A 72,089-nucleotide genomic window follows, 5' to 3' on the forward strand; every position below is an offset into this window, starting at 1 on the left:
CAGAGGATGGTCAAAATGGCAGAGGTTATTAATGCTGAAGAACACACTAGGTAGGATGGCTGCAGCAGTTTGCTTTAACCTGAGCCTACCAGGAAAAGCAAGATCCTACATCCTCCTCTCCCCTACAGCCTGAATTAATGAAGCGTAAACTACTTTGGCTTTCTGAAACCAATTTTCAGCAGTTAAAAGAAGCTGAGGACAAAGAGGGAAAGTGGGAGGAGAAAAACTAAGATTTTTAAATCAGAAAACTAGAGGGCTAACAAAAGGATTAATCAGGACTGTCCTTGCCAAATCAGGCCATTTGGAGAGTATGGAGTGCTTATTGTTTTGAAGCCAATGGATGCTTTCAGGAGGCTCTAACAGCCATTCCCTTGTGTCTTGTTGCAAAGTGGAAATGCTTTGATTTTTTTAAAAAACAGGTTATTTTTCACAGCACACAGCTGAACTCCAAAGGTTTAGTGGCAAAATTAGAGGAAAAGCAGCCCTTTTTAAAATTTGCCACTACTGTACTGTCAGATTTCAACAGTGGGACAGAAGCCAAAGACCCTGGTGGGAGACGCAAAACTGGGTCCCTGATTCATTTACTATCTTACCTCATTAAGACGCCTGAAGAACTCCAAAGGCTGCACACAATTTTATTTAGTCCAATTGAGGTATTGGTCAGATATGGATTTTGGATTTTTATTGATCAGCAGATGCAAACAAATATTCCTTTCAGGCAAATGACTCCAAGCTTCTCAAAGTATTTGCCATCAAATTAGCTTTGATCCTATGAATGAGTGACCACCATCAGTGGTCCTGCTCATTTTTCCTGTCTTGCAAATTCAAAGCCATGGTTTTCTGGATCGGATCTATCCAGCTGTAATTCAGTATTCCTCTTTTACTACTCCCTTATACTTTACAGAATATTACATCTTTTCCAATGAGTCACATATAATCTCATGGTGTGTCCTAATAGCCTCAACTTAGTTATTTAGAGACAACTCAGACTTAATTTATTCTTGGACCCAGTCACTCATATTTTTGGAAGCTCGAGGTTCTGTTAAAAGTTTTCTCCAGCACCACATTTCAAATTAGTTGATTTTCAGACATTATTATGAAATATTTTCATACATCCATATATTGTTAGAAGTAGTCTTTGATCTGAATTTTTCAACCATGATAGAAGCATTGTGAAATGTATGACTCAGGCATACAAACATGTATCTCTGGAGCAAGGAATACATTTGGGAAATATGAATTAAGATAAGCAGACAACTGTAAAAATAGCACCCCCTAGTGGCATTTTGGTTCCAAACAACAATACAGTGGTACCTCGGGTTACGAAATTAATTCGTTCCGCGGCTAATTTCGTAACCCGAAAAACCTTCGTAACCTGAATTGCCATAGGCGCTAATGGAAAAAAATAGCTCTCTGCTGCCCTCCGGTGGCGAAATAGCGCCGAGGTTTTTTCGTAACCCGAAAAAACCTTCGTAAGCCGAAACAATAAATCCCTATGGGATTTTTTCGTATCCCGAAAAATTCGTAAGCTGGGTAATTCGTATCCCGGGGTACCACTGTATCCTTAATAATGTGGGCATATTGGTGTTTATTCATTACTTTAAAAAACACAGATTTACAGTTTTCACAGTATTTCCATAGGATCAGGAATTGGTTAAGCCAAGAGCATGTCTCTCATGCTAACCTTCAAAGAAGATCTAAAAATGTGTGTTCTTGCTCATTTAACGATTCACATTTCCATATATGCTATGGACTGCAGAGGTGAAATTTAACCAGGACTGTTTTGTGAAAACAACCTTTAAACCTCTACCACATTCTGGGCCAAGATACAAATTGAGACCCTTCCTTCCTTATCCATCCCTGCAATTTTGCTGACCAATTCATTTCACTCACCAATCATTGCAGGTGGCACTGGTTTTCTTTGATTGATGATGGTGTTGTTTGGTTAGTAGTGTGTCTGGATGTATTTGTGTGTCTTCAAAATGCCCGTAGATTTATGGCAACCCCAATAATTTCATAGCGTTTTCTTATCCCAGTGATAAGGGATCCTCAGAAGTGGTTTTGCCATTTCTTTTCTCTGAAATACAGCCTGCAGCACCTGGTATGCATCAGTGGTCTCCCATCAAAGTACTGCTTAGTTTCCAAAATCATTTTAGTGTATTTGGTGGGAGAGTGCTTGGAAAACTCACTTGAAGTGTCACATACAGAGAATTGGCCAATTCAGAATGAGAAAGTAATTTTCCAGATACCCTGGAAGATTTATACGAACCCGTGCACCTGAACAAAGCATGATGAAAGAGATATGAATAAAGAAAACAGCAAAGTTTATCCTAAGCTTTTTCCTACTGCATAAGTCCAGGGGGCCCATACCAAAGAGTCATTTCTCCTTCATCCACCCAGGACCACATGTTATTTTGTGTGGTCATGCACAATGATGACATCCTGTAGTCTTGTGCTCCTATTGACAAGCTGGAGCATGTCCAGAGAAGGGCAACCAAAATGGTGAAAGGTCTGGAAATCATGTCCTGTGAGGAGCAACTTAAGAGAGCTATGTTTAGCCTGGGGAAAAGAAGGTCAAGTTGAGACATGATAGTCCTGGTTAAATATTTGAAGGGATGTCATATTGGGGATGGAGCAAGCTGGTTTTCTTCTTCTCCAAAGCAAAGGACATGGAACAATGGATTCCAACTGCAGGAAAAGAGATTCCTCCTAAACATTAGGAAGAACTTTCTGATGGTAAGGGCTGTTTGATGCTGTCTCAGAGTGTACTGGAGTCTCCTTCCTTGAATGTTTTTAAAAAGAGCATGGATGGCTAACTGTTTGAAGTGCTTTCTTTATTCCTGCATAGCAGGGGATTGAACTTGATGGCCCTTGTCATGTCTTTCAAGTCTATGCAACTGGGGCTTTCTTGCCTATAGCATGTTCAGGGGTTCATTGGTGAAGATAAGTAACACTGTTTAGGTGCAGTGAACCTTGCAACCATGGCGCAAAAGGAGTTCTGGATGCAAGTGACAATGACTGCAGCAACATAGCTGGATCCAAGAAGCTAGGCATACCTTCATGTATGTATTCTTCTTGGTTACAAGCAGAGCAGTCAAGTTAGTAGTCCCAATAATATGCTATTAATATAAGTTTTGAAGAATGAAATATAACAATAATTACTTTAATTATCTATTTCTCTCTCTCTCTCTCTTGTTTTTAAAAAATATCTTTATTCCCAATCAAAATCAATATTGCCAGCTGCTCATTTTCTTTTCTTACTGCACAAAACATGTCCAGCTCCACATTAGAATAATGTCTGGGAATGAAGCATCCAGCAAAATGATTGAAATTGCCTAGACTGACATAAGTGATGGTTGTACACAGCAACTTTTTTTCACGATAGGTGAACATATCTATAGTTAAATATCTAAAATTATGTATTGTATTTTTCCAACACTAAAAATACTGCCTTGGAGCAGTATGAAAAATAATAATTCTGCCTACATTCTTTTTTACTCTACTCTAAACATGATCCTGGATGTAGGAACACCAGAACTCCCAAGATGATCTAGTTCAGTCTGCATTTTTGCTGTATATTGCCAGGTAGTCCCTGCCCTTTGAAGGAAGGGAGTGGGGAAGAAAAACGGGAGAAGAAGTGAGAACTTAAAAGAGCCACTGTGTATTCAGAGTTCTTACCTTTATAAGGTGCTAACATGAAGAATTATTTATATACAGTGGATCCTTGTTATCCACTGAGGTTTGGTTCCAGGATCCTCTGTGGATCATAAAATCCATGAATGTTCAAGTCCCATTAAATACAATGGCATAGTAAAATGGTGTCCCTTCTATAAAATGGCAAAATCAAGGTGATTTGGAATGTATATATATTTAAAATATTTTCATACCGTGCATGCTTGAAACTGTGGATAAATAATCCATGGATAAAGAGGGCTGACTGTATTTATTTATATTCTGCCCTGAAGGCTTCATGTGTTCCTTCAGTTGACTGCTACTTACAGTCTTTGCACAAAAGTCAACTCATTATCCCTCTCTAAAATCAGACTCTTCTTAAGGTCCTTTAAGCTTATATTGGGAATGTGGGAGTGGGAAATAGATTGAGTCAGATTCTTTTCTTTCTAAAGCAAAGATAAAAGGAGCATATCACATGTTTAAGGGCGAGTCCTCCCTGCATGGGTGTCCGAGAATGCTGCCAACACATACACACACACACGGCTGATAAGAGCCTGCTCGGCAAAAGAAAACCACGCCGAGCTGCCAAGAAGCAGTTCCTCAAGCAACAATGCCAAACAACATCCAATAGAATAAATCACTAGCCAGTCCAAAGTTCAGGATTACAGAGAGCAATACTACCAGTCCAGTCAAAAGTCAAGGATTCAAAGGCAGTGAAAGGTCTAGGAGGCCAAGAGTCATATCAAGAACCAGAAGACTCTGACAATAGAGCTCAGCATCTGCCAGGTGTCTTATATCTAGCTCCCTTATCACAGCTGCTGAGTAGCTAATGAGCGTTTCTCAGCAAGCCTCTTGGAACGCTTTCTGATCTCCTCTGGCTGAAGGTAATCACAATGCTCTGCTACTCTATGGCCTGTTACAGACTGCCAAAATAAAGCTGCTTCGGGTCTCTTTGGAGGTATGCTGTTTAAATTATGCATGCATCCTAAGAATCCGGAAGCTGCACCAAAGCTGCACTCCAGTGCTTAGGAATGGAGTGTGGCTTTGGTGTGACCTCTGGACTCTGCATCATTTAAATAGCATACCTCCAAAGAGACCCAAAGCAGCTTTATTTTGGCAGTCTGTAGCAGGCCTCCGTCTCCCAAGTCTGGAGCTTCTAGTGGGGCAAGGCTGGGCTACTGAGCCCCAGGCTCCACTGGAGAAGATCCCACAGAGCTAGGGTCTGGCTGAGCAGAACTGGGGCCTGGCACAGCCTCAGGTTCCTCCTGTACCTGAGGAGCTGTGTCTTCCTTGTTGTCCTCCGAGTCCTCCTTGTGGCTGGCCATGACAATGGGATAACACACCCTAAACGTAATAAGCAGAAGAGGTAGACCACAACTTTTATTGGTTACAGCTGTAGATAGGATTGGCACATGCATTGACCCACCAACCCAACTGTTGATCAACAAGCTGAACTCCTCCAGTCTGATGTTGAAACCCTTGGGATGACAGGGGAAGATCCACATGGGAAGATGCCACCAGTCTGATCCCCCTGTCACCAGAGGGTGCAGGAAAGGCATCTGCCTAAAAGCAAGGCAACACCCAATCTGCCCCAGATTCCCAAGACTCTTAAGGCGCCCCTAAATGTAATCAATGCCTCAGAGACATTGGTAATAGATGTCCCAGATGCAGGACATATGCCAACCACCTTCAAAATTTGTGACAATTAGAAGAGGAATAGAATAGATGATACATACCCAGGCCTCATAAAGTATAACATGATAACCACCAGAATAGAGGGTGGGTAGATGAGATGGTGCCCATGAAACAACTGTTGAACATGCAGAAGAACAGGAAACTTTTTTAAAAAAAAAAAAACCACCTGACCAGAATGGAACCCACATCCAGGTCACCCTCTCTGGGCCCACTAGCCATTGAATTCAAACCTATGTTTAAACTCATTGGCTGGTGGTTCCCACTTCTCCCCACACCAAACAGTAAATCCACTGCATGGTACTTCATGCAGTACACTTCTGCTTCAGAGGGGCCTAACCTCGCCAACACAGGTCAAACATGTCATCAGATAATCTCAGGGCAAGACAATGCAAAATATGAACACAAATTCTTTAAATCCCACTGAAATAAGGTTTAACTTATTTTTTTCTGAGTTAAAATAAGAAGTTTGGGAAATCAATTACCAAGCTGCTAGCACCACCACCATGAGAAATCTGGAACCAAAGTCAATAAACTCATTTTTCTACAGTGTAATATGTCTGGGAGAGGGAGATGTAGTTTACGTTATAATACTGATGCTGAGCAGATAGGAGTAACAAAGATGTTAAGAAGGGGAGAAGAGCAAACGCCTTCCAGGTGTTTTGGATTACAGCTCCCACACTCTTTTGTTATTTGTTATCCTGACTGGAGATTCTAGAATCTGACATCCAAAACAAAGGCATCTCACCCAGGATAGGTCTTGTACATCAGAGACATGAAACTGTATATGGTAGGATCAGTGCATAACAAGGGGACGTATAGTAATTCCTTTTCCACACTAAGTTGTTCTTCTTTACTTTATTGTTGTTAACTGCCGTCAAATGAACTTTGACAGATGGCAATTCCATGAATGAGCAACTCCAAGACATCATCAGCCCTTTGCAGGTCTTGCAGGCTCACGTCTGTGGCTTTCTTGATCTGGAATATGTTCTTCCTCTTTTCCTAATGCCTTCTATTTTCCTAAGCATTATTGTCTTTTCTAGAGAGTTATGTCTTCTCATAGAACGACTAAAGTACAACAGTCATAGTTTAACCACTGCCCTGGAGGTGCAGTGGTGTAGTGGTTAAATGCCTGTACTGCAGCCATTCACTCGAAACCACAAGGTTGCGAGTTCAAGACCAGGAAAAGGGCCCAAGCTCGATTCAGGCTTGCATCCTTCCGAGGAGGGAGCTAAAATGAGTACCCAGACTGTTGGGGGGCAAATTAGCTTACTTGCTAATTAGCTTACTTGCTGTTCACCGCTATGATCTTTGGAATAGCGGTATATAAATAAAACAAATTATTAAATCATGGCTTTTAGGGAGAGTTCAGGCTTGGTTTGCTTTTTGTTGTGGTTAACTGCCTTTAAGTCAACCTCAGTTCATGGTAACCCTGTGGATGAGACATCTGCAAGAACCTTTGTCCACCACTGCCCTGTTCAGGTCCTGCAGGCTCAGGCCCATGGCTTCCATGATTGAATCTAAGCATCTAGAGTGTTGTCTTCCTCTCTTTCGACCACCCTCCACCTTTCCTAGCATCATTGTCTCTTCTAATAAGTCCTTCCTTTTCATAATCTGGTGGAAGTAGAACAGCCTCAGTTTGGTAGCCCTGACTTCCAGAGAGAGATCAGGCTTGTTCTGTTCCATGCCATCTGGCTATTTACTTTATTCTTTAGACGATAATTACATCCACTTCCATACTGTTGTTGTATTTGACATTACCAAATCAAAAAATTTAAAAAGTGGCTGATTCTAGACAAAGGCAACTATTGCAACAATGTCAAACAAAAACCAGGCATGATGACATCATTATTATAGCTAAGGGACCAATACGAAAACTTGTTGAAGTAGTTCAAATACTTCCATCAATGATAGGAAATTATTATAAAGTATTCTTTCAATTTTATTTTATATCATATGAAATATTAATTTACAAAAGATTACTGATAGTATTAGAAATTTAAAAGACAGCAAATGCAACAATCCAAAATGCAGATCCATATACAATTCAAACTGAGAGTCAGTGCTTGTTCCCTACTTAAGCAGAGAATTTGCCAAAAGCAGGTTGAGATCCTGAAGGCAAGTAAGTTTTTGTTCTCTGTTTGAGAATACCTTTTTCTCCTTGACAAAATATCCAGAGATACAGAGAAAAAGTTGGACATATTCCTGAGAAAGTTGGACATATTCTCATTCATTTGGAATATTAGTGCAAAGCTGAGAGTAATGAAAGTCATGGTAGATGAAGTAGCATCAGTGCCCTGAAAAAGCGAATGTAAATGTTCCACCTGCTATACACATAACCAATGTGCCTTTAAAAATATGCATGTTAGCAGAGCATTAAGATGAAGACATAAAATAGCTTCACCATTGGGAATTCTTAATAAATCGTTCCTCATAAATGTCACATTGCTGCCCTCCAGGACTGTAACAAACACCTCAGATTCAAACCTCTGGTTGTCATTAGCTATAGAAATTGCTTAAATAAGCAACATTTAAAAGTGCACATTTCCCAAATACATAAACAACATGTCATTTGCCTATCTGTCCTGGAGAGGGCAGTATCCCACACAAAATAATAGAGCTATATATAAAACTGAGCAGTATGTACTGCTTGTATTTAAAAAAAACATCAAGCTACTAAAGTAAAAACTTTATTTACAAAGAATGCTAAATTTGCAATAAATGTCAGTTAAAATGGACTTATATAAAATTATTATTTTACTATTTCTGTGACGTACTGACTTCATTTTACATAAAAATTTATACTCCTTTTATATGTTATTAAATAAGCTCTTCAGGGAATAAAATCCAACAGGCTGTAAATTTCATTACTTTAAAGTGTCTTTATATTTAAAACCATTCTCCCTAATTTTTGATGCATTATTGTTAATTCATGAAAACTCTGGGGGGGGGGGGGGAGAAGAAACATAATTAAAGTGTGAATTCTCAAAAGGGCATGGAAGAGAAGGTGGGGACTCAAGCCAGTGTTTATCCTGCACCCCATCACACAAAATAACACTTATGTCTCAGAGGAATTGGGATGTACTCATGTGATAAGAAACAACATCCTGAAGATGAAATCCATTACTATTTAGCTCATGAATAGCATCTTATCACTTCATTTGCCTGACAATGGAATGAAGTTGGAAGTGATAAAGTAACTACAGTCTTTTGCTGGAACTTAAGTATATTCTGTGATTGCTACAAAATGACTCTCTAGAGAAACTCATAGGAAAGGAATGCAATGATACGTTGTCTGTAAATACTCCACCGTTGGGGAAATGTGATTAAAGTAATTTGATTCTTTCTATTGTCTTTCTTTAGCTCCCAGAATAAACTGGATTCTAACCAGAAAAAAGAAATTATTTTAATGAGTGCTTAATATTCTATGGAGTGGCATGGTGTTGGAAGGACAGACAAACCTCTAGATAAGTATTTAATGCTAGTTTACAGAAATCTCATACTGGCTTAAAGAATCTTCAGCACCTTTCAGTCATAGATCATGCTGAAGAGCTTCCTGAAGTCCCTTCTCTCACTTCCTGTCTGCAAATTTCACATTGATGGAGTCTCCAGGAGTCAATAGTCCGTGGGTTTTGGCACAAACTGGTTTAGTTTTTGGAGAAATTTTTATTTCAAAATTCTGAAGGAGCTGGAAGGGAGAGAGATGAAATGACACAAGATTAACAAAAGCTATGTAAGAGGTAAGTGACAGTCTGACAGCCTACATCTCATAAAAATCTGTGAAAATTTTGGAACACAAGAACAATATTGCCTAATGTTAGCAAGGGACTATGATGTACAGTATCTTCCTGAAACAACACCTTTAACCTCCTGAGCAGTGCTTCTCAATCACTGGTCCTTCATATGTTATTGATTTTAACATCATAAAGCTCCAGCAAGCACAGACAACACTCAGAGGTTCTGAGAAGTGAGGTCAAAAACATTTGGAGGACAAGAGATTGAGAACACCTTTTCCACAGCAACAAATTCTCAACTGAGTCTAAAATATGCTAGTGCATACATTCCCCCCCCCTTTTAAATTGAGGTAAAGGAGCCAGAATGTTGTCTTGGGCCCTCTCTGCATGGGCCAAATAAAATGGCCTCCCCCACTCCTCTCAGTGGGGAGTTGGGACGAATCCCTGACAGGGCAGCAATGCTGTAAACAAGAGGGGTCTGTTCTCCTTTCGATTGAGACACAGCAGTCTGATGTTTCCAGCTCCCTCCCATAAGATCTCCATTGTGAGCAATTGTGATACAGGTCCTACTTCTGATTGTCACACTGGAGATTGCCGATAGGGGAGGGTGGAAGCTTCACTGCTGAATCTGGATCAAGAAGAAAAGAGACCCCCCCCCCTGCACCCAGCAAATGTTACCTAGTAAGTCAAGATTGTGGGGTTGGGAGATGCTACTTTATTTAAGTACAGCCAGCCCTCCACATCCATGGATTCAACCATCCATGGCTAGAATGTGTGTGTACGTGTGTATATATAAAATCTAAAAAGCAAACCTTGATTTTGCCATTTTATATAAGAGATACGATTTTACTATGCCATTGTATTTAATGGTGCTTGAGCAACCAAACCCAGTGGATACCGAGGGCTCATTGTATACTTAACTGATTACCTGATCTAGCATCTTGGTCTATGTCTTTATTTTAAATACATACCTGTATTAGTGCAAGGTAAATTTCCAATTCAGCAATTCTCTTTCCTATACAACTCCGAATGCCATAACCAAAAGGAATGGAACCAAAATTATCCACTCTGTCCATGTTGCTTTTCCTTAGCCAACGATCAGGTTGGAACTCATTTGCTGATGGGAAATTCTCTTCTTGATATGATGTAGCATAATGACATAGGGCCAGTTGGGTCTGAGGAAACAAATATGAATCCACAGTGTATTAAACCCACATGTGTATAGACTACTTATAACAATATGAAGTCATATGAAATTATATGAATATTAAGTCATTACAATAATACAATACAGTACAATGAAACTTTTTATTATATTACTATTCTCAAGGGGAACAAAGTGCCATTGTTCCTGAAGTTCAAATTTCATCAGATAAGCTAAAATATTAACCAAAGACAAACCATAAATTTATGTCATATTGTTAGTTTTTAAAACCGCAAAAGTCCTTGTATACTGATAGGAATTCCTGATTGAGAAACAATGACTGTTACAACTGTAATCAGATTAATTACATCCACCTTAAAGAGCTTTCATACTCTTTGAAAATGTAGGTAATGGGGGGGGGGGTTGTAACCTATGACATTGTTTAATAATTTATTATTAAAATAATCATTTGCTTTGCATGGAAAATGTCACAATATTTTATAATTTATAAAAACTGAATTTGCCTTTTTTGTTCTTATGTAAGGAGCTATTCTACTAATATGCAATTCTGCTGTATTTTCCAGTTAATAGAGTAAAGTTGCAATTGATTTTTATTTATTTATTTTCACTTTTGAAACGATTAAAGAGATTATTATTTGGGTCAGATATCATTATTATGGTAGTCATTCTGTGTAAACATAAGAGGTTTAATTGCTTCCAAGAGCACAGTTATCTTTAACAATTGCTTTACTAAGAGATACATTTATTCCCTAATAGTGTTTTTTTTAAAAAAGATGAGAGCTCAATAAATGCTTCACAGTATTTTGGAATGTAAAGCAAGATATCCTGAGTTTCAGATTTAAGTTAATGATCTCACATGACTAAATCGGGGCTTTCACTGATAAGCCAGTATCTGTTAAGGCATACCCTCAAGGAAATCATGCAACATCTTCCTTTCACAAAGTCATTACAAAACTTACCCCTTTAGGTATCAAGTATCCACCAACAATCATATCTTTCTGGGTTACTCTGCCATTTCCCGGTAATACTGGAAATAATCTACAAACAAGTGTCTATTAGATATTCAATGCCTGTAACATTACAGTTTTTAAAGACTTTTTTGAAATACATAGATAAATGTAGGAAACACAGCAGATAAGAATAAGCAAAAATTTTCAATAATATAGCGTAGGTAGGAGAGCTGCCAAGGATCTGTCTCAGGACTCCTACTATTCAACTTTTGCATTAATGATCTGAAAAAGGAAGTAGCAAGTCTGAGATACACCAGTTTAGAATGGTTAAGCTAAACAAGCTTTCAAACAAGCTTTACTATCTCGGCCCCTCAGCTCTGGAACTCGCTTCCCGATGAGCTCCGCTCGGCCACCTCCCTAGATCGGTTCAGGAAGGAGCTAAAAACCTTCCTGTTCCAACAAGCCTTCCCCTAATTATTCCCTTGTTAGCCTCCCCTCTTTTCCCCTCACTGTTACTGTTGTTGTACATTCTAAGCTAGCTGGAGATTGTTATATTGTTGACTGTATTGATTGTATTTAGTGATTGCTATTTTAATGTATATTTACTGTGTTTTTATTTTGTAATGGCACTTCTGTAACCCGCCTTGATCTGAGGAAATAAATAATAAAAAATAAAATTTTTATTTATATCCCGCCCTTCCCAAGATCAGGGCGGCTTACAACAGAGATTAAAAACAATGGTGCCATAACAATATAAAAACACTTCTACAGGCAAACCATACTAACAATAAAAACAACAACAAAAGTCAACAGGATAAAAAAAAACCCTTAACCCAATCTCTTGGCCATGGAAGAGGAGGGAGGCCCACAGGATTTTTAATCGGGGAATGCCTGTTGGAACAGGAAGGTTTTTAAGTCCTTCCTGAATTGGGCCAGGGTGGTAGAAAGGCAGGCTATAAATAAATATATTATTATTATTATTATTATTATTATTAAAAATTCCAAGAGGATTCTCAGAACTCGGTGACTTGGCAATCAAATGCCAGCTGGGTTGTTTTGAGTAGTGTTCAACCATAAGAAGGGTGATGGGAAAATGCATAAATAGTCCTCCAAACAAAAAATGTTTAAAATATATTTTATGTTGTTGTTGTGCGCCTTCAAGTTGTTTGCAGCTTGTGTTGACCCTAAAGTTCATGGGGCTTTCTTGGCAAGACTGGTTCAAAGGGAGTTTGCCATTACCTCCCCCTGAGGCTGAGAGAGTGTGACTTGCCCAAGGTCACTCACTGGGTTTCAAAGCTGAGCAGAAATTCAAACCCTGGTCTCCAGTGTCATAGTCCAGCATTCAGACCACCATGCCATGCTGGCTCTCTTTATTTATAACTGATGGATTCTTATAGGAAATAGTCTGCACTGCCCTGGTTAATATTAAAACTATTTCTCAAGAAGTACCACCTGTAATTAAAAATTTCAGGGGTATGGGTTAGTGTGAGTGTGTAAGAGAAAATGAGTTATTAGTTTTAAATTCTGAATGGTTAAGGCAGTTCAGTTTCAGCAATTCTATAATTTCCTACATACCTCTCAATTTTTGCAGCTTGTACATTTCCATTATCAATACCTGCATCTATGAGGAGGCCTAAGATGTATAATTACAGCAATTTGATACCAGTTTAATTTCCTTGGCTCCTTCTTTTGGAATACTGGGTTTTGTCATTTAGGGAAGTGCTTAAAATTATCTGCTAGAAAGGTCTAGTCCACTCCTCTGCATTAAACCACTACAGCTCTCTAACAGAGAACGTTAACATCTTACCAAACAACAAAAACCAGGATTCCACAGGATCGAACCAATTAAAGTAGTATCAAACTGCTGTAGCTGTACACTGTGGATACATCCGATGTCAGTCATCCTATTATTTCCCCATGAGTACTAGATTTTTGGAAACAGCTCCGAGAAGCTTCATGCACATCTCTGCTGAAAAGTTCATGCCCCATGGTCTCTGGATTAATAGTCTCACCTAACATGGTTTCCCTGGGTAAAAGTGCATATCTTGCTCAGTGCAATTTGCCTGTATTTGTGCTGTTTAATTGTGCTAACCATTTACATTGTGGAATATATGCACAGCATTGCACTCTGGATGTTTATGATTCTGTAGCATGAGAGTCCACCTATACTACTGATGTGTGTAGCTAGGGCAAGTTTTTAAATTATTATTTTTTGTTCATTCTTATATATTTCCTCAAATAAGACACTTGCCTGTAAATAACTATCTCACACTCACACACACACACACACAGAGAGAGAGAGAGAGAGAGAGAGAGAGAGCATAAATAAATACATTTCCTTAATTTGTTGTTGTGCCTTGGTTTTCTGTGAGTTCCCTTTGTGCTAAATCCAGTCTGCACAGGATTTGGTGATGTTATGATGGGTATGAGAGAGATTTTTAAAAGGATGAATGGTGTGAACAGAGTGAACAAAAAACATTTAGCTTTCTCCTAAATCACTAAAACATGAGATCACATGATAAAACTGATTGGATATACATAAAGTGTCACCTCATGCAGTATGTGGTTGGCTTTGAGTATGTAAAATTTGTAATCTACCTTTCTGTCATAGCTACTTGGTAATATAATCGCTACTACAATAAGAGGTTTTTTTTAAAAAAAAGGATTATCCTGATTTATGGCTAATAAGTCTGTCAATTACGGGCCTGCATAGACAGGCCAAAATAAAGCTGCTTCAGGCCACTTTGGAAGTGTTCTGTTTAAATGACAAAAACATCTTAAGAGGCTAGAAGCTGCGCAAAAGCTGGCTTTCATGCAGCTTCCCACCTCTTAGGATGTATGTGTCATTTAAACAGCACATTTCCAAAGTGGCCTGAAGCAGCTTTATTTTGGCCTGTTTGTTTGGGCCCAACGATTAGACTGGTTAAAAAGCAACTTCTATGTTGAAAAGCAATACATCTCTGAGCCTCTTTGCCAACAAAAAAAGGGTATGGAATGGTTCTATCCATCTTCCCTTGCTGGTAATCCCTCTTGGGGGGGGGGGGACTGGCTAGCTGTTGTTGGAGACAAAGGCAGGAATCCCATTAGTAGTTTATGCTGATACCCTTGATGATCCCCTTGGTCATCATATAGGTGTGATACAGTTTTATAGCAATGCACAGTGGCAGCAAAGGGAGAGCAGAGAAGGGCATTGCAGTCAGAGAAGAACACTGTCTTACTCCCTCCTGAGAAGATCCTTTCTCCCAACAGTGAGAATTGTTAGCACTGCTGTGCCTGCTGCCATTTTATAGCTGGCACTGCCACCATCGCACTGCTCCCATCACCAATGCCAGTGCTGTTACAACAACTAACCCTAATATCACCCTGTCCACACGGGGCAGGACCAAAGGCCCAATATCACTGCAGACAGTCTTCATGTGGGAAAAGCCTTTCTGCAGTGAATCCAGCCATCCCTCCCTTAAATTTAGTCCAGATCTTCCCAGAAACTCCAGAGTGCTCCTTAGCAATCCCGGGTAGCTGTCCATCCCAGTGTGCTGCCCATCACTGCTGCCAGTGGCATAAGTCACTCCTCATCACAACAAGGCATCCAACCATGTGATCAATGCTGGATGCCTCATTGTTGACCTCAGTGGTGGCGGCAGCAGGTGTCACAGTGGGGCATGTGTGTAGACAATCATTGAGTGTCACTCTGGAGTGCTCAGGTAACAGGAAATTTGGGGCAGCTTTGAGGCCAGAATACTCCAGGAGCAGATCAGACTTTCTGACCAGTGTAGACCTGCCCTTAGCCTGGTTCAGATGCAATGAAAAGCAATAACACTAAGAAAAAGTCTATATGGGTTTTAGGTTAATGTGCTCCCCTTTCTTTACACACAAAAGGAGACACAAAGTTTTTATTTTACCTCCCCTGTTAGGAAGTTGTGACTTGTACTATGGTCATTTGAAAAAAAAACTTTGTCAAATGGTATGTTAATTCTAACTTAGGGCCAAAACAGATGGCCCTTTCGCGCTGCCGTCCAGGTGGCTTGGGAGCATGGTGTTTACACACTGCATGCTCCCAAGCCCACCTGGCTGTTTATATGGGGGCACCTTCATGATGCCCTGGCAATGTGGCATTTACCCACCGCATGCTGCCAGAGCATCATAAAGCCAAGTTCCAGCCATGGCATGGGTGCAACTTCCAGCCATGGCATTGCTGCTACGTTTTGGTGTCTTCAAGGTGGATTGGGGTTGTGGTATGCAGTTGCCATGACCCCAATCCACCTATGGAAGGGGCAACTTCAAGCCACCCTTTCTGCTGGTCTAGGTTAGCCCTTGGTTTTTTTCATCCCAGTTAGAAGATTTAACAAGAATTAAAATTAACAATATTTAACAGATTTAACAAGAAACCACAGTTAGTTCAACAGATAAAGCTGAAGTTGTCGATATTGTTTTATTACACATAAAAGAGGAAGAAAAGGAAGGGGAAGCATTAGGTTGGCCAAATTCATTTATTCTCTTTATTTGTTTAATGTCTATCTTACCCAATAAAGAGAATTCTGAAAGAGAATAAAATGCCTACACTTTCTATAGTTGTCCAGATGTAGGAATTTCATAAAGTTATGAGAGCTACAAATCTGCTCTTCCCACTTCAACACAACTATTAAATATGCACCTTTTCCTATTTGTTGTTGTCATGTGCCTTCAAGTCATTGCTGACTTATGGCAACCCTAAGGGAAAATTATTGTGCCATTTTCTTGGCAAAATTTATCCAGTGGGGTTTGCCCTTGCCTTCCTCTCAGGATGAGAGTGTGACTTGCCCAAGGTCACCTAGTAGGTTTTCATGCTCAAATGTGAATTTGAACCCTGATCTCCTAATGTCCTAGTCCAATGCTCAAATCACTACACTACATTGGCTCTGTTGATTTTTTACTATTACACAGCTATTAAAGGTGCCATCTTTGGTACCTGACCCGTCTAGTGAGCATAGATGCTCAAAGATCATGAAACTCATTTAGTAAAAGGAATTGATAGTTTCCAATTTGTGGCGCGTTACGGAGCGCCCAAGAAGGGCACTCTGCCGGCGCCGCCGGTTGCTGCATCTGGGAACCGCAGCGGTCAAACTGCGCAGTTCCTGGACGCAACAAAAAGAAGCCCCAAAATGGCACTTCTTTTTACACCCCAGAAGTGGCGCCACGAGTCGCTAGTCGTGCACTCACGGCATCACGTGCAACGTGTGGGCGCTACAGGTCCGCGACATCAAAATGGCGGCACCCGTGTAGAACGGCACCCATGTAGAACGGGTGCTGCCATTTTGTACGTCCTCAGGACGTACTAGGGTCCTTTCCTAACCCTAGTATGTCCTGTTAGGACCATACTCAAACAGGCCATACTCAAACAAAGTTTGAGCTCTGGATAAAATTAATCATTGACATATGCAAGAAAGGCTTTTTTTAAACTATGGTATCTTTGAAATTTGTTACCAATCGACAATGTTTGAGAGAAAAAGGGTCAAAGAGCTGATGCATAATGTTTGTGCACATCCCAGGATATTTAGCTACAGCTTGGTTGTCCAAACACTGTCACTAGTTAGGCCTATTTGGCCTAACACTTTGAAAAAAGAATAAAAGAAAATCTAGTCATCTGACAAACTGGGTTTCATTTAAGTTAAGATGCACAGGACTGTTATATTAATCTCTAGGTGTCATTGAGGTTAAGGTTTGTGCCTGAGTAATTAGAAGCAACAATCCAGTGTGAGCGCAGGCCCAGTGCTTAGTACAGTTAATTTTTGAAGAAGACCCACTCTAGCTATACCTTCAGACATGAGAACAATGTGAGAAACTCCACAGTTCTGACTCAGGCTCTGCCTTCTGTTTTAACAATATATTTTCTACATCAGTTTATCCATTTGCAAAACAGGTATAATGAGCTGACCTATCCATTTAAAGTTCTGATTTCTATATGAGACTACAACTTTGCTAAGAACTCTAAGATGAATTAAAGACAGATTCCCAAAGCATGGGGGTGGGTGGGAGAGAGTATTAAAGGGCTAAATGAAGAATTATACCCCCCCCTTGCAGGTTAGTTCACCCCGATAATCTCCCTTTCTGGGAAAGATTAAATTTGAAGCTGAAATCAGGATTGGAAAAGTAAAAGGTGGGTTTTGTGTTGTTGTTCAAAATAACTTGGATTTACACAAAACATGTTTGAACATAAAAGTGTGTATTATGCACATATTTATGGCATTTTCTGCACAATAAAAATGCTTTGAGTTTAAAACATCCTTTTTTGCACAATTGTTTTTTGTTTTGTTTTTTACAAAAAAAGCTCTGGAGTTTTTAAAAAATAGTCAAAAATGTGCCAAAACTTGGTCTTTTCCAGAAGGGAGAAAACTAGCCTTTATTGCACATAAGAAGCAAATGACCAAAGATTTACATCCCTACATTTAAACTGAAGTCTTGCTTTTTCCTCTCTGACATGGAAGCAAGTAATCTGAATAGTGGTTTCTTTGTATCTTGTCTTTATATCTTTCTTACATCTATTATTTGATGACTTGTGCAAAATAGGAATCAGAGTCTGGGCTCTAATGCCATCCATTAGCAATTCTATTACATTCAACTAACTTCCAGACCAATCCATTAAGTGTTTATTTAGAAGTAAGTCTGATTAACCTCAGTGGAGCTTACCACAAAAATGTGAATAGATATGTATCCATAAAGCACGTTTCAAAGCTAAAGAACTTAACATTATATTTCTGGATATCTGTAAAATTCCAGTGTGGGAAAAATAGGCTGGAGAATATGGCCATTGTGATGTACTTTAAGCAGAAAGATACATTGAAATAAGAAAGGTCAAAGGGCTTTGTGAAAAGTTTTGCTGCACTTACCTTAAGGTTTCTTTGAGAAGGGCTCTGGTCATTGGCAGATTGGGGATATCATCTGCATCAGGGACTTTATCCTTCCCCAAGTTATGGACTATCTCTTTATAGACAGAATGCTGCACTTCTGGATGCTTTGCTAACATGTATGTTGCCCAGGATAAAGTGAATGAAGTCTAAGAGAAAGAAAAGATAGGACTAGTAAGAGAGAAAAATTAATACTATTTGCACAAGTAATATAAAGAAGCAGTGGAACTTGCTGCAAATTAAAATATAATCCTTGAAGGAACTATGGTTTCTATTTCAATTATTTACTGCAGCTGGGAAATAGGGTGTTTCTTAAGAGAGAAGGCAACATCTTTCTGAGACCAATGTTCCTAGGTAGTTCATTGTTGTTGTTATGTGCCTTCAAGTAGACTTCAGTTTTCAGTGATACTATCATGAGTTTTTCTTGGCAATATTTATCCAGAGGGGTTTGCCCTTGCCTTCCTCTGAAGGTGAGAAAATATGGTTGCCCAGTGTTACCCACTGAACTTCCATAGCTGAGAAGGGATTTGAATGCTGGCTTCCACACTCAAACCAATGCACAATGCTGGCTCTCAAGTACTGCATACATATGGCCAAAGATAGTCAAAGGCCAATACAGACAGCTTGGTGTTGTATGGCCAACAGATATTAGTCTACAGTCATGTTTCTTTACTACTCTTTGGCTATATTGTAAATGATGCCACATATTACTGAAACTAAAGGAAAGTTGCCATCTTTAATTTCCCACACTTCCATTTTGGATGTATATTTTTCTTAATAGTCATCATGGAAGTACAGTAATTTCCTTTCTTTCTTATTTCCATTTCTACAAGTATGTATTATTGGAATGTATAGGTATGTATACTATTTTAATATTTATCAGAATAACTATCACATATTTAGGGTGAAGTTGATTAAGACATTTTAATTTTCTTTCCCCTGCCTCAGCAAGTAGGGTAAATATCTGGGTATTTCTATCCACAGTCCGTCATTCCATCTTTCAGTTTGTTTCTCTCAGAAACCCATCTTTGGGCTCTCTCGCTCTCTCTCTTGACTAGAGGCTTGCAGCTGCATCTAACTACATGAGAAGTTATTGTGGCCTAAACAGTGTCTCCTCTCAGGTTCCCAGCTCCTTCACATCCTCTTCAAAACTGGCACCGTGCTTAAATATCTGAAGTGTTTTGAAGCCAAGTAACAGCTGCTTGCTCTATTCTGTTCAAAGTCTCTGATAATCCTTTTATATGTCTATAGTTTTTACATTATAAATCAGCACTGGGAGGCTAGTTCTTTTAAGCTTCTTCTCATATAGTAGATAATTCCTCTCAATGATACAAATTGGTAATTGCCAGGTGAATAGGTAGATATGAATGAAAACTAACTAACAAAAGCTATGATGGCATGAGGCATTGTCAATTCAGGTTGAAATGAACCCGTTTCAAGTCTAAGTGGATATTTATGCCTAGAATGTAGAGAATGGAAAGATATGGTGCACTTGATTACACTCTGTGGAAATCCAAAGCTCCTGAGAATAGCTTCTGGACAATATTATTTTTAAAAAGCATGCTTAACATTTGAGAAATATTTTCATTCATATTTATAATAACATTAAATAATCTCATAACCATGCATCTATAAATTTGACTGGAAAGACAGGATTAAAAGGTCTAACACATTGGTTCTCAAACTCTGATCCTGTAGATATTTTAGACTGCAACTCTCAGGGTTTCAGATAGTATGCACCATACGAGGAACCTGGAAACTGAAGCCCAAAACCTCTGGAAGACCAAAGATTGTAAATCACTGCTCTGTCATACACTTCCCTATAAATAAAAATAATCACAATTGATAACACCAAATATTTGCACATTCTCTATTCAATTATCTTTTATAATCCCATTTTGCTACTTCAGACTGTTTTTTTCTCAAATTTCAGCCATAGGTTTATAGAATCACTATCTAATTGTGACATTCATTTACATCTCTGCTGATGAGTCCAGATTTACAGATCTATCAAAGTAGTGTCAGATATGAGAAGAGACATTGCCAGTGTGAGAGTCTGACATTTCTTTCCATTTAACTGTTTATGGAGCAAGTGGCAATAGTGTAGCCCTCCAAATGTTTAACTGGAAATCTCTGTACTCTTTACCACTGTCTCTGTTGGCTAGGGCTGCTCAGACTTAGCATTTCAACAACATCTGGAGGCAGATTCTGACTTGCAGGAGGAGGGAGATCTTGGGTTTAGATTGCCAGATCTCAGGGCAAGGTGAGAGTATTTCCTTAAAGAGGTAGTGGAGGGTGTGGGTGTGTCTGTTAGAATCATAGAAAACTTGGTCATTTTTATTTGAATATACCAGGTTTAATGACACCATACAGGGACTGCCTCCCCCCTGTGACATTTCAAAGGGGTCTCCAGGTCTAAAGGTTTGACCCTGAAATCTCAGGGCATGAGATAGTCCCAAACTGGCAACCCTATTTTAGATACATATAGGGTTCCCTCATTCTCATTTCAGCCAACACAAACTAAGAGGTAAGAGGCATAAAACAGGGAAATGCATATCAGGCCTCATCTTAGTGTAATGGTTTGTTGAAACTTAAGAAGCAAAATGTACCTAAAATAGCCTCTTGATTTCCCCAACACAAACCCACTTCAGGGGATTGTCCATTGACCAAAACCAGCAATTATACTAATAAATTACTACTCCTGCTCTTAATATTAAAAGCAGCAACACTGAACTTACTGTATCAACCCCAGCCAAAAGCATTTCTGTCATGTTGGCATAGATTTCTTCCACCGTGAGCTCTTTACTTTGAAGCAGAGTTGTGAGAAGTCCACCTTTTATCTCTTCTCCTTGGTCTAAATGGGATTTTATGTCATTTAATTTGTTGTCAACATGAATTTGACCTTTGTGGAGAAAAGGAGAAGTTAATTACTGATATTTCACATCTCATGCTGTTATTTCTCATTTGTAATGTGATGGCCACAAACCAACATGGGATACCCTATTCAATACAGATTTCACATTTTGAAAGAAAAAAAAATGCACCTCTCTATGTAATACCAAACTTCTTCAAATGCTAATAGCCTAATGCAAATGCTTATTAGACAACTGACCTAACCCACATAAGTAAATTGATCTTTTTGGTGAGGCACATGAATGGCATCCATTCTACTCTGATATATACCAAATTGCAGAGCAGAAAACATATTGCATGGCCATTAAACTTGCTGATAGGTATATAACACTGTAGAAGAAGTAGCAGGTTTGGCTATTGGATTTAAGTCTAAACCGCTGTGTTAAAAGCGAGGGAGTCTGAAAGTATTACGCAATTCCCCTCTTATATACCCTCCTTCATTTCTTATTCTTTCCATTTCAGATCATGATCTCACATCATAATTCAGAGATTAATCTTAATTAATTAAAGTTTGCCCAATGAAAATTTACAGTGCTGACATAGTTTGCAACACTGGAAAAAGGAAACCTGGAACTGGAGAAGGGAATCTGTATGCAAGAAGGAAGGAGAGCATGCAAGTGCTCTTGTTCCCATTTCACATCATGTTGCTAGTCCTTGTCTGCAAATGGATTATCAGAATGTTATGTCTGAATATGGAAAATGGAGATAGAATGTGATGTTACTTTCTGATTATGTATTACAGTCGTCCCTCCATTTCTGTGGACATAGAACCCGCATCCCTCACTCATTTGCAGGTGGCAAATGGAGGGGGAGAAAATGAGGTGTGCGCCCGCAAGTGCCCATAGGGACGCACTGCCATTAAAGCAAATGGGTCTTGAATATTGGCAATTTTATATTTTTACTGGGGGGGGGGTGTCTGGAACAGGTCCTCCTTGAAAATAGAGGTGCAACTGTATATTATTAGAACACAATATTTTCCAGTGTCAAAAACAAGTGATGCAAACTATAGACTAGGAATATGGACAAACAATTCTTTGTGCAATTATGTAATCCTGACTTTTTCAGCAGTTAACAAGCACTTCAAGTAATATACCAGTTGTTGTATCAATACAATACACATTTTCACAGCAAAGTCATTTGCTGAGTCAATAAATGAGTCATTTATTGTCAGAAATCTCCTGTTGTTATAAACCTGGTATGAGAATTGTGTTACCCTCCAGATGCTGTTGAACTACAGCTCCAAGCATTCCTCACCACTGGTTATGCTGGTTAAGGCTGCTGGAAATTGTAATCCAACAATATCAGAAGGGGCACACAATTCCCATCCTTGTTAAAAACCGCAAACCTTAGCTTTTCCTACACAGACCTAGGATTTCATATTAGATTATTTTCTTAAAGAAATCCATAATCAGTCATACATGGACTGACTTCTTCTGATTCTTGTGTCATGCTGGAGAAAGAAAAACAAATCACATTCAAATAGTTAAACTTTATATTATAAGTAAAGTATTATTTTTGTTTTGTTTTGTTTATAAGTCAGGTATTATATTTTGTTTTAAAAACTTACTGAATTTAAAGAGTCCGTCCCATGACCTACAGAATTCTCTCCAAGGTTTTGGTATAATTGGACGAAGCCATTTGGGAATTGCTCCTGCATACATGGTAGTTTTGAAACTGCTGAACATCAATTCCAGTGCTTCAATGTATTCAGCAGTGTTCTGAGGGATGTCACTTTCCAGACACCCCAAGCGGCACTCATACAGAACAGTTGCCACACCTGCACAGGAAAAATAACTCAGAATTTATTATGTTCCTTTCCAAAGCAAGTCAAATAGCAATCTTGTATTTGTTTATTCAAAAGTAGGCTACAGTGAGTTCTGAGAGGGCCCTTTATATGTGACAAAGTTATAACACCATGGTTGCACTCTAACTGCCCTGGCTGAATCCTTTGGAATCCTGCGATTTGCAGTTTAGAGAGGAATATTTAGACTCCGCAACCAGGGATGAGTTGCATCCAAGGATGCAACCATGGCAGTTAAAGTGCAATCATAGTCCTATAATTAAGCAGTTTGAAGGGTCACATACTCCAACAAAGTGGGGCTGGAGTCTTTACAGTACAGAAATAACCTGCTTTCCCAGAAAAAGTATAAATTCCTACATTAAAGTTGTAATCCTCTGCAGTGGTGTTACTAGTGGTGTGTGGGGTGCAGCTCACACCAGGTGACACTGCAGAAGAGGGGTGGTACCTAGCCAAGAGCTCTACCTCCTTGGCCCACACCATCTACTTGCAACTTGAAACAAGTCCCAACTCAACATACATCTGATTAGAATGTATGCTGATAATCTTTCATCCACATGCACATTCTTCAAATGCAATATGGCAGAAAATAAAGCATGGTAGATTATGCAAACACAAAATATCATATCACAATACATTGTTGCATAGTTATGCACAGTGTCTCTTAACCCATCCAGACAACATTAATATAGAGAACAACTAAAGGATGAGTTGCAGTACAACAATATCTGGACAGGCACACAGTTCCCATTGAAAGCATGCCAGCTGGGTATGCCCACTGGTGCGACTGAATAAAATCATATCAAAATATTGTCATGGTGATGATGATGTACTGTTGCACAATCCACTTTCTCCAAAAGTGTATCAAAATATTGCCTATTATGGCAACATATTCTTTGTGTGAATCATCACTAGGATTTTATACCTGTTAATCCAAAAATCACAATAACCATCACATTTAGTAACCATAATTAGCACAATTTTGTTGGTGTTGTTACGTACCTTGAAGTCATTTTCAGCTTATGGTGACCCTAAGGCAAACCTATCATGGGGTATTCTTGGCAAGACTTGTTCAGAGAAGGTTTGTCATTGCCTTCCCCTATGTCTGAGAGCATGTGACTTGCCCAAGGCATCCTGGTGAGTTTCATGCCCAAGTGGGGAATTGAACTCTGATCTCCAGAATCATAGTCCAGCACTCAAACCGCTATGCCACACTAGCTGGTTTTAAAACCCATTCCTTTTTAAGAAATCTCACCTTCCATTGAATACTTGAAAAAAAGGCTGTTGACATTTGTCACTGTTTCTCCATCTTCTTCTTGACTTCTCAGAATGTGGATTCTCTTAATTAAATCTATAATAACTTCATTAACTCCTCCAGAGAAAATGGCAACATCTTTGGGTCTCACCATTTTTTGTCTTAGCACCCGCCTCATTTTTAGCCACTGTTCCCCTTCTCTGGAAGAAATAAATTAAACATTAACTAGATCGCATTGTGTGTCAAAAGGTTAAGACCACAGTTCCTATTAGGACGTGTTCTTAGTTGACAGTTGTTGCTGGAAGAAGAATATTTGGATATCAATGATTTATTTATATATCTTATTTATTCAAATACATACTTGAATATAATTATATATGGAAATTTCCAAAATAAGATATAATTCCATATAATAAGTAGAGTGAATCTACCTTCAAATTATACCCATTTGGTGGGAGGACTATTGCTTTTATGTTCCCTTCTGCAAACAGACAGCAGACATGTGAAAAAAGATGCATGGTAGAATGAAATATAAAGCCCTCTTCCCATGTGATGCTATCAGAACTAACTTCACTACAAACGCCACTGAATGAGAGAACAAAAGAAAATAAGTATATCACATTAATACATTTAAACATTAATATACTAACCATTTAAATTGTCCCTTTCCAAGAACAATCCAAATGCCTAGTTCTTTAACTTGTATCCTCTCCACTTCACAGATTCCTGGATTAAACAGATTATCTAGATCTAATTTAACCTGTTTTCAGGCATGGTTATGGAACAGAGATAGCTTTGGTTGCCTTAGGCCTTTCACTAGGAACTAGAGAGGAGGAGTGTGCTTCTCATACTTCTGTTGGAACTTCTGGTGGCTTTCAGTACAATGGATCATAGGATCCTTCTGGTCTGTCTGGCTGGGATGGGACTTGGAGTCATTTAGAGTGATTCAATTCCTTCCTGGAGGGACAGGAGGAGGTAGCACTGGGGTCCCTCAGAACACAGTCCTGTCCTCCATCTTAGTCAACATCTATGGCCCAGGACAGACCTCTAAGAAACGGCGTCCTGCCGGTGCCCGTTTTTGGTCTGCAGGTACGGTGCAGCCCCCAAATGGCATGCCATCACTGTGGAACAAAAAGAACCCAGTACTTCCGGGTTCTTTCTGTGGTGCCGCAATGATGTTGCAAGTGTGCCATTGGCGCACTCGTGACATAAGCGATGTGCGGTGCCATGCGGATGCCTCATGGCACTTACGTCACAATGGCAGTGCCCGTGTACACGGGATGTCGCCATTGTAATGGCGCCAGTATGTACTAGGGTTAGGGACCCTGAGGTTGCCGTGTAGTCCCTAACCCTAGTATTGGCCCTGGTATGCCACTTATTGGTGGTATGTACTGGGCCACTATAAAACCACTGGGAGAGGTCACTACTACCAGTATGCAGATCACACCCAACCCTATATCTCCTTTCCACTAAATTAGATTGGGTTACACTCCCCCTGATGATGCAGTGTCACCACCTGGGAGTATTCCTGGACTCAGCCTTGAACTTGGATGTCCAGGTTTCTGCAGAGACCAGGATTCCTTTTGCACACATAAGGCTAGTATATTTAGCCTTAACATTGTTTTTGTTTTTTATTGGCTTTTTTGTTTTGTTTTGTTTTGTTTTGTTCAGTTCTGGAATATTTGTATTTGCATATACACAATGAGACATAACAAGGCTGGATAGAGACTGAGGATCTGTGTATTGGCAGAAATCCAAGCATAGGGTTTGGCACAAATCCAGACCTTCCATCATTTCACAGAACTTCGCAGCTCTCTCCAACCATATATCTCTCCAGCCTCACAAATACAGTACAGGTATGTAGTTCAAAAAGTTTTGGATTTTGGAGTAAAGTATTGTGTAATCTTCAGATTAGTAACCCTTTACCTTTCTGAAGTGCTGCAGAAGGCAACCAGGAAAAGAGATTGTCCTATCATCCCTGAGTGTGTCTCTGAATACTGACCCTTCCTTTTTCAGCACCAATTAAGATCTTCTTGTTTACCCTGGCTTTTAAATTCTGACCAAGATCCCCGTTATTTTTGCACTGAACACCCCAAAATTAGGGTTTTCTTCCTATCTTCCACACATGTCTGATCTCTGTGGTGTCCAAAACCTGCTCCTTGGGGTTTTCCAGCACTCTCCAACAGGGTTGTTTTTTTAAAAAAAAGTGCAGAGAGGATTGCCATTTCTTGGGAAGACAGCAGGAACCACTGGAAGCATCATTAGATTCCAGTCAGTGTTTTAGTCTCCACTTATTGCTCCTGATTTTTATGCTACTTGTTGATATTTCAGGCTGTTGTGTTTTTGTGTTGCTACTGGGATTGTTACTGGAATTATTGACTGAAATCTTACACATGCACAGGTTCCCCTATGGAAGTGGTTGGATCTTTTTTCCAAAGTGGAACATTCAGTTCAGTGCTGTGGAAGAAAAGTTGTGTATGAGGCATCATTGCGTTAGGCATTCAACTGCACATTTCGGTGTGCATTCAGCTATGCAACTTTGCCATTCAACACATGGTCTGTATAGCACAATCAAGACATTAACACCACAGGTGGGGATTTATGCCACACAGCTGTGAGGTAGGGTCTCAGATCAGATCACCTGTTAGGGCACATTTAGGTTCCTCACTACATCCAATCTCCCTTCCTCCACAAAAAGCATGGATTGTTGTTTGGAAAGATCACTACTGTCATGTTGCAATTGGAATACTAAAGTAGCAGTTTAGAAACATAATTCATATATGCAGGGGGGGAAGCAGAAAATGCAGTCTATTTTTGATAAGAACATAATTTCATTCACTCCAATCTGTGAAAAGTAAATTGACTAAAGCTCTAGTGAGTGGTGAGGAATCAAAACAACTCAGTTTCAGTGTCAAGAAGAATTGTCGTTAAATGCTGTTTATTTCAGAATATTAATAAGCATTTTGTTTAATTATCAAAATATTTGCACTTTGGAATCAAATTTTGCTGAACTTTTCCAATGCACAGTCCAGTTCATAAAATGCATAGTTGCTTCAGGTTTATACACCCCCCCCCCCCCCCCCCCCCCATGGAAGCAGAAGAATGCCTGTGACTCATACAGGGATTGGCTTTCTTTTGAATAAGTACATTACATCAGTAATTATTCTGAATGTTCTCCTAAGGGCATTTGGCAGCATTCATCCCATAGGTATACAGTCATGATATTAGCACATTCTTTAAAGAAACACATTAATCAAAACCAGTTTTAAATACATCATCAGATTCTTGTATGGGGATTACCAAGATAGTAGCATTGTTGGGCAACACAAAGACAAAAATTCCACTGCACTCACGCAGATATAAGTCCTGTAGCTCTCCCTCGTAAATCTCTGTATTCCTGCCAAGAATCCATGTCAGCCCGTTGAGGCATAGTGCCTTCTTCCCGGAGAACCTGAGCCACCATATCTCGATCTGCAATGGATACAACTAGTTTGGGACCAAAATGTGACTTGAAAATTTTTCCATATTCCTGTACGTGCCTCTGCTATGAACAAAAAGTAAACAAATACATTATTCATTCTCACTGTCATATATATCTGTACAAGCATGTTTTCTAATTTGCACTGATGATAGGGACAGGCCTTTAGAAGTAATGAACATTAGGAATGCTTAACTCAAAATAACGGGAAAAGAAATTCTACAATCTTCTACATTTTAATAAGGCCGAGACTCCTAGACAACATTAATATTTTGCTTTACATATGTAAAGGGACCTTGTAGCACCTTTGGGACTAACTGAAAGAATAATAGAATCATAGAACTGTATATGACTACTGGTCACTTCTCTCCAGAATGAAGAGGAGCTATTGCTGAGCACTCTTTGGGTTCCACCAGTAAAATGATTACAAAGAAAGAAGTTGATAGCATGAGCTTTCCTGGACTTTCACGACCCCCCGGTGGCATGGGATTTACATGCAGCATGCTGCTGGAGGGTTACGCAGCCACCAAGGGGCTGCGGTAGGGTGGAAAATGCCACCTTTCCCCTGGCTGAAAAAGGAGCAGATCTTTACCACTCCTGTTTTGGCTGGCTTCAAGGCAGATTGGGGCCATGGTGTGTGGTGGCTAGGTCTGGTAAAGTCCCATCTGGAATGATGTTCCTGACAACTTGAGTGTTCCCTGGAAGGTTGTGAATGGTGTCTTTCACATGATGGTAGTGTTGGTGGCATATGGTTTAAGGATATTGTCCATATATTTAGAGGTACCAACTCTTAGTGTTCCAGTGTTAGAGACAATAGGTCATTCAGGGTTGCCCTATTATGTATTTTGGGTAATAGATAGAATGTGCCTGTTGAGGCTGCTGGTGTGTATCAGCTAGGATTTGGTTCTGTCCCTCCATGGAAAATTCCATGAGTAGCCTGTGTAATTCCTTCTAGTATTCCGATGTGAGATTGTTAGGCAGGATTCTGAAAAATGTAATGTTTCACAGTTGCACCTCAGTTTCCTGTATGTAGTCAGATTTGTCCATGATGACTACAGCTCCTCCTTTGTCAGCCACTTTGATGACAATATTAGGGTTGTACTTAAAGCTGTGTATATCATCTTGTTCTTTGTGACTGAGATTCTGTTGTAAATTGTGTCTGTTATTGACTATGAAGATTTTCACACCGGCACCTACTGTGGGTTTGGAGGGGCAGAAGAATAAGTTTTAGATAATCCAGTACACTATCTTATGCTAACCATCAGGTACATTAAAGTAGAAATTCAGCATGATGATGCCTTGGTTCTAAGACATAGACAGTCAGGAAAAATGTATTTCCCAAGATGCACAAAGGAAACCCAGGATAGTTTCAGGCCAGGGGATCATACTGACAAGCCTTGGTTTTTCTGACTGATCATTTGTTAAAGGTGAACGATGGTGATTGTTACCCTGTTGATCCACCTGAATCTCTCAATAGATTTCAATACCATTTATCATTGTATCTGATGACTCCATCAAATGGAAAGAGGAGGCACTGTGCCACAGTGGTCCTACTCTGATCTGTGAGGTCATTTCCAGAGAGTGGCATGTGGAGGGGGAGACTTCTGTTCAGCCCCATGGCTTTCCCATGTTTGGGAGTTAAGGAGGCTGACAACAGTTAAAATAGACATAGTTTAAAATTCACAGCATAAGTAAGTTAAAAAGCAATTAAACTATTTGAAATTAAAACCAGTTTTTAAAAACCCAAGAAGAAAACAAAAAATAAACAAATTAAAAGAAAACTATCCTATTGAAAACATTAATTAAAAAATTTCAAAGCATTCAAACGTAACAATGAGAATAAAAGTACAGTGTTCCACATTAAAGGATTGTTCTGCGCAACCAGTTAATAGCCAAAGCCCTGCCTAATTTTGTTTTAAGTCTTTGCCTTCTGATAGACAGAGGAGAGTGAGGGAACAAGCCTAGCTTCCTGCTGGAAGGAGATCCACGGCTTGGGAGCAGCCATGAACAATGCCCTCTCATGTGTCCTCGCCAAATAGGTCTGTGCTGGTAGCAGCATCCAGGGAAAGCTTTTCTCTGAGGATCTCTGAAATCAGACAGGCTACAGTGGAGAGATATGGACTGCTGCCACACAGCAGAATTAATGCAGTTTGACACTGCTTTAACTATCATGGCCCCATCCTATTGAATCCTGGGATTTCTAGTTTGTTGTGGCCCCAGAGCTTTCTAACAGAAAAGGCTAAATATTTCACAAAGTTACAAATCCCAGAATTCTATAGCACTGAGCTATAGCAGTTAAAATGGTGTCAAACTGCATTAATTCTGCAGCGTAGATCCAATCACAGTCTTTCAGATAGTCTGAATTAGCATTTTGAACTATGCCTAGAAGCAAACCAGTAACTAGTAAACCTTTTGCAAAATTGTAGTTATTTCTTCCATATAACCAACTCCAGTAAGCACTTAGCTTGCAGAATTTTGTACTTGCTGAAGTTTCCAAACACTGTCGAAAAGCAGCCCCATGTAGAGGATGTTACAGGAATCCAAATGAGATTGGCATGCATCAGGGGTATTTCTTCATAGCTTCTTCTTTTTTTCTATAATAGTGTATTGTTCCATTTCTTAGTCAATTCTGCATATGATCTACTGCCAGGACAAATTAATGCACTTATATGCCCTGACCTTAGAGTAGATTTATTGTTTTAAGTATGTTGCAGAATGTTACATAGTTTTGGATGGGGAAAGTCTTACTCATATAGCAATATATCCCTACTGACTAATCTATGAATGCCAGCTGGAGACAACAGTGAGACAATTATGAAAGATTAGCTGAAAAAAACATTTAGTATGAGAAATAAAGGGGGGAAATCATTTGCCTTTCCTAGAATGTAATTTTACAAAAATATAGTCTGTGTGGGTTGTGTTATGTTGTGTTGTGTGCTTTCAAGCTGTTTCCAAAGGAGCCAGAATAGCATAGTGGCTTGAGCACTGGACTCTGACTCTGGAGACTAGCGTTCGATTCTCAGCTTGGCCATGAAACCCATTGGGTGATCCTGGGCAAGTCACATGCTCTCAGCCTCAGGGGAAGGCAATGACAAACCTTCTCTGAATAAATCTTGCCAAGAAAACCCCATGATAAGTTTGCCTTAGGGTCGCCATAAATCAGAAATGACTTGAAGGCACACAACAACAACAGCAACAGCAACAAAATGACCTTATCACAGGGTTTTCTTGGAAAGATTTATTTAGAGAGGTTTTTCCTTTGCCTCCCTCTGAGGCTGAGAGAGTTTGACTTTCCCAAAGCCATCTAGTGGGTTTCCACAACCAAGTGGGGATTCAAACTCTGGTCTTTAGATTCCTAATCCAATGCTCAAACCACTAAACCACACTGATATAGCACCATGCTGTTTTACTATATTACTACTGAAGCATTTTATTTCAAAACTGACTGAGCAATGAAATCTAATTTTTCTTTAAAGGATTCTGCTTTTTCATGTAAGATGAGAATTCTAAGATTGCTGCTGGTATTATCAATTCCCACAGACAAGAGGGTTTATTGTCAGAGGACATGAAGATCCTTCTCTGCTGTGGCACCTCAGCCATAGAATACCCTCCCTTTAGATGCCTGATTGACAGCTACATTATTGTTATTTCAGTGCCAAGTGAAAACATGGTTATTTCCAAAGGCCTTTGGAATGGATGCACATGGATGAAAACTAGTTAAAATACTTTAGAACAATTTAAAACCATGCACATGTGTGCATCATGTGCATGGTTTTAAATTATTTTAAAGTATTTTAACTGGTTTTCATCCATCTTCTATTAATTTCTTAAATTGCTGGATATGTTTTTAGTCTTCTAATATCTCCATTGTTTTAAACTCATTGTGCTGTTTTATTGTATGCTGTCCTAAAATCTCCAGATAGAGGGTGAGAGATAACCATTTACTGTAAATAAATAAATATGCCTAGCAGTGAAATACTATAGCTTGTGAAAAGAAGCACTCCTTCCATTAGTGAAAGGAACTCTAATTTAACTGAGGCGCCTGAAAGCAGATTTTTGCCAATTTGTCTTCTCCTTGCAGCAGCCCTTGTGTTATCTCTTCTTTTGTTCCAAAGGGTTTCCCAACCCGTTAGAACAGACTTTCAGACAGCACAGGGGGACTGCAAGAAGAAAGGAAAAGAATCAAGAATTAATTTCCCTATCCTGTCCACCCTATTTCTACTAGTGGGAGTATCTTTCGAACAGGGTTCTACTTAAAGCAATGAAGGAACCAAACTACTGTACTTGAGTCACATTTGTATCAAATGTGCTGCAAATAATGGCTTTTCTCACCAAAGCTAATGCAACATCAAATGTCATAAAAGATTGCTAGTTGCCCAAAAGACCCTTTGGGTGCTGTTCTTTGAAGTCCTGCCAACTTACTGTTCTCACTGATACAATGCCATCCACTGCACTTTGTCGCAACACCTTTAAGCAAAGCCACTCCAACAATCAGACTGTTGTGCTATCTCTAAAGTGTGGATGCTAGGTGCCAGTGCAAGGTCATGTGCTTGAGTATGGCTGCAGAGACAGCATTAAAAACCTAATTCTACATAATCCATCAAGTACTGATAGAAAATAGTAAATTGCTAACTGTATTTAGATTAAAGCATTGCAATTTTGTAATGTATTTGTGCAAGACACACTTTCAGTTTCTCCTATATGGTGTATCTAATATTTAAATGGAAACTATGACCAGAATCCTGTGGGTGGCTTATACCATTGTGAAAAGAGGCATTGAGCACCTCCTTTCGCAACACTCTTGTCCCAGATGTACAGGAACAACTAAAGGCTCCCAGGTAGAGCTCTGCCTCCCTTCTCAGCCACTGATTGGCTTCTTCTTCCCTGGTAAACCCTCAGACTGTGCCCAGGCATATGCCAACAGCCATTCAATAAGCAGGTGAGGACCTATTCCTGGGCATCTCTGGTCGGTCTTGCACACCTGGAGAAGACAAAGCAGTCTTTGACCTGGACCACTAGTACAGTCAGACTAGCAGAGAGTAACACTGTCAGCAATCCTGTTGGATCTTGGCAGCTAATTCCATTAATAAACTTAGTACCATAAATTATAGAATGGCATCATTTCCTAAACTACTATCTCATTTGCTTTTGTAATTTTCTTTGGAAAACACAATGCAGACACACATACATAAAGAAAATATAGGCAATCTGGGACACAGACAGTGGCAAAAGTGATTGTTCAGCAGATTTTCCAGAATGGATTTAAGGCATAATTGGTGTACCAGTTCCTTATGGTAAAAGGGCTATGAGGTCTATTTGAATAAAAAGTGCTTGATCTTTATTCTAGTAATTAACACATTGCCTTAAAATATCTATGTTTCCCCTCTTGGTGGCACAAAACAATTCAAATGCTATGGGCTACAGCTTTTGGGGTGGTGGGAAATAATGCTCTGCTTTCCTATTCCATGCTTTATAGCTACAGCTCTTTCTGAATTAAAGATGTTTCCTTTTAACCAACACAGTACTACCCTAGATGTTATGGCCTGACTTAAATGTGGGAGTCAAGTTACTGACAAACAGAACCTTCATTGTAAAACCTCTCAGCTCCCTCCCCCTTTCCCATATGGTGTGATGCATGGAACATTCTGTGGATCAAACTGCATCATTTAAGTATTTGTGGCCCCGAAGGAGTTTCAGATTAAATTTTTATTGTGTTCTCTAAAATAATAACAAAGTTTTATTAATTCATTTGAAGTGTTGCATAAGTATAATGGTTTGCATAAGTCGTTTGAACAACAACCAGAATCAAAAAACAAAACCAAACGAAAAGATGAGTCATGCTTGCTTACTACCACTTCCTGGGGGTTTTCAATAGACTGTTAAAAGTCTGTGTACTTTACTTACCGGCATATTTTGCTGAAGCAGAACCTTTGAGTGTATTAGTTAAAGTTGATTAGTTTCTTGCCCTTTAACATTACTTATTCATCATGTTGTACAACCAATGTAAGGAGATGGATTACATGTCCAAATTTTCAAAGCATGAATACAGCAGGGACTCTTAACATACACTGCTTGGGAATACAAAAAATGGAAGAAAAAACTCCTGATGGACTGGTGGATGGATTGGGACTATAATAGCATATATTGCTCTGGAAAAATTATATACTGTATCTGACTTCTGACTATACAAAGTAAACAAAGAGCCTAAACAAACAGGCCAAAATAAAGCTGCTTCAGGTCACCTTGGAGGTACGCTGTTTAAATGATGCATACGTCCTAAGAGGCCAGAAGTTGTGCAGCCTGTCTGTTCAGGCCCAAAGAGCTCCTCTGAATCAGATAAAAAAACCTACCCAATCCACATAAAACAACAACTCTCTCTCTCTCTCTCTCTCTCTCACACACACACACACACACACACACACACACACACTCACTTTAGGACCATGGTATAAAGCAGATCATATATTGGATTTGGAGTGAAAGGGTGGCTGGAGATCTAGACATGGAAATTAGAATCACAAAGATGGAGAAATCCATCTATGGTGAAAAGTTGATTTATGGTGAGTCTAGCCTTTTCCTTTTCAGAACAGAAATAGTTGTAGATAATCTGCCAAATGGATTATTGTAGTTATGGGCATGTTGTACCCCGGCCTCAAATGGAATCAGGAGGCAGTTCAGTATGGTAAACCTATCACAATGGGAAGTTGTTCATATCTGTACTAATATAGATTCAACATTGATTGTAGAATACACTTCAGGTGTGTCCTGTTCTTCTGATCAAATTTGCTGAGTATACTTTAATTCTTACCCCACCCCACCCCAGTGTTTTAGAGCTCCTCTGCTAGTGCATTTGTGTTACGTATTTATTTTTGTACCAATTTTCCCTTCTGTCTGCACCTTCCAGGGAAGCTTATGATTCACACTTACAAGCTGGGATATCTGGATCAAAGCCAGAGTTCTTGGAGATGTTTGTCTGTTGTGAGATGCAGGGTTCAGTCCTAGGCTCTTCTTTTGTGATTGCATGTAATCGGGGAAGAGCAGGAGGCTTGGTTGCTTAGGGAGATTTTTAAGTGCCTTTCCTTTGGAGCAAGTCCTCCTTTCCTCTTTGAAATGGAGATGGTTGGCCTCTCCTGAAAATCCCTTTCTGGGTCCTTCTGAAGACGTTAACAACCAATGTCCAGTCTACCAGTGTTGGCAAGGCAAGCTAGTATGTGATGGGTGTTCAGTTCCACAAGCTTTTGGACAAGCTGTCTGGAGACAGTAAAACATGTGTGTAAATAAGCCAGGCTAAGAAAGGCCAGCTTCCTGGGCCAAGAACCCAACAGGACTACTGCCTCCCCTCTGCCTCGCTGTAATGGAAAGATGAACAGGAGAGAATAAGGAACATGTTGGTTTTGACTCCAGCAACCCTTGCATGTTGAGAGAGAAGGACTTTGTTGTTGCCATCTTCCACTTCTCATTCCATGGCAGGGACAAGGCAGGCATCTCTCTCTCTCTCTCTCTCTCTCTCTCTCTCTCTCTCTCTCTCTCTCTGTGTGTGTGTGTGTGTGTGTGTGTGTGTTCCTAGGAGTGGAAGGAAGGCTCCAGCACTGGATAGTGATAATTACAATCACTCTTTTTAAAACAGCATTTTTTTTATTATTATTATTATTTGTATTGCTGAAACATCAGGGAGTGGCAGGCAATACCTTTTTCCCTGTGAATTACTGGCTGCTAAGTTTTGCCAGTACAGTACTGTAAATGTTGATTATAAGGATCATGTAGGTGGTGGCATTCTGGCTGGCTGTTTCAAAAGATGTTGACTTGACCTATAATAGCTTATTATCTTCTGATGTGTTTCACACTCTCTCATTGCTGAAGATTTCCTCTGATTCTGTCACATAAGATAGTACTGAGCTGCAAGAGGGCAGGATTTAAAGAGAGATTGAAGTAGTTTGAATGTTCTGTTAACATCCAAATTCATCTTTTTTTTCTCATCCAATCAAGAAGCTACAACCACTGATCCTACATGATTTTTCAGTGCTGTCTAGACCTTTGAGTGAAGATGATGTAAACAAAGTTAAATCCAGAAAAGATGGTGATATTGTTAGCAGGGATTAGGAGTGTTAGTAATCCACAAACAAAACATGAGTCAATAGTGTGATGCTGCAGCTAAAAAAAGCCAATATGATACTAGGCTGCACCAATAGGAGTATAGTGTTTAGTTTGAGGGAAGTAATAGTACCACTCCATTCTGCTTTAGTCAGACCTCACTTGGAATATCATGTCCAGTTCTGGACACAATTGAAGAGGGCTATTGACAAGCTGGAAGGTGTCCAGAGGAGGGTGGCCAAAATAGTGAAAGGTCTGGAGATCATGCACTACCAGGAGAGACTTAGGGAGCTGGATATGTTTAGCCTGGAGAAGAGAAAGTTAAGAGGTGATATGATAGCCCTGTTTAAGTATTTGAAGGAGTGTCATATTGAGGATGGAGCAAACTTGTTTTCTGCTGCTCCAGAGAATGGGACATGGAACAATGGATGCAAGCTACAGGAAAAGAGATTCCACCCAAACATTAGGAGAAACTTCCTGATAGTAAGAGCTATCCAACAGTGAAACACTGCCTTGGAGAGTGATGGAGTCTCCTTCTTAGGAGATCTTTAAACAGAGGCTGGATTGCCATCTGTTGGGAGTGCTTTGATTGCATATTTCCATATGGCAGGGGGTTGGACTGGATGGCTTTGTGATCTCTTCTAGGATTCTACAATAAGAATTTATTAAGTTTACAACGTGAACTTGATTCATTTGAATACTGTGGTACACTTTGTGGAACTAGGTTTTCTGTTTCTGCTGCATAATTCAAAGGCATGTTGTTGTTATACAAAGCTTGCTTAAAATAAAACCACCACATTTTCACTATAAGTCCATAAATTTAACTGAAAGTGCCCTCTTTATAATAATATTGTTGTGGTGGTGGTTCGCTGCCCACGAGTCAGTTCCAACTCATGGTGACCCTGTGGATGAGATATCTCCAAGAATCCCTATCTTCCACTGCCTTGGCCAGATCCTGCAAGCCCTTGCCTATAATCCCCCTGATTGAGTCTATCCATCTGGTTTATGGTCTTCCTCCCTTTCGTCTACCCTCAACCTTTCCTACATTATTATTTTTTTTCTAGTGATCCATGCCTTCTCATTACACGGCCAAAGAACATTAGTCTAACTTGATCATCTTTGCTTTCAAGGATAGCCCCAGTCTGATCATTTCAAGAACATATCACCTGCAAATCATTGCTTACTTGCAAATTGATATGAACATCTCCATGGCTACCTGACATTTACAGAACCTATGATTTACAGTACTTAGTATTTTTCAAAGTCAATTCACAGTCTCACCTAATGGTCAAGTTATTAAGGAGTTGCTGTTGATGTGTGCCTTCATGTCCTTTCTGACTTCTGGCGACCCTAAGTCAAACCTATCAGTTATTATGATGAATTATACAGTACCTTGAATTTTAGGATACATATCTTTCCAAGGCATTTAAAAGCAATGCATTTTTAAAAAAAATAAAATAAAAATAAAAACCCACAACAAATAACAGTCCTTTCCTCCTATTAGCCTGAGTGAGGCAGCCATCTCTGGCAGCAGATTGTGGGTGACATGAAAGGGCACAAATTTATAGCTATTTCAAATATTATTATTTCATTTGTACCACCAGTGGCTTGTGTATTTTCCCTCACAGACCCAAGTAACTTGGCTGGTTCAAAGTAGCTACTATGCTCCTTGGCATGTGGTGAGATTCCATCCATCCATATCTATCATCTCTATCTATCATATGGGACCCAAGGATTTTCAGATTCATCTCATACAGCAAAATAAGTTGAGCGAACACTGCTAAACTGGATACATTTCAAACTGGACATGGTGATAACAAGTCATCAGCATCCTCTCCTACAATACAATACTGCCGGTGTATGAATATTGGGAAGGGATTTTGCAGCTGGAGTCGGAACAACTTTTTGATGCCTTTTTTTTTGCCCACCTCCCTCACTCATATCTCTCTCCCTTTTTTGTTGTGTATAATGTTGTTGTGTGCCTTTAAGTCATATCCAACTTACAGTGACCAAAGGGAACCTCTCATGGGGTTTTTGGGGGCTTAGAGAGTGTGACTCACCCAAGGTCATCCAGTGGGTTTCCATAGCCGAGCGGGGAATCAAACCCTGGTATCCAAAGTCATAGTTCAACACTCAAACCACATCATGCTGGCTCTGTGTATAACATTTTTTGTTGCAATAACAACAAAATGGCTTCAAGTCATTTCCAACATATGGGGAGCCTATCACAGGGTTTTCTTGGCAAGATATTCTCCAGCAATTCATAGATGAAAACTGGGACACATGTGGCCAAGCTGCATTAGAATGTGGTCAAGATTTTAAAAGGTATTAATGGAGAACACCCAAACTAGGAAAGGCTGCAGCAGTTTGCTTTTTTCTGAGCATATTGTGAAGGGCAAGAGTCTGCCTCTTCCTCTCCTCTTCCTTCTGCTGAGTTGAGTGCAAGCTATTTTTGCCCTTAGAACTCAGTCTGCAGCAATTGAAGTAAGCTGAGAATGAAGGAGGAAAGTGGGAAGAAGAGAAAGAAACAGGAACATTTTTAATAAAGCAGCTGAAAAAGTGGGATGATTGAGGATTCATCAGTTTGCAGTAACTGAAATAAGCTGAAACTTAAGAAGGAACATGGGAAGAAGAGAAAGAAATTGAAAAATGTTAATGAAGCAGCTGAAAAAGTGGGATGATAGAGGATTCATCAGACTGTCCCTGTCAAATTTGGACAATTGGAATATATGATATAACCGTTGCAGCCCTTGGCCTTGCAAAAGTTAACAGAGTTAATAAGCTCTATGCACAGAACAAAACAATTGGCCCTGTGAGGAAAGGTTTAGCAAACAGATGTGAAACATTAGTGCAGTCAGCCAGTGCCAGCAACAGAGCGGATGGCAAATGCACCAGGTCCTTGGGGGGGTACAAATGCATTCTGTGTAGTGTGAAAACACTCTCCTTCCATGGCAACCATGGTGTACATGGGATGGGGGAGGGACAGGCCCTCGAACCAGATGTGGAAAAATTAGCCACCAAGGAACCAGCTGGAAGGAGCTGGTGCTGGTGTTTGTGTGTATGTGTGGAAGAGAGAGGGAGACAAAGAATACCCCAGATTCTTCTATTAAAACAGTGATTCCCAAAATGGGTGGTGGAAAGATCCAGGGGAGCAGTGAGGGGGAAAGGAGGCGGCAGGGAAGGCAGGGAGAGAAAAGGGGGCAGCAGGCAGGCTTCATTCAAAGTATTGGTGCACAAGAAGGACCATCAGCCTTCAGGATAGTGTTTTCCAATTAGAATGGTGCTATAATTAATTTTTAAGTCAGCAGTCCCTAAACATTTGGGGGCTCTCACCCCCTTTCCTCTTTCCTTGACAGAAAGGGAGCAGCTACCAAGATGGGTTGTTCTGAAGCTACAGTAGACCTATTATCAAGAAATACTCATGGGGCACTAAGATTATTGTCCAAAAAGAGAAAAAAATGGGGATCACCATCTTAAGGATTCACTTGAATACCATTCTCAATGGGAAACACAATCTTTAGGTGGAGCTTCCCTCGCCACTATTTTATGGGAAGTCAGGAGCAAAAGAGAGGCCAGAGGAGATAAAATGTAGGATGAAAGGCACTGTTGGGATGAAGGTTGGAGAGCTCCTCCAACATCCCCCCTTCTCTCTCACACACACACACGCATGCACACAGTGCACCTGAGGAAGTAGACAAAGGTCGAAAACCCACTGCAGAAATCATCTAGTTCAAGACTGCTTTAACTGCCCTGGCTCAGTGTTATAGTTTATTGTGGACCCAGAGCTCTCTGACAGAGAAGGTATTCAGTCCCCAGAATTCCTTAGCAGTGAGCCAGGGCAGTTCAAGCAGTCTCAAACTGGATTATTTCGGCAGTGTGTTTTGGATCTTTGTCTACTTTCTCAGCTGCATTCTCTGTGTGTGTGTGTGCTAAACCTGCTGATGGCATACGTTCTACGAAAATAATTAAACTTAATTATTAATAAATCTTATGGGAAGTCAGAAGCAAAAGAACACAACTTCTTTTGCACAGTTGGTCTCAAAGGTGCTACAGGACGCCTTTGCAGACTGGATGGATACTCCAGACTAGCAAGGCTAGTCTCTGGGCTCCTGTTTCAATGGAGAGGCCAGGGAGGGGAAGGTTGCTTAAAACCCAGGAGTGTTTCAAAGTGCCCGCCTCCCACCAACGAGGAGGAAGGGGCTGGTTGTGTAACTTTCTGCCGGCAGCTCTCCCTCCTCCTCCTCCTCCTCTCCCCTGACTGTCCAAAGGAAGCCCCGCCAATTAGACCAGGCGAAGGGGGAAAGGAAAGGCAAGGGGCACAGAGGCGACAGCAGAGGTTTCCTCAGGGCTCTGGAGGAGCTGTGGGGCTCCAAAATGGTCTCTCTTGGAACAAAATGAGGGTTTCAATCCATGAATGGCAGAAGGAGAGGGAACGTTGGGTCGACTTTTTAGTTCTCATCTATCTAAAAGTTTGGTCAATTTTTTTAGTTCTCGCCTATCCAAAAGTGTGGTCGACTTTTCATTTCTCGCCTATCCGAAAGTTTGGTCAAGTTTTTGGTCCTGGCCTATCCCAAAGTTTGGTTGAGTTTTCCTTTCTCGCCCATCTGGCCAAAGACTAGTTTCTGAGGGCACTCTTGACCAAGCAAGAGCAGTAAAGCCCATCTGAGGAGCCTTGCTTCGGCATAAGGCACCCCTCTCTATCGGTCTCTCTTCTCCCTGGGGAGTTGGACCTTTTATGGAGCTTCCCCTCAGAGAGGCGGGCGCTAGAGCCACTCTTTTGAACAGCCAGGGTTGCTCCAGCCTTCTTGTCTTGTCTAGTTTTCCAAACCGGTTCCTGTTCTGTCAAAGGGGTTGTGAGGAAGTTTCAACAACACACACCTCCCTTTCCTCCCTCAAAATTATCCTGGCGAGATTTTATCAGCAGCTGCCTCGAATCCCATCTGGGGAGAAAGGCAGGAGAGAAACCCCATGAATAAAATCAAGAAGCAACCATGAAACTATCTTCACCCCCTTGGTGCGGACTGCTATATTAGTCCCTCCACCTCCAAAGCCATGCCATTTCCAAAGTTAAGCAGTTCAAGAAAATGCCAAGTCTAGGGAAAGGAAAGCCAAGGCCTTCTGAGGGGAATCTTACTTAGTCTCATTCGAAGCCACTCTTCCAATCTTATTACAACTTTAAGGGCAGGAAAGACATCTCGTTTTCTAGAAAGTGTGTGAAGGGGGGACCACTGCTTTCCATTTCTCACAGTCAAGGCATGAGGGCGGGAAGTTGGGGAGGAGTGTCCACTATTAAGTCCCCTTGGGCCATAAACCACAAACGTAACCAAATGCATCTGAGGAAGTAGACTGAGGTCTATAGGAAAGCTCATGCTGCCAACTTCTTTCTTTCAGTTTAGTCTCAAAGGTGCTACAAGATCCTCTCTACACTGCTGGTCCAAAACACACTGCAGGAATAATCCAGTTTGGCACCGCTTTAACTGCCCTGGCTCAAGGCTATGGGATTCTGGGAGTTACCCTTGAGCCAGGGCAGCTAAAGTGGTGCCAAACCGGGTTAATTCTCCAGTGTGGATGCAGCCTGAAGAGAGGGGCCGTCCTGGAAGAGGAGAGGTCCCTCCTGCTGCTTTGCTGCCCATCCACTCCCCTCTGTGGAAAGATACCTGGATTTCATGAATGCGCCCAAAGCCATCCTTCCAGAAGAACTCCACCAAGTTGGAGAAAGTCCTGGGTCCGGGCATTTCCTGGAGGCTTTTGGCCCTGGAGGGGCTGGGATGGCGCTGGGGGCAGAAGCCTTTGGGGGATCCCTGGCCAGGAGCCCCCTCCTCATCCTCCTTCTTCTCCTCTTCCTCCTCCTCTTCTTTGTCCTCCCCAGGATTCCTGGGCAGCTGGTGAAGCCTCAGGAAGCCAGGGACGCCAGCAGCGATCCTCCGGAGCTCCAGCACCTGCTTGCAACCGAGGCTCCAGATTTTGGAGAGGAGAGACATAATAGTGATCGATCCCTTCCAAAGTGGAGGAAGAACAAAACCCTGCTTTCCCCGCATCAAGGGCTGCCTTTCATTCAGAGCAGGCTCCTCTGGGCTCCTCCAGCCTCTTTCCTGCCGGAGCAGCATCAGTTTACACAGACCATTATTTAAAAACAAGCCTTCCCTCCCCCGAAAGGCTGGCAAAGAAGGCGGGGGTGGCCTGAGAGGAGCCCAGGCTGGGTTTGGTTTCCTTCACACATCCATCCCCAGAGCCATGCCCCTCTCTCTCCGCTGCTTTTGCAACTGTCTGGGCTGCTCTTGCCCTCTCTCCTGGGCCAAAGGAGGGGTGCTGCTTGGGGGCTTTTTCTTGGGGCTCCCTTTAGTAAGGCCATGGGTCTGCTAGTACTGCTGATCAAGAGCTGCCATTCAGTGTACAGCCCTGGAGATGGAGCCAGCATGTTCTAGTACCATACATGATGTAGTATGGTTGGAGTGTTGGACAAGGGAGATGGTCACACCAGCGCCAATGCAGCAATAATCATGGCAATGAATGCTAATGCAACAGTAAAGCGCTCAGGGATGCTTTGGTTGAGATTTCCTGCATGGCAGGGGGTTGGACTGGATGGCCTTTGCAGTCTCTTCAACTCTATGATTCTATGATATTTTCTCACAGCCGTGCCATTGCACAATTATCCTGACTTTACCATATCACGTCATGATTGCGTTTCTCACACGTCCATGAATGAATCATTAGTACATTGAGATTGGTCATTTTGCACACACACCATTTCGGCTCTACGTCACATCATGTCTTGGAATCATGTTTCTATCCCGCAGAGAATAAAAGTCGACAAAATAAAATGTACTGCTTCACCACATTGTTTTAATCCAGTGTAAATTGTGGCCTATAGCTCGGAGAGGTGGGATATAAATAAAATTTTATTGTTATTATTATTATTATTATTATTATTATTATTTATTTATTTATTTATTTATTAAAAGAAGACTGGAATCCACTGCAAAACCGATCCTGGCAAAGAGAACGGATTGCCTCCACCGCAATGCATTCTGGGTTTTCCTTGTTGCTTCCACAATAGTGCGAATGAAGCGCAATTAACTTTTGCTCTCTCACAATTGCACTTCTTTTGCACTGTTGAGAAGACATTCATGGGATTTCCCCAGGAATGGTTAGTTGCTGGAGCATTCCTGGTTCTTCCTGGGATAAGTCATGGATGATTGTGACCTTGTCTGAAAATCTTCTGCACAATTGCACAATTTTGTTGGGATGATGCATTTTTCCCCTCCTTTCCCCCCATCTGATAATCTCCTATGACTGTAGAGAACAGGGTTTGAATCCCTGCTCATCCATGAAACCAACTGGTTGGCCCTGGGCAAGTCACACACTCTCAGCCTGAAGGAATTCTCCTCTGTAGGAATTGCCAAGAAAACCTATTTGGAAATTAACTGAGGGCACATAACCACAGTATAGCACAATAAGGAGAAAAGCCTCCCCTTTTTCACAGCCATGAAACTTACTGGGTGACTTTGGGCAAGTCACACTTTCTCAGCCTGAAAGGATGGCAGTGGCAAAGCCCCTCTGAAGAAACTTGCCAAGAAAACCCTGTGATAGGATTGCCTTAGGGTTGCCATAAGAAACAACTTGACATACAACAACGCAACAGTATAGCACAGCAAGGAGAAAACCTCCCCTTTCTCATAGCTACATATAAAAGCAAAGTTTTAAACCCATGTTAAAATGCTCTTCACTGGCATATATCAGAGGGCCTATAACTGTTCTGCAGTTTTGGGTCTTGCTCAAACTGTTATCCTACAGTTGAATAACAGAGTCCCTGCCTGGTTTTTTTTTTAACCCTCATGTTACATAACAACCTCATTCCACAGTAAATATACATGTCTACATTTCAGACTTTGTTTACATAGGGATCCGCCATTTTAAACTATACTCTTTTTTAGAATTTTAAACAGTTTAACCAGCAAAAAGCTATCCAAATCAGCCAGCCTACAGTTCTAGGAGAGCACACTTTCAGTTATTTTTCTTCTGGCCAAAACATAGCTCTCTTCTTTTCTTTATCTTTTCTGTATCACTGCTATATAATTCTTCAAGAAAAGTAGCAACACAGTTCAGTTTCCTATAGGATCAACATAACAGCAGCAGTATTTTATTCTAGAGTGGAACCAGTATTGCTAATAATGACATTGTCCAGCAACAGAACCAGTCTAGGGGCACGTTCCCACTATGATTTAAAGCGAATTGCTGATCAGGTTATATAACTGTTGTTCCCATTTGAAACTGGTTCTGATCCTACTTTGATCAATTTCTGTCGCGATAAAGTGAGGCAAATGCAAAAAACATGTTTTTTTCCCCAGACACTAGTTTCCTAGTGGTTTTGTTTTTTAAAGAATCGATTCCAAAGCATGTTCAACAAATGGGAACGACAGAACTGAATGATATCATGCTGGAGGGGAGGGACTAATGGCAGAGGGGTGTTTATCATCCTTCCTCAGGTTTTGGTAGATCCATCATCCCCCCTCCCCCAAGCGCTGCCTTTGCACTTGTGGTGTGACCTATGGACGCATGATTTTTAAAAAAATAAAATTGATAGAAGATTGGATTCGTTGATTTTGCAACTACTTGCAATCAGTGAAGTAAGTAGTTGCAAAACCAATGAATTGAATCTTCTATCAATATATATATATATATATATATATAGAGAGAGAGAGAGAGAGAGAGAGAGTTCCCAAGTCAGGCTGCCTGGGCTGCCACTTACATCACTGATGACGTACAGATGATTGACATGCATTTTGAAGCAGCACAAACTGGTGGGGATGACAATCATGCCAAAAAAGAAGCAACGGGATAAAGAAAAGATCTGCTTTCATAGTGGAAACGACGGACCTTTTGGAATTGATTTACCAACACAGAGTCAAGGCGAATCACAAACAGGTTTAAAAGTAAGTGGGAATGAGCTCTAGATGTAACATGCATAATGGTGTGGGATGGAAAACAAGACAGAACCATTTCAAAATCAACTGCATATTCTGGTCAGTGTTTGCAGTTTCAAGCAAATTACAGATTTGAGAATTGGGAAACATAATGTCAACTTGCTTGTGAAATTAGTTAATGCATCCTGATACTTTAGGTTCCGCTAAATAACCTTTAATGTGATTAGTGCTAATAGTTTTGCTGGTGGCGGATTCTAAAACAATATAATTAATGAGGAATAATCATGCTATAATACTGCTTTTTAAAATTAAATCAGTGATAGAGCAACATTATTTGAAGAACACATACACTGTATGTAATTTATGGATATTTGCTGGAATCCTAGATTGGCTATTCAGTTAAGTATGCAACACTTTTCAAAAGTAGCTGCGCACAGAGTGTCTTACAATGATCCATGTGGGATACAACTAACACATGTATCACTGCAGCCCATTGAGAAATCTTCATGAGCAGATACCATTTGTGTACTACCTTCAACTGTCCAAAAACATACTTCCAACCACTGAGTCTGGGTACTCAAATTGTGAGCCTGCATTTTGGCCTTAGGGGGTAGCCATAACTCAGAAATGACTTGAAGGCACACAACACACACATTTTCAATGGTAGTGTAACCCCCATTCAGCAGAAGCCAGGAGCCAAGTTCACCTTATAGAATCATAGAATCGTAGAGTTGAAAGAGACCACAAGGGCCATCCAGTCCAACCCCTGCCATGCAGGAAATCACAATCAAAGCATCCCTGACAGATGGCCATCCAGCCTCTGTTTGAAGACATCTCAGGAAGGAGACTCCACTACACTCCGAGGGAGTTTGTTCCACTGTCGAACAGCCCTTACTGTCAGAAGTTCCTCCTAATGTTGAGGTGGAATCTCTTTTCCTGGAGCTTGCATCCATTGCTCTGGGTCCTGTTCTCTGGAGCAGCAGAAAACAAGCTGGCTCCCTCCCAATATGACATCCTTTCAAATATTTAAACAGGGCTATCGTATCACCTCTTAACCTTCTCTTCTCCAGGCTAAACATCCCCAGCTCCCTGAGTCGTTCCTCATAGGGCATGGCTTCCAGACCCTTTTAGTTGCCCTCCTTTGGACACACTCCAGTTTCTCAATGTCCTTTTTTAATTGTGGTGCCCAGAACTGGACACAGTATTCCAGGTGGGGCCTGACCAAAGCAGAATAGAGTGGCACTATTACTTCCCTTGATCTAGACACTATACTTCTATTGATGCAGCCTAAAATCGCATTGGCCTTGTTAGCTGCTGCATCGCACATATTCATATTCAACTTATGGTCTACTTGCACTCCAAGATCCCTTTCACATGTAGTTTTATTCAGCCAGGTGTCCCCCATCCTATATCTGTGCATTTCATTTTTTTGCCCTAAGTGAAATTGAAATTGTGCCTTCAGTATCTCCCTTTTAAGAAACTCCCATCCATTTTGAACTCCCTTGTCTTTTAATATTGCTGACCATGGGATCACACCCAGTATTTCCTTAAGTTTGCTAAAATCTGCTTTCCTAAAGTCTACAATGTGTGTCTGACTATGCCTGGCTTTTCCTTTCCATTGTATAACAAACTCCAGGAGAACATGGTCACTTCCACCTAAGGATCCCACCACTTGCACTCCATTAACTAGGCCATCCTTCTTGGTTAGGATCAGATCCAAAATAGCTGATCCCCTTGTTGCCTCTTCCACCTGAGGATTTGGCTGAGTTTGCCTTCCAGCAAATATCAGGATAGTTGAAGTCACCCATCACTACTACATTTTTCCTTGGTCTTGATTAAGCTTCAGTTTGTTAGCTCTCACCAATTCCGCTACACTGACCAGACACTGGTTTAGCTACTTTGGATTTGTAGTAGGTGGAAAGAATAGAACTGGGTGTCCTATGTTTATTGGTGGTGGCAGACCCCAAAATCCTGAACAACCTTTTCTAACAGTGTCGTGTATATGCTACAAAGCATGGGAGATGAAACAGAACCTCAAGAACTCAATAGGCCAGTGTCCAAGTCATCAAACAAGAATTACAGGAATACTATCTGACCATGAATTTCCAAAAAGGAATTAGCCCACTGTGCTTCCTAGGTCCATCCCAGCAAACTGTTGGGATGTCCTGCAGAAACAAAAATGACAAACATACTCACCCTGTCCAGTCCCCATCACATCACAAACTCCTCATCTATAACCATGACTGAAACCAGATTAAGATATTTATTGAGTCAAACCAATCAGAGTTTAATTGTTCCAGCCAAAGACTATGACAAAAATATTCTACAAATATTCTACAGGAAGTAATATAAATAATGTGTTTTTAACCACACAACACAGGTGGAATAAAATACAGATATACAAGATTCAAATGTAAAGATAATTTAAAAAATAGATTTGCTCTATTAAACCTAATGGATCAGGAACCAGATGAACTCTGGACTGAAGCCAGGGATGTTGTCAGGGAATTCAAAAAGATACTATCTGTAGCCAAAAAGAAAGAAAAACCTCAGTGGATGACAAATGAACAACAGTTAAGGACAGACAAGAAGCAAAAGCAAAGTGACAGAAACAAAGTCAGACTCCTAAATGGAGCTGTTCAATGATTTATGCACAGAACAAGGAGAACTACTATAATAATTAATGTAGAGAAATAAAAGATAACAACAATAAAGGAAAAACAAGAGTCCTCTTCCACAAGATGTGAGAAATCAAATGTAAATCTAAACCAAGAGTGGAGATGCCCTATGAGGACCAGCAGGAGAACACATTACATGACCATGCAGAAATAAAAAGATGATGAAAACAACACACTGAAGAACTATATAAACAAGATGAAATGATGAAAGATTAATTCAAGGAAGAACCATTTGAAGATCAATCTAGAATTTTAGAAAGTGAAGTGGAAGCTGCACTCAAAGCACTTGAAAGAAATAAAATACCAGTAACAGATAACATACCAATAGAGCTGTTCTAGGAGACCTGGTGGTGCAGTGGTTAAATGCTGGTACTGCAACCATAACATTGTAAGTTCAGCCCTAGGGGAGGGCTCCAAGATTTACTCAGCCTTCCATCCTTTCATAGATTGGTAAAATGAGTACCTAGTTTGTTGGGGGAAATTGGCTTACACGTTGTAAACCGCTTAGGAAGTGCTAGTTCACTGATAAGCAGTATAGAAATATGCTTGCTATTGCTATTTTAAGCTATAGAGTGAAAGAGATAGAATCTACTCTTTTTCCAACTAAAATGTGCCAACAAATATGGAACACAAAAGAATGGCCCACAACTTGGAAACACTCAATATACATCCCAGTGCCCAAGAAAGGAGGTATCAAGTATTGCAGTAACCGCAGGACCTCTGCATTTATTTCCCATGCAAGCAAAGACTCCAACCATATATGAAGCAAGAAATGCCAGCTATCCAAGCTGGGTTCAAGAAAGAAGAGGCAATGGAGACCATATTGCAACCACATGTTGGATAATGATGCACAACAGAATTTCAGAAGAAAATCAGCCTGTGTTTACTAGATTATAGCAAAGCCTTAGATCATGAAAAGTATGGAATACTCTTAAAGAAATGGGTGTGCCACAACATTTGTTGTGTATAACCTGTACCCAGGACAAGACAGAATACAGAGAAATGTAATAGTTTCCAATTGGCCAGAGTGTCAGGCAAGGCTGTATTTTATCATCCTATCTGTTTAACTTGTACACTGAACATATTATATGTAAAGCAGGCTTAGACTCAGATGAAGGAGGTGTGAAAGCTAGAGGAAGGAACATCAACCATTTAAGATATGCAGATGACACCATCCTAGTACCAGAAAACGACAGAATTGAAACAATTACTGAAAAAGTCAAGGAAGAAAATGCAAAGGCCTTAAGAATACCATAATCATGACCATAGATGATTTATATCAGTTTATAGTAGATGACAGTGAAATAGTTCAATATTTTCCATATCTTGGCTCAGTCATTAATCAGAATGGAGGCTGCAGTCAAGAAACCAGAAGAAGGCTAGGACTTGGAAGGGCAGCTATGAAGGAACTAGACAAGATCCTGAAATGTCAAGATATGCCACTGAATACTGTACTAAAATTTGGATGGTTTATGCCATCATATTTCAATTTCTGTGTGTGAAAGCTGGACAGTGAAGAAAGCTAGTAGGAAGAAAATCAACTGATTTGAAATGTGGTGCTGGAAAAGAGTTCTGTAGATACCATAGACTGCTAAAAAGGCAAATAAATGGGATCCAAGAACAAAATAAGCCTGAAATCTCCCTAGAAGCCAAGATAACTAAACTGAGATTTTGGAAATATCTTGAGAAGACATGATCCACTAAAAAGGAAATAATGCTTGGCAAGGTAAAAGGCAGTAGGTATTACAGATGGATAGACTCAATCAAGGAAACCACGGCCCTGAGTCTGCAAGACCCCAGCAGGGCTGTTGATGATAGGGTGACTTGAAGGTCTCTTATCTGTAGGGTCATCATAAGTCTAAGTCAACTTGACAGCAGCGAACAATAACAAAAGATTCAACTTTTATTCAAGTTAAATCTCTCTATTTCTATAGAGCAGTTGCATCTTATTTGCTTTTTCTGATCTTTTGTGTTCTCAAGACAAAGAGATGAAATAAAACAATTGGTTATGAGTTTTTTTAATGGACTATGTGTGCTGTCCTTTTATTGTGTTTTTTAAGTTACTAGTATTTTTATAAATCATAGAATCATGGAGTTGGAAGAGGCCACAAGGGCCATCCAGTCCAAGCTCCTGCCCTGCAGAAATGCACAATCAAAGCATCCATGATAGATTACCATCCAGCCTCTGTTGGAAGAGGAGACTCCAGTATAATCTGAGGCAGTATATTCCACTGTCGAACAGCTCTTTCCATCAGGAACTTCTTCCTAATGTTTAGGTGGAATCTCTTTTCTTGTAGTTTCAATCCATTGCTCCGTGTCCTAGTCCCTGAAGCAGCAGAAAACAAGCTTGCTTCACCCTTCCCTCAAATATTTAAACATGGCTATCATAATCATCTCTTAACCTTCTCTTCTCCAGGCTAAACATACCCTGCTCCTAAGCCACTTCTCATAGGGCATGGTTTCCAGACCTTTCACCAGTTTGATCACCCTTTTCTAGACACCCTCCACCTTGTCAATATTCCTCTTGAACTGTGGTGCCCAGAACTGGACATAGTATTCCAAGTGAGGTGTAAACCAAAGCAGAATAGAGAGATACTATTAATTTCTTCATTCTAGACACTGCACTCCTGTTGATTGGGTGTTTTAGCTGTGGCATCACACTGTTGACACACGTTCAGCTTGTGGTCTACTAAGACTTCACAGGTACTGTTGTCAAGCCAGGCATTATACATCCTGTACAGTGGTGCCTCGGGTTACGAAAGTAATTCGTTCCGCGGCCGCTTTCGTAACCCGAAAAGCCTTCGTAAGCCGAATTGCCATAGGCGCTAATGGGGAAAAGCCGCGATTCCGTGCGAAAAAGCCGAAAAAAGCACCAAAAGTTTTTTCGTAACCCGAAAAAACATTCGTAACCCGAAACAATAATTCCCTATGGGATTTTTTCATATCCCGAAAATTTCGTAACCTGGGTATTTCGTATCCCGAGGTACCACTGTATCTCAGGCTTTCATATTTTTTGCCTAAGCCTAGTACCTTACATTGCTCCTGTTGAAATTCATTTTGTTAGTTTTGGCCCAGATTTCTAATGTATTAAGGCCATTCTGAATTCTGATCATGTCCTCTGAGGTATTAACTACTCCTAATTTGGCACCATCTGCAAATTTAATAAGCATGCCCTCTCTTCCATCATCCAAGTCATTGACAAAGATGTTGAATAGCATTGGGCCAAGGACAGAACTCTGTGGCACCCGAATAGTTGCTTCTCCCCAGGATGAAGAGTCTTTGGTGAGCACCTGTTGGTTTGGGATAGGCTATTTAATAGGATAGCACTTGGTATTCATTGGCAGTCTCCTATCCATGTCCTAACCATGATGGATCCTGCTTAACTTCCAAGATCATATAGAATCTAGTGCTTTTGTGGTATTGAGGTTGTAAAAGTGGTAGTCGGTTTTTGGGGGGTTTTTTAAATAAAAAAACTTTAAAAATTAAAGTCATGGAGAGTAGAGAAGGGGCATATGAGGATGTGAAGTATTAATGGAAAGGTTGATGGGAAACCATGCCCATATCACACCTTAATCACATTTTAGGGGGGAAAGGAAAGAGCTGCAAGAGGGCTAAAATCTGGTATATTTAGGGAATGACTGGATTCAGAAACACAAACATTGCAAGGCATAAGTCCCTGGTAGAGAATGCCTCAACATTTCCCAAAATGATTGGGCAATCCAAAGGAGCCCATATAGTTCAGTAAACACATTTCTGAATGAATTTACATAACTTGCTGCAGAATTATCCTTTGTCAATGTGTGAAACTATCTTGGAAGGATAGGAATTATTAGCTCTAAGTCTAGGTCCTCTTAGAATGTATCCAAAATAATTAATTCTTCATTTTAAAAAAATGTGTGAAAGAGCATCTCAAGAAACAGAAATCTCTTGTCAATTTGTCTTCCAGAATTCATCTTTGAACATTTCCAAACAACACATTTTTGGTAAGTATTCCTTCAACAAGGAAGAGATTTTTAAAAAGCTGACCACAATCATATGTACTGCACAATGTATTCTTGCAGTACTGTACTATTGTATGATCTGTAGAACTAATATATTTGATTCATTTTACACTTTTTCAAAATCTGGAACTGGCCAGATGAATACAACGTGTATGGCAGGCTTTTGAGATTCATCAGAGACTTCTTGTTCTTTTAAGGTTCACTGAACAGGTCTGGCCTGTTGTAGTCTACCCAAACTCTGACCTGCTACTAATACTGATTCATCAATGGCCATGTTCATCACTTACCACATGATTTCAAGGAGTATAAACATGAAGAAAGATAAATAAAGTAGCCCTCCACAATGCATGATGCTTATGCTCTGACAAATTACTTTGCTTAACCAATTCACATTCCTCTTCCTTAGCCTCACACTCTGATTGAGAGAAGTGTATATGAAGGCATTTACAGCAATGACATATTTCCTGAAACCTACAACAGGGAGTTGCCAACGTTTGTGGGCTAAGAAAAAAGAATTGGTTGACTGGCTTGGCTAGAGAGGAGAAAATATAATGGTAATATAGTGGTTTTTGAGCACTGTTGGAAAATAGTGTTGGGATGGGCTAGGAATGATGAACATAAGTGTATCTTGAGGCTTTTGACCATATGCAGATTTCAGCTTAAGAGTGGGACATTTGGCAGCCATTTGTTCTTCTTGCTGTGCTTTTCTGAAAAGCTCCAAATAGCCCTCCAGAGTTCAAACTTCTATTGCTCACCGTTTCTTTTCTTGCAATACAGCAGGGCATTGAAATTCACATTATATATTACATTTTTTATATGCTATACATCCTTCAAGTGGTTGGACATAAGAATTTAAATTCCTATATCCTCATGCGTCAAATAGTTCTCATGATCTCATATTAAAATTGTGCACTCTTCTCCCTTAATTAAAAAAAGTAAGTCAAAGCACCAGATGTCATTTTGACATGACTGCTGAGTTCATTTGACACATTCTCTCTAGGTGGTAGTTGATAAATCTGTAGACAGCAGATGTAATTAAACTGAAAGTTACACAGCTGTCAGAAAAAGGCACAAAGACAAACATGAAGAATGACTGTCACCATGGGCCAGGCTAACATTTTAAAGTCAAAGAGGTTGACCCCCCCCCCCTTGCCCCCACATCCTTTGGCCAATAGCAAGAGACCATTTGGGATATAATCAGTCTTAGAAAAATAAAAGCTTGTAATAACAGTTGCCAAACTTTAAAAAAAAAGTCTTTTGGTAAATGGCAAGTTCAAAGAGTGTGAAACAAACACAAAAGCTGCTGCCCGGCAGCCATTATTCACACACAATTCCTATTGATTTCAAAGAGGTCTACTGGAATAGCGGCTGAAGGAGTGAAGCCTAAAATGAGATACTGTCACGTGGTTATAAAGACAATTACTTTCTTACAAGATTTAATACTGATACAAACCCATGGGAAGTTAAAGGATTCTAGTGATTTCATATGATTTATTATCTAGTATGAACATAGACATTATTGTTTAATTCAGTCCTGGTAAATACCCACAGGTGACAATTGAAAGTGCTCCAACAGATTATAATGAGTCCATAGTTCTTTCAGAGTAACTGTATCCTCCCAATGACAACAAGCAGGAGATCTGTGCTACTTTATAACTCCATCTATCTTGAAATAGATACTTACTGTCAATAGCTCTGCCACAGAACACACATCAACAATGTAATTTTTTTAAGTTTTAGTAATCACCAATAATAATAATTATTATTCTTATCATAACTGTTTATTTATATAACAACATTGATAAACATGAAGCTTTACAACAAAATAAAACATTTATGCGGTAACTACTTCAAAATAAAATACTAAAATACAATACTGGAGTACAATATTAAAATACAATAGTAAAAATGCAATAGTAAAATACAATAGTAAACTACAATGCCAAAAATGCTACACACGCAAGCACAAAATACATAATACAAGACAATCAGTTATAGTAAAAATATCAATATGTGTCAACTGTTTAAAGGCCATATATATTTCTAGTTCCTTACATTTAAATTTCCTCAGAAGGTTGTATATGTCATCAGCTATTTTTTTTATATCTCCTCCTCTCTTTTGAAACAAGCATCCTGCAAAAGCCAGAGTGTATTTTAGAAACTGACTTACAACATGATCCTACCATTGAGTTATGCCTGCTGGTCAGTGTAGGAATGTTACTAAATTCCCTTACTGCCAAAACACATCTGACCATCAGGGGGGAAAATGCCAGCGTAGCAACACAGTTTAGCTGGCAGGACTCTTGTTAATCCAAGGGAGGAAACTGGGCAGAATTGGGAGTGTGGTAATAGAAGAATGGATGTTAGTTGAAATTCTATGGTTTCTCATGGATCACTCACTCCTTAGGGTTATATCTGCAAAAGAGAAAGAGGGAGAAGATAAAATGAAGGTGTGAATTAAATTACTCCCACTGAATTCTGATATGAACTACAGATGATTAACAGTCTCTTTCCTCTTCTCCAATGCAGCAGAGGATGGGATGTCAATCTTGCATAACAAGAGCAGCCAAGATGCCCAAGCAAGAGAACATGGTTGTGATATAGGGGAATCAATAGGGGTGTGTGTGATGTTTAGAACACACCAGATGGCACCCTAAGGTGGAGTGACACCTCTGCTCCTCAAACTTCTGCCTTTTGGCAGAAACAGGCTCTGGCTTTCACCTGCATCCCTTTAAAATGCTGAAGAGATGGTATGAGTGGGGCGAGCCTCACTGGAAGGAAAAAGGAGAGGACCCAGTTTTTTTAAAAAAAAAAATTGAAAGTGAAATTTAAAATAAAGTTAAATTATTTTTAATCTTAAATAATTTTATTCTTAAAGAAAAACAAAAGAAGGGATCAAATCAGTGAAACCTGACTTTTCAAAGCCATTACACACAACTTGTTGTAGAACTCCTGAAGGCAACACTCTCCAAGTAATTCCATCTCAGTTCCTGTAACTATGGTTCAAAACACACAGCAGAAATAATCCAGTTTGAGACTGCTTTAACTGCCCTGGTTCAGTGCTAGGGAATGCTAATTGCAGTTTATTGTGGCACCAGAGCTCTCTGACAGAGAAAGCTTAATGTCTCACAAAACTACAGTTCCCAGAATTCCCTAGCATTGAGCCAAGGTAGTTAAAGCAGTCTCAAACTGGATTATTTCTGCAGTGTGTTTTGGACCACTTCTCATCACTATCCTGCTGATATGGAACTGGAATCCCTGGAATCCCTTCTCAAGAGTTATATCAGCTAAACTGTTGGTCTGAAAAGGGGAGTCAGTGAAAAAATAATATAGACCTTTGAGTGACATCCTTTGCTATCATGTTTTCTACTTACTACACAGTGATCAGTTAATCTCCTCTGTAAAATGATTGAAACAAATTTTGCCATGTGCTAGAGGGACCACAACTTGAAATTCTTGATCCCTCAACCCAAGATATGGTAAAAAAAAAAAAAAAAAAAAAAAAGGAGAGCTGCAGCTCAGTTGCAAGCCATACTGTTCAAGGATGTCTTGCAGGATCCAGACCTGGAGAGGGTGCTTGGGAGCCAGGTGAGGGTGGCCCAGAGGCCTTGGCAGGGTGTGGGGTGAGGCAATGCCAGGCCAAGCCTCTTTGGTGCCTGAAATTGTTGCTTATTGTTACAGGAACACACCACACCAAGCCTTGTTGCACCCCTTTGCCTCTTCTCCTCTGGTCTGGTTGTGCTTTTTTACTCTATATACTCATCTATAAGTCTAAAAATTTGTGCCCAAAAATTAACCCCAAAATCCCAGGTTGACTTATTTACGGGTCAGCATGGTAATGTGACAGCAGCTCTTTCAGATTTTCCTGGGTGGTACGGAGAGTTTATTTCTCTGTGGAGCCAAGCAGAAATAGTCCTGGATGCTTGATTGATATTGCTGTTTGTTTAAAAGTCCTTCTCCTGCCTGTGTGTCTGGCTGAAACGAAAGGTGAAACAATGAAGCAAAAAGCCTCAATGAATCTCTCTTGCCATAAGCACACATACACACACTGAAGAAGCCTCCAAGTTTTACTCTCGACCCATCCACAGGTCATGGCAAAATCCATAATTTTGGCCCCAAAACCTCACCTTGACTTATACAGGAGGTCAACTCATAGCTGAGCATATACGGTATAATGTTCAAGTGTGAGAGTACATTATTCATACACAAGTTAAAAGAAACCCTTTGGTTCAACTCTTCTCTATCTCAGTTACCTTCAATTCCTGTTCCTTAGAGTGTAGCTAAGGACTGACCTGCATCAGAGGAACTACGGATTCTTTCTGTGTTCCTGTATGGCAGGAGGTTGGACTGGATGGCCCTTGTGGTCTCTTCCAATTCTATGATTCTATGACTGAAAGCAGTAGTACCATACTTCTTATCATAGCTGAATCTTCTCAGAAGTCATCCAATCTGGGATACCCAAAGTTTAGATGAAAGAAACAACGAGATCCCAGTTGTGTTTTGGTAAAGAAAATTTTTATTCAGTGCTTTTAGATATTAAAGTTTTACTTTACTTGTAACCAAATACTGTATATACAAAGAATTCCTGCTTTTTCAGAATTATTCTGAAGTAATCTTGAAAACTGTTAAACAATATGGGTTAAATATTACCTATGAAATGCCATGTGGAAATAATAGCTTTAAGTCCCCAGATAACATTTCCACTATGAATGAACTGCTTCACTTCATCTAATTGTCATTTTTAAAAAAATATGTCACAATGTTTTAGATGTCTGAATTCATGTCTTCCTTTTCACTTATTGTAAGAAAGAGATGTGCCATGGATTTTTCTTTTTATTTCCTAAAACGTTTAAAAAGTGGATGAACGTGTTTATTTGAAGATGCTTTGCTTCGTGACGTTTGATATTCCATGTAAACCGTATCGTCTGCTCCAGACATAGAGCTCATTGTGCCATAGTGACGGGAAACCTAGAAAAACAAAATACATGATCTCAGTGATATTTTATGTTGTTTGAACTTTAAAAAAAAACAACCAAAAACCGGATTGCAGCTGTTGCCCACAGAGCATTTGTATTTGTCCAGCTGCTCTTATGTAAGTGCTCTTGTACAGATGTCAATGTGGCTAGATGAACAGGATGTGTAATAGCTCATCTTTCACTGTATATAGGAAACTCTATACAGGTCTATACTGTGCCATCCTTCATGTGTTCTGGAGAGCACCATATTTTCTGAAACAGACTGTGGGTATGTGGATGTGCATTGGGAATATCTAGATCAATACCAAGTTTTTAAGCATTAAAATTTCTGTCATTCTTCTCAAAGAAACTGAAAAAGATACCTACGCTATATTAACAACTAGATCTTTGGAAAACTAAACAGAAACACAAAATAAGGAAAACATTTTATTGAAAAATTAATAGTGTCTGGGGATTCTTCTCCCTGCAAGTACAAATCTGTTGAAACCTGTTTTTCAAATGGGGAGACAAACTGGAAATTGAACAAACCTAACATTGTTTTTATTCATGTAATTTATTTTAATTTGTTATTATTAGATTTTGTGCAACAGTTTTTCACTCAGGCTGAAAAACAGTTTTAAAAGATGAATTGTTATACCCTTCCTAAAAGCCAGAAGAATGGGAACTTATCCCAAGTCAAGATAAATGCATTCTACAATCTGGGAGAAACAGAAGAGAAATCCCTCTCCTGGAAGCCTATCATGCACAGATGATAGTATGCTCCATCCACAGGTGATGGCATTCTCAAGAGGGCCTTTTATGAAAATCTAACACCTGGTCAGGTTCATAACAAGAAAGATAGTTTTTAAGGGATCTAAGCCCCATTTAGACTTTAAAGATTAAAACTAACATCTTAAACTGGACCTAGACCATGACTGGCAACCAGTGCAGGTCTTTCAATATTGGAATAATATGCTTTTGATACTATGCATCAGCCCAGCTGTTGCATTCTGCACCACCTGAAATTTCTGGGATGCTCTTCCAAGGCACCATTCCACTAGTCCAGATGTATCTTAGATCAGGTAAGGAACACTGCTGCAAAGTGATGTTGATTTACAAGAGGTATGTGAAACAATTGAGGAAGGTCACTCAAAGCCTTGGAGATAGATGTCACCAATATGCTGATGATATCTTGGATTGGCTATTGCTTCTTGTCACCAAGAAAACAGTTGATACCCTTCAATTTATGTTGAATAAACTGAATAAGGCTGGATGAGATTGAATAAGCTGAACCATACACTAACAAGGTGGAGGTTGTGTTGAGCAGTGGAAAGACTTGTGGAAAGACTAGATTGAGAACTGAGCTTCAAACTATTTGTGCAGAAGTTCTGCTCCCACTAAAATACCATGTTCACAGTCCTTGACTGTATACTGCCCCCTGAACTTCAGTTACTATGTTATTCCCTGGTACTGGATGATCAAGAGGATACAGTGAAGAAAATGAATCTTTTTTGTTATCATGTGGGGTCAGAGTCAATGGGGCAGTACCAGCTTTGAAAAAGTAGGCTGAGACTCTCCTTTTTGTGTCACAAAGACCTCAAACCTGAGTTGTTGTTGGGGGTTGGAAGAGTAGTTTTTCTCATTCCACTCAGCCAAAGGCTATCTGCATAGCAGCAAAGAAAAGTGGCCAAGGCTATAGGTCACTGTCTTTCCTATGGCCGTAACTGCATGCTTGGATGAGGAAAAGTCTACACAATGCTTAAATAATCTTCTCTGATCATCAAACATGACAGACATTTAAGCAGCACAATATCAACTTGCCTGAGATGATTTTGAACTGTACTCTCCTGCAACCACCTCTTCCTCAGCATCCATATCAGAGGCTTGCAATACTTTTTGGAGCAACTGCTGCTGTTCTTCTTTAGATGAGAACATAAGCTCTTCCTCCTCCATACCTGCAAGTTTAGTAATTACCTAGGAAAGAGCAAGGAACACTTTTAAAAAACTTTACCCAGTGTACACCTACAGAAATGTACTGGGTTCCTCTTAGAAAATGTAATGTCTGCAAAAACTAAAATTAACAGTGCTTTATCACTGACTTGAAGGACTTACATATTGTTTTACCGAGTTCTGCATCCAACAAGTAGTGCACATCAGATGCAATAGGAAGGGTAGGGATCGGCAGGTTTATTCTCACAATCTTATATTGGCATAATAAGTGAGGTGACGGAAACTTTCTGGGTAACAATATAAAGAGCAGCAGAAGCATGTGCACAGTCTTCTGCTTTTACTGCCATCAAGCACACTTCCACTTATGGCAACTCCATGAATGAGAGACCTCCATGTCACCCTGTCATCAACAGCCCTACTCAAGTCTTGTAAACTTAGGGCCATGGCTTTTTCACTGAGTTTATCCACCTATAATGTGGTCTTCCACTTTTCCTGTTGCCTTCTACCTTCCCAAGCATTATTGTCTTTTCTAGTGAATCCTGTCTTCTCATAATCAGGCCAAAATACAACAGTCTCAGTTTAGTCATCTTGGCTTCTAGCAGAGTTCACTTCAATTGAGTCAATTTTCTTCCAATCTGTTTTTTTCACTGTCCAGCTTTCACAACCATACATAGAAATGGGAACTAGCAGGGACAATCCAAACTTTAGTATTCAATTATGTACCTTGACACTTCTTTATTACAAAATAGGATTCTAAAGGTACTAGAACTACAGAATAAAATGCAATCACATCAGAACACATCTTCTCCCTTTTATCACATATACGCATATAATCTTTCATTGCATACAGATACAGGCTAAGACAGCTCTGTCTTTGAATAGTACTTCTATTAGAGTTGATGTGATTTCTCCCTCTGCCTCCATTAAAATAGCTTTTGATATATGTAATAATTCTGATACAAAACTTTTCTGAGTTGCTGTACAGTTGATTCATGAACACTTACATGCTTGCTATTGTTTAAAAAAAGCTTGTTCTACAGTCCAAGATACCATGAACAAATTACCTTGAAGCTGTAGCCTTGATCTACTAAAAATCGCTGCCGTTTCGTTGAGTATGCCATTTCTTGAGTGTCTTGAGAGACCAGAGAATAAAAGAAGGCATTGTATTCCTCTGCAACCATTCCTAGAGGAAAAGTAGTATTGAAATGTTAGACCACAAAAAATAAACAAACAAGTCCAATTTTTAAGAAAACAAAACATTTCTGAACCTCTTAGTACCATGTGGTTTACTATCACAGCTATCAATCACAAGCTGTAGTGTCTTTGTCAATTCAAAACTAGCAAGTTAGAGAGAAAAAGACAGCTTCTCCTAAATTAGGTAAGGCCCAAGTTACTATCCTATCTCTGCAAGCATCTAGAATCTCTTTCAGGATTCTGGTTTCTAAGACTCTCCATTCATCTTTTGTAGCAGCTGCAGAATCCAGATCTTCTGGATCACATACTAGAACATATTACATGTAATCCAGTTCAGGGCCTCAGGTAAAGCAGCAAGTGGTGTCTCTGCCCTTAAAGTCAGGGTGAAGATTACCCAAATCTAGTCAAGTTATTCTGACACCTGAAGCAGAAAACCCCACCAGTATCCCTCTGCCTCCTGGCAGTGAGAATGTAACAAGAGCAAACCAAGTAACTAAAAATTTGCTGCTTTTTATGGCACCCCAAAAGCCTACTTCTGGCAACTGAGAGGGCTAACCCTGCCAGCAATAAACACACACCTCTTAAGATACAAAAATAACTTTTTGTTTTATGTATGATACATATGCGCTCAGACACACTTATATTCTACAAGTAGTGAAATCCAGCTATTTGTTGTTAGCAGCATTCAGCCGTTCCAGTGCTTCTATTTCTACAAGCAATGCTATTCCTTTCCATGTCAAGAAGTAACACAGTATCAGTCTTTTCACTCTGAAGAGAAGACTGCTTGTCTTCAGCTCATGTAGCTATGAAGAAGAATTTTAGAAACCAAAGGGATTTTTCCCTGCATAGTGTAGTGAGGAGCAGGAGTTCTTTATTCCAAAAATTTCTTCCCCATTAAAACTTTGTTTAAACAATGGATAAATCTATTGCTTCCCCAACATAGTGTTTCATACATTCCACGCTTTTCTTCCTATAATAATTTAAGCATACAACACATACCATATATACCCGACTATAAGTCGACCTCATGTATAAGTGAAAGGCAGGTTTTGGGGAAAAATTATGGATTTTGATATGATTTGTGGATAAGTCAAGGGCAAGACTTATCGGCATATATGAAAGGAAGTAAAGGATGAAGCAAAGGAAAAATATGCCAAAGAACTTACAAAATTATGGCAAGCATAACTGTTTGTGCTCACCCTAAAGGCTGGATGGATGAGAAGGGAACTATGGTAAATCATGGTTGTGGGATGTGTAGGGGAATCGACCAGGCATGGGTGGGGCTAAGGAAACATGTGCATGTCAAAAAATCACACTAAACACACCAAGAATCATAGCTCTATTTTCTGGTCAAGGTGTTGAAGTAAAATCTTGCTCAGTATGATGCCTTTGTGGCAAAGGAGCAATAAAGCATGTTTCCTCAAGCCCTAAAACTTATATATAAAGATCATAATGCTAAGTAACACTGTCAACCATGTCTTTAAAATTCAGTAAGAACAGTGCCTAAGGTCTGCTAAAGTGTGTCTTCTAAAGATATGCAAAATACTAATACTAACTGTCATGTGAAGAGTGATTAGGCAGGAAAGAGAAAGGAAAAGATGGCCCCCTACTGCAGCACTTTTTATAACTACCCTTGAATTATGTTTTAACCTGTGACCTGGAGCTGACAATGACAAACTAGGACAATGGCAAATTGTATATGCTTGATCAGCTACATGAGTTGACTTATGTTACTTTCATGCTTGATTGTTTCATTAAAATTACAGACTCCCATAGTTTAGGCTGTAGTTTACCTTTCTTGGCTCTCAGTACTCGACCCAGTCTTTGGGCCTCCTGTCTTCGAGACCCACCATGGGACGAAATCTGGATCAGAACATTGGCTTCTGGAAGATCAAAGGACGTGTCGCCTACCTACAATACAGAAGCAGCATGACTTAAGAACCTCACATATACTTGTGGGTTACAATAAAAAATGTGTCAATATTACAATGAATCAACAAACTTGTTCATACTGAGAAATATGATATTCCAAGCCAATTCCGTGATAAGCACAGCATTTTCTCTTACCTTGGAGATGAAGATAGTGTTGATTTTGGGGTTGTGTTTGAAATTCTGTAGGATCTGCATTCTCTCCCCCTGTGCTGTAGGCCCATATATATATGGCCTTTTTAAAAAAAAAGACACAAAAATGTTATGAAGATATTATCTGACTCTTTGCCCCATGGATTCAAAAATATCTGTAAGTCTGTTATGAAAAACAATGGCATAATTCATAATGCATGTTTATGCTTTACTTTTACTGAAACATCCCCATTCTTTGTTATCTCTGTAGCTGTCTTTGTTGTCTATATTGTGGATCCACCCATCTGGAGACAAACTCATTTTGTCAGACACCCCCTTCCACAGAAATAAATCCTGACAGTTGTAAATGTTATCCGCTTGATGTGTGCCTCCTGACTCAACAGATCAGTGGGCTGGATATATCTACTAATCCTACATGAAAGGATAGAAGCAGCTGTTAAAATAAAAAAAGGTGTTTTCTTTGGTGCAGTCCACTGAGCTAGCACATTAACAGCTGTGTTCTCATTTTTCTCCCCACTCGTGTCCTTGCACAGCTTATTGTGTCTTGGATGAAAACTCTTTTGGGTTCAGAGTGGGAGTTATATATTCAAAATTGTGACTATTCTTGAAAATATCATGGTATCCTTGTTCCTCTTGTGACACAGTATTCAATCTGCTGAAGCCTATGGATCTTAGTGGAGAAATGCAACCAGTGTAGCTAGAGAGCCATCTTGCTCTCAACAAGCCAAAGTGAGCATAGGATGTTTTCAAAAGCAATAATGAAATAATCAGTTCAAACACACATTTTCATAAAAGAGAAGGTAAAAGGAATACAGGATATATATGAGATGAATATGTCCATTTCAACTCTCTAATGAATTTGAAATCTGTTCCTTCAATCCATGCCTCTTTCATTCCCAAGTCTTCCAACTACAGTACCCAACTACCCAATTTTATTCAATAATGATCAGTTTAATTATCTGATTCTAGACAAATGCAGGCAGATAAGAAGCTGCCTTATATCAGATCTGACTGGCTGCTTTGAAAACATTAAACCATAGTTTATTATTATAGAAACAAACCATATCCAGTCTATATGGGTTTGGACCAAATGACAGAATGCAGCCACAGGAAGATCAAAAGTACCATATATACTCGACTATAAGTCAACCTCGTGTATAGTCAAGTTTTTGGGCCCAAATTATGGATTTTGACATGACTCATGAATAGGTCAGGTGTAAAACTTGGAGGCTCCTTCAATGTGTGTATGTGAGCAGCAAGAGGGAAGCAGCAACAAATATGAGGCTTCAGTGTTTCAGCCTTAACTCCAGAGACAGCGAAGGGTGGGGGTGGGAAGGGTGGGGGTGGGAGAGGAACTGTTAAACAAACAGCAATCAATCAGTCACTAAGGACTCTATCTGCTTGGATCAGGACAGAAACAAACTACATGGGGAAATCTGAAAGAGTTGCTATCACATTACCATGCTGACTCATAAATAAGTCGACATAGGATTTTGGGGTCAATTTTGGGGCACAATTTTTTTAGACTTATAGATGAGTATAGAGAGTAAAAAAGCACAACCAGACCAGAGGAGAAGAGGCAACAAGGCTTGGTGTGGTGTGTTCCTGTAACAATAAGCAACAATTTTAGGCACCAAAGAGGCTTGGCCCAGCATTGTCTTGCCCCCACACCCTGCCAAGGCCTCTGGGCCACCCTTACCTGCCTCCTAAGCACCCTCTCCAGGTCCAGATGCTTGGACAGTATGACTTGCAACTGAGCTGCAGCTCTCCGCAGCCCTCCTAGGTGCACTAGTAAGGCTTCTTGTCTGTGTGGATGCAGAGGTGGGCCTTGAGAGGGTGCTCTTACTGCCATGGCCTGGAAACACCAAACAGCCACTGCCATCATTTTTTGAGCAGCATTACAGTATTTACCCATGTATAAGTCGACCCAGGTTTTTTGGGTTGGTATTTTAATATACTTTTTTTACTTATACATGAGTATATACAGTAATTTTATTTTACCACTTTCATTGCTGGATCAAGAGGAAACTACTGCTTTACCCTAAGGCAGTTAATAATTAAATCAAAACACTAGATTACAATAAGACAAATTTACTACAAGTAAGAAAAGCAATGCTACAAAAAAAACTTCTTCTAGTGTAGGTAAGGGCACATGGCTCTTCAAATGTTTTTAGACTGCAGCTCCCATAATCCCTTGCCATTGACTCTGCTGGCTAGATCTGATGGGATCTGTACACTGAAAACATCTGGAGAACCACATTACCCCCTAATGTTTCTTTGTAAATCTATTCTATGCAAGATGAGCTTATCTGTGATGACTATAAAGTCCTTTTCACTTTCATTTTAAAGGTATTCATAACTGCAACTTTAAGCATTTCAGCTGTACAGATTCTGATTTAAAACTGCATCATTTCAGGTCTCTTTGGGGTCGATTTGAGAAGGTTTGGTGTGAAAATCTGCCTGTAAATTGGGATGGATTTTTTTAATGGGCTTTGATGCTGCACTGTGGGTCTTAAGGGCTTCACCCAACATCATGTAAGATAACTTCTGCTTGCAAAACTGGATCTCCATTGCCTCACTTTTCCTTCTGCCTTGCCTCACACACTTTCCAAATCTGCTCCAGAAGGCTCCCCAATTCTTTTAACTGTATGTGGGAAACCTCACATGGGAGGATAGGGAGGAATCTGTTCCACCAACTTGTGTTGTTCTTTAGCACTATATACAACCCTTAGTAGCATTACAATTCTGATTTTCTGCTATTGCATAATTTATGTTAAATGGCTATCTATTCTACCTCTGGCTAGAATAAAAATATTTTTTAATGCTGCCAAAAATATTGAAAACACTTAGTCTGTTATCCCCATACACTAAACTCCAAACACTTCATCCATCCATATGCATTTTTAACAAAGCACCTCCATGATGAACATTTCTTAAATAAAAGAAATTATTTTAAGCTTTTGAAAAGTTTGTTAATGCAACACTAATATTTGCATGCAATAGTAGTCTTTCAAGAACCATTAAACATAATCTCTGCCCACTCATGGCTAAACTATTAGAATGAAAACAGATCGTAAATTCAGAATTTTAAATTAAGGAACTGTCTGAAGTTCCTATAAAGTGGTACAGTAAACATTTTATTTATTTTTAAATAATATCCTAATTGCAAGCTTTGGAACTATGGAAATATTGCAAGCTTTATTTGGAAAGATTGGTGGTTTATTTTTCTGGTTGTATATTTTGATATGGGATCAAACATTGATAGGAATGGGGACTGCAGCCAGGAAATCAGATTAAGAATGGAGAGGGATGCTATGAAAGAACTGGAAAAGATCTTAAAATGCAGATATACAACTCAGCACAAAAGTTAGAATCATATAAGCCATTGTATTCCCTATTACCATGTATGGATGTGAGAGCTAGACAGTTAAGAAAGATGATCAGAAGAAAATCAATTCAGTTGAGTTGTGGTGCTGAACAAAAGTGCTGAAGATTCCATAGACAGTGAAAAGATGTTACAGGTATCTATTTGGCTACTCTGGGAATATGCAATGAACTATTTATTTCCACTGCTTGCCCCTGAAATGATATATTGACAGTATACATGAAATAAATGTTCTGTACTATTTTCCTATTTAGAAATCTTTGGAGAGGTCCTTACAATTGTGTTCTGAAAGAGGGGCCAAGAGTGTGGATGCAGCCTCTCTCTCTCTCTGGTGTGCGTGCGCTCCCCTGCCCTGGGAGTTGGGATTTATTGCTGGCTGGCTGGGCCCTTCTTATTTCTCTTCCTCCTGCTCCTCCTCTTCTTCCTCCTCCTTCCTCCCCTCTTCCTCCTCTTCTTTTTTATCTTTTTTCTGCTATTCTCCTTCTTCTTTCTACTCCTTTTCTTCTTATTTCTCCTCCTCTTCCTCCTTTTCCTGTTCTTCCTCCTTTTTCCTCCCCTTCCTCTTCTGTTGTTGTTGTTGTGTGCCTTCAACTCCTTTCGAACTTATGGTGACCGTGCAGAGTTTCCCTGGCAGATTTCTTCATTTACCTTCCCTTGAGAGGCTGAGAGAGTGTGACTTGCCCAAGGTCTCCCAGTGGGTTTGCATGGCTGAGGTGGGATTTGAACCCTGGTCTCCCATTGTCCTACTCCAATACTCAGGCCACTACACCATGCTGGATCCTCCACTGCACTTAAAGGTACAATATTCAGTTATTATTTGTTGTTGTGTACCTTCAAGTTGTTTTCCACCTTATGGAGACGCTAAAGCAAACTTATCCTGGGGTTTGCTTGGCAAGATTTGTTCAGAAGAGGTTTGCCATGGCTTTCTGCTGAGGAGGCTGAGAGAGTATGACTTGCTTGAGGTCACCCAATAGGCAGGGAATCGAATCCTCGTCTCCAGAGTCCTAGTCTAACACACAAACCACACAAAGCTACATCCCAACCTTCTATCCATGAAGAATGTCAAAATGTCTTCTTATTAATGTTTTTGGTTTTTAGTTGGTCGTGTCCTCCATTTTTCTTGAACATCCTACAATGGCGCTCACGGCATTCGGTAGGACTCGGGACATTAGGGCCCCGAAAGTACTTTCTGCCCCAGGGCCCCTAAAGGCCTAACTACGGGCCTGGTGTGTAGCCAAATAATTTTTTTTTTTAAATTTAAGCATTCGATCGCCTAGGCGCTCTGTTGGGTTTCCGAACACAGCTACTTGCTACATTGAGCTCAGAACGTGGTAAGCATATCCCCCCCGCCGGCATAACTGTCCCCTGCTGCACAAATATCAAGTATGAGAAGACCCATTGAACACTATTTTTTAACTATTTTTTTTTCTTTGGAGATTGATTCCTAAGTGGCTTTGCATTCATTTGATTTGCTGTGGTTGGAGCCAGGCTTGGTGCGTGGAAATAATTTAGCCTAAGCGATTGACTGACTGACTGCTCAATCCAAAACAAAAACAAGAAAAACAGGTTTTAAGACGCAATGGGAACAGGGAACAAAAATAGTCCGCATTAAAATGCACTGAAGAAATAGGCATCACAGTAACATCTAATTGCCTAAGCGCTTGAGCGACAACACAAAGTAAAATAAAATAAAATAAAATAAAAAACCCAGAAAAAACAGTTCCACAAACGCAATGGGAATGGGGAACAAAATAAATCCACATCAAATTACACTGGAGAAATGTAAAAGGGAATGAAAGATGAGCTAATAAAAACCGAGTTCTTATGCCTCCCATTGGTAATGGGAACGATAACCGTGATTCGAATATAATTCGATCCGAAGTGGACTCGCAGCAAGATAAGTCAGTTTATATACCCAGTGGCCACAGTGGCAGTGCTGATGGATCCTTTAGTATAAAATATCTTGAGGGTACCAGATTGGCAAAGGATGATGTACATGCCATTTTTTTCTCTATACAGAAAATGAGACTCTCTCAGTTGATGCTTCAAAAGTAGCTGAGTAGAGGTGACAGAAAACTCACAAATGTCTTCCCACCCTAAAGCAGACACTTAAATTCTGTATTTTAATGTGAGTAAAGAGAAGATTTTAAGGATGTAAACATCCAAAGAGACAAATCCTGAAAAGCAGGTTTGTCAATATGGACATCCTTCATCCATCAGTACTTACTTGCCCAGCCTGACTGCATACTCCTTCAGAGCAAACACATTATCTGCAAATACAATGATTTTGTCATTCCTTCGTTCATGAAATTTAATCAGGAACTGGCAAGCCCTGAATTTGTTTGGATTCATTGTATAGAGCAATATACGCTTCTTTGTTTTAATAGCCACATATTCTCTGTAAAATTCAGGAGACATTGGACACCAAACCTAAAATAAAGATAGTAGTTAGATTTCAATATAGATAACGATTTAAGAAAGAATCAGAGCGAAAGCATGAGGCACATAATCACTTACAAAATGATACTGTATGATAAAGAGTTAGGCATTTATGCAGCTATGACGGGTGATGCAGGGAGTGATTTACCCCTTTTATAAGGATCTGTAAGATGGCTTTACAGTACAGTATCCTCTTAGAAAGAGGAGCAATTACAGCAGGCTACATCCAAAGCAGCATTTGCTCATGGGGAATTTGTTTCCTCCTCTTTAAAAGAGCCACCTTCATGCACCTCACAGCTTTATTTCTTGAGAGTCAGGGGACCCTCAGGAGACACCTGGGGCACTGAGTGAAGGCATAAAGGGAAGAAGGTAAAACAGAGAAGACTGGGTAAAGACAGGTAGGGTAAGCGGAAAGCAAATCTAGTGTGAACTACATTTTGCTTCAGAAATGTGATGTACAGATCCACTTTGTCCTAACACTCCTTTTCCACTTCCTCTTCATATGTGAAACAGTCTTTGACTTGAATAAGCAAAACTCTGAGTAATATGACATTCCTCAATACCACTCCCCAAAGTCTAATCTGTAGACTGTTCTTTCAGCTTCTCTGTGAGAGTCTCCCACTTGACTTTTAAAGAATTACAAGTTAAGGCTTTTCCATCTCATCTTTTCCAAAAAATACACACCAATGATAAATTTAGTGTTTTTTTATGTGTACCTTTAATCCATGTATGACCTCTCATGCTTCAGGTTAAATAATTCTGAAACAATTAACTAGATCTTCTGTACACCACAGACCAATTACAGCAGATTACTAGCAGCTGTCTGTTCTGGATGTTCTTTAGGTTACAAACTCAAGGAACCGTCTAAGTATGTGCTAGGCATTTCCAGCAAAACCTTTTGGCACAGTTGACAGTCAACTTTCTGCACACACACAAAACAGCTCATCCACTGGGGAGAACTGTACCAGTATGCACTTTTCTTGCAAACCACCTTGTTATGCCATGCAGACAGCAAGTGAAACAAGAAAGAGATGTCCAACTTTCTACAACAGAGTACCTTAAGCAAAAAATAGGGAATCTATAGCTTCCCAGATGCTTTGTCTTGCAACTGTCATTATCCAGTATAACAAATGATAAGAGACTGGAGTGGCATTCCAGAACGTTGTTGTTGTTGTTGCTGCTGCTGCTGCTGCTATGTAACTTCAAGTCAGCCCCTACTTATAGTGACCCTATCACAGGGTGTTCTTGTCAAGACTTATCCAAAAAAGGTTTGCCACTGCCATTACCTTCATCTGAGTCTGACAGAGCATCACTTGCCCAAGGGCACCCAGTGAGTTTCCATGGCTGAGAGAGATTCAAAACCTTGGCTTCTGGAGTCCTAATCCAATATCTAAACCACTACAGTACAGTGGTTTCCCAGTTTCTCCTACCCCCCGTTTTAAACCCATTGGTAAAACACCTGGTTCCAATGTGAATTTGTGTACACTTAGCTCTTAATTATTATTGTTAGTAGTAGTAGTAGTAGTAGTACTAGTACTAGTAGTATTTCTTACCCACTTCTCATGGATCAAGCTGAGGAACAACAACAATGAACAAACACATGGCATCAGTTAAAACAACAGGGAACCATGATATGGGACCCTTTGATACTGCAGTTATAGCACTATGATTCAATTTTATCTGTCATGACAACATGCTATGGGATCTTGGGGCCTGAAACTAAACAAATTTTACTTGAGGCACTTGGAACCTCCAGTTTTGACCCTGGTGATTTAGGCTTCAACTTCTAGAGGACCCAGCCAACATGGCCAATGTTAAGAGATTCTGGGAGTTGTTCATAAATACAGAGCCAAATACTCCCCATCCCATTTTAGTCTTTCAAATTCTGTTCACCTTTTCTGTGAAACTAAGGAGTGGGCCTCTAAATTAAATTCAAAAACAAGAGTGCTTGTGCTATCAGAAACTTTGGGAACACTATCGCAGACAATGGGTTTTGCGATAACACTGTCTCTTGAGGAGGTAGTTTCTACAACTCTCTCCTCGCCCCACTCCTTTTTCTTGGTGCTCAAACTAAGTCACTAGGCCTAAAGCTTATCTAGTATTGCCATCCCTATCTGCATATCACAGACAGCAAAAGCCCTGCCATCAATCCCATCTCTGTTAAGTAGAGGAGAATTGGTTTCAGGGCTTTGCCTGATCACACAACAGGCACTGCCCCCTACAGTCAGTCACTCAGAAAAACAGAGCGTTATTGAGGGTTAGACAGATTATTTCTCTCAGGGAATAACAGTTAACCCAAAATGCATGTGTTTGTAAGAGTAAGATTATTGTACCTAAAGCTCTGTTTCTGAGCTCAGTTGTAACTGGAAAGTAACCTATTGGCTTAACACAGAAATTGTTTTGCCTTTCATTTTAGAATAAGTGTACTGTTTTGTGCTTTTAAATTTTCTGTGAAGGAAAATGCCATAGCCCCAAAAGAGTATCACAATCAAACAGAACACAATGAAGAATATGAAAATTGCAGTTTTAAGAGAAAAGCAGTCATTCTAGATAAAGAAATTTTGGAGTCACTCTGAATGTTGCCCAAGAAATGCAACAGAATTAAGAAGCAAGGAATACTATACCTCAGCACACTGGACTTTAGCGATATAACCATTGTTCTGCAGTTCCATCCAGTTGGCTTCATACAGTTTAGGCCCAATGAGGAAATTCAAGTCTACAATTTTATCATCTTCCCTAACAAGCGTAGCCGTCAGTCCAAGTTTGCAATGGGCTTGAACAATGGTGAGCACACGCCTGAACATTTTTGCTGAGGAATGATGCAAGAACAGATTATTATTTGATTGTGTGTATGTGTGTGTGTGTGTATCTCAACACAGAAGCAAGTGTACCATGCCCATTTTTTAAAATGTCATTAGCAATATTAAATGTTTTAGAAGTGGTCACACTGGATTAGAATACTCTGATATATTAGATGACTGTAAATCTATATTATATTATACAAGCTTATTCATTCTTTGTGCTCTACAAACATTAATTAGTTTAGACATTTCGATATTTGAGGTACGATGCAAAATTAAGAGTAATATACAGGTGTAAACCAAATTTGCCGTATTTACAGCCTCATGATGAAATCTTGTGGCCACATACCTAACACTATCTCTCCTCAACTGCAAAATTTATGTTAAGTAAACATGTATAGGATCCTGCTTTCAGAATCTCAGATGCTCAAGAGAAAAAAACTACATATCCTTTCAAAAGGGAAAAAAGAGCCTTTTAACGTGAAAAAATGAACATAAAACATACTGCCCCATGTATCTGCTGGGGTTTGGTTCCAGGACCCCACATGGATACCAAAATCCCACTCAAGTACCATTAAATATAATTTAGTAAAATGGTGTCCCTTATATAAAATGGCAAAATTAAGGTTTGCTTCTTGGAATGTATATATTTTTAAAATATTTTCAAGCTGGGGATAGTTGAAGGAATCCATGAATATGGAGGGCCAACTATATATTAGAGCCTCTTCTAATCTGACACCTTCCAGATATTTTGACTGCAATTTCTGTTACCCCCAGACAGCACAGTCAACAGTCAAGGGCTATGGTGGTTGTACTTCAAAGCATTTAGAAGATCCCAGGTTGCAGAAAAGCTGCTATAGGGCCTGAACAGACAGGCCAAAATAAAGCTGCTTCAGGTCACTTTGGAGGTATGCTGTTTAAATGACACATGTGTCCCAAGAGGCCAGAAGCTGCGCCAAAATCATGCTCCAGTCCTTAGGCACAGCTTTGGAGCAGCTTCTGGCCTCTTATTATTAGTAGTAATATTATTATAGTTTATTTTTATAGTGCTGTAAATGTACATAGCGCTGTACATACAAATGATCAAATCAATAAAAATGAAACCTGCCAATGGCGTACAATCTACAAAATATGTATAAAATAACAGGTAATAATATAAAATAGAATTGGTTAAAATAAGCAAGCAACAATTAAAAACGTCAACATCAACTATCCAATCAAATATCAGATAGATAATCGCACTGTGCCTGGGAATGCTTTCCTGAACAGGATAGTCTTCAACTCAGATTTAAAAGTGGTCAAAGAAGTGATGACCCGTGTCAGGTTTCAGGAGTGAGGGGCAGTGTCATTTAAACAGCATACCTCCAAAGTGACCTGAAGCAGTTTTATTTTGGCCTGTCTGTTTGGGCCCATAGTGACTAAAACAAAGTACTGTAGCACTTTTACAAAAGGTAGGGTTTTCTTGAAAAAATAACATGAATCTGGGGACCAGTTTAATATTTTTAATTAGAACGTTTGAAATGTAATTCCTCCCACCCTGCTACTTTACAGATTAAATCTCAATATTAAATTATAGTACAAGTGTTTGGCAAATCATAACATTTGTTAGCTGATCTCACATACAAATCTAAATGCCAAACCTGGACCCAACCAGCTATTAATTCCTTCTGTAGTTAATAAGATTAAAGAAAGCAGCCAGTCATTATGACAAAACAGCACTGCAATATCTCACAACAGTGTTAGGCTTCTTAAGAAACAAGCATTAAATTTTAAAGAATGGTTGCCATCACATTACAGCTCATATTATCATACTAGAGTAAAACTAACAGGAATACTGGATTTCAGACTAGGACAAATTGGACAGAGGAACAGTCCATACATATACCCTTGGCCAAAGAATGGTACACTCCTTCTATCTGGGAGTGCAGATAATGCACTGAGCACACAGCTTTGAGAGGGCTCACATGGAGGAGTGAGGGAGGAGGGGGATACCTGCCTACCTAGCCAGATCATCCAAATCAATCTTGATAATCAATGGGGTGACAGATGTC

At 39.9% G+C, this 72,089-nt stretch overlaps 2 protein-coding genes across 5 annotated transcripts in view; both read right to left on the bottom strand.

The window, feature by feature from the left end:
• Window positions 1–7,386: 7,386 nt before the first annotated feature.
• Window positions 7,387–41,698, bottom strand: LOC121919156 (cytochrome P450 27C1). 4 transcript variants are annotated; one of them, XM_042445462.1, is made up of 9 exons: window positions 41,287–41,698; window positions 27,414–27,601; window positions 24,061–24,260; window positions 22,575–22,784; window positions 20,833–20,996; window positions 18,077–18,243; window positions 11,223–11,301; window positions 10,070–10,273; window positions 7,387–9,052 (listed from the first exon to the last, which is right to left on the bottom strand). In XM_042445462.1, the coding sequence occupies exons 1-9, from the start codon at window positions 41,665–41,667 to the stop codon at window positions 8,936–8,938; spliced, it is 1,710 nt and encodes a 569-aa protein (XP_042301396.1). In that variant the 5' UTR covers window positions 41,668–41,698; the 3' UTR covers window positions 7,387–8,935. The 4 variants fall into 4 exon arrangements, with proteins under 4 accessions (XP_042301396.1, XP_042301388.1, XP_042301414.1 ...); XM_042445454.1 differs by having other exon boundaries at window positions 27,414–27,604; XM_042445480.1 differs by having other exon boundaries at window positions 27,414–27,531; window positions 41,287–41,348.
• Window positions 41,699–55,730: 14,032 nt separating this feature from the next.
• The window catches only part of ERCC3 (ERCC excision repair 3, TFIIH core complex helicase subunit), a 26,978-nt gene continuing 10,619 nt past the window's right edge, over window positions 55,731–72,089 (bottom strand). The window contains exons 9-15 of the mRNA XM_042438067.1: window positions 69,862–70,046; window positions 67,026–67,228; window positions 61,399–61,495; window positions 61,125–61,242; window positions 59,202–59,320; window positions 58,009–58,161; window positions 55,731–56,200 (exon numbers count right to left, since the gene is read on the bottom strand). Of these exons, the coding sequence (XP_042294001.1) occupies window positions 56,066–56,200; window positions 58,009–58,161; window positions 59,202–59,320; window positions 61,125–61,242; window positions 61,399–61,495; window positions 67,026–67,228; window positions 69,862–70,046 (1,010 nt within the window). The 3' untranslated portion in view covers window positions 55,731–56,065. The remainder of the gene's footprint in view (window positions 56,201–58,008; window positions 58,162–59,201; window positions 59,321–61,124; window positions 61,243–61,398; window positions 61,496–67,025; window positions 67,229–69,861; window positions 70,047–72,089) is intronic.

The sequence above is a fragment of the Sceloporus undulatus genome, chromosome 1, assembly GCF_019175285.1.
Source record: "Sceloporus undulatus isolate JIND9_A2432 ecotype Alabama chromosome 1, SceUnd_v1.1, whole genome shotgun sequence".
Taxonomy (NCBI): domain Eukaryota; kingdom Metazoa; phylum Chordata; class Lepidosauria; order Squamata; family Phrynosomatidae; genus Sceloporus; species Sceloporus undulatus.

Coding starts and splice junctions, on each gene's coding strand:
- LOC121919156 (XM_042445454.1), bottom strand. CDS start 41,667: ATGCGGGGAAAGCAGGGTTTTGTTCTTCCTCCACTTTGGAAGGGATCG. Junction 20,997..22,574: donor GGACGGACTCTTTAAATTCA/GTAAGTTTTTAA, acceptor TTCTCCACAAAG/GTCAAATTCATGTTGACAAC. Junction 11,302..18,076: donor CTTCTCAAAGAAACCTTAAG/GTAAGTGCAGCA, acceptor ACTTGTTTGTAG/ATTATTTCCAGTATTACCGG.